This window comes from Corvus moneduloides, chromosome 7 (assembly GCF_009650955.1).
Source record: "Corvus moneduloides isolate bCorMon1 chromosome 7, bCorMon1.pri, whole genome shotgun sequence".
Classification (NCBI taxonomy): Eukaryota; Metazoa; Chordata; class Aves; order Passeriformes; family Corvidae; genus Corvus; species Corvus moneduloides.
Window position 1 is genome coordinate 12,826,963 of NC_045482.1, and position 60,948 is coordinate 12,887,910.

At 43.1% G+C, this 60,948-nt stretch overlaps 2 protein-coding genes across 5 annotated transcripts; one reads left to right on the forward strand and one right to left on the reverse strand.

The window, feature by feature from the left end:
- Positions 1-2,138: 2,138 nt before the first annotated feature.
- On the forward strand, positions 2,139-21,560 carry METTL21A (methyltransferase like 21A). Of its 3 annotated transcripts, XM_032113760.1 has the most exons (4): positions 2,234-2,412; positions 2,614-2,654; positions 3,570-3,681; positions 4,732-5,211. In XM_032113760.1, exons 3-4 carry the CDS (start codon positions 3,597-3,599, stop codon positions 5,127-5,129), a joined length of 483 nt encoding a protein of 160 aa, XP_031969651.1. In that variant the 5' UTR covers positions 2,234-2,412; positions 2,614-2,654; positions 3,570-3,596; the 3' UTR covers positions 5,130-5,211. The 3 variants fall into 3 exon arrangements, with proteins under 3 accessions (XP_031969650.1, XP_031969649.1, XP_031969651.1); XM_032113759.1 differs by lacking the exons at positions 2,614-2,654; positions 4,732-5,211 and adding an exon at positions 18,278-21,560 and having other exon boundaries at positions 2,139-2,412; XM_032113758.1 differs by lacking the exon at positions 2,614-2,654 and having other exon boundaries at positions 2,150-2,412.
- CREB1 (cAMP responsive element binding protein 1) lies at positions 9,339-49,449 on the reverse strand. 2 transcript variants are annotated; one of them, XM_032113756.1, is made up of 8 exons: positions 49,018-49,447; positions 30,437-30,558; positions 26,914-27,060; positions 24,967-25,067; positions 22,001-22,143; positions 20,393-20,575; positions 18,831-18,981; positions 9,339-15,923 (listed from the first exon to the last, which is right to left on the reverse strand). In XM_032113756.1, exons 2-8 carry the CDS (start codon positions 30,548-30,550, stop codon positions 15,779-15,781), a joined length of 984 nt encoding a protein of 327 aa, XP_031969647.1. In that variant the 5' UTR covers positions 30,551-30,558; positions 49,018-49,447; the 3' UTR covers positions 9,339-15,778. The 2 variants fall into 2 exon arrangements, with proteins under 2 accessions (XP_031969647.1, XP_031969648.1); XM_032113757.1 differs by lacking the exon at positions 30,437-30,558 and having other exon boundaries at positions 49,018-49,449.
- Positions 49,450-60,948: the final 11,499 nt, after the last annotated feature.

Genomic DNA, 60,948 nt, shown 5'->3' on the forward strand with positions numbered 1-60,948 from the left:
CATTTGCTTAGAAAATGGATGTGGAAAGGGGAAGAGAAGGTAAATATAGGCTCAGAATGAATATGGGCAATCAGGGCCCTTACTGAACTTCTAGTGGACTTGCTTCTCTCTTAATAGCTTCACTATCCAGTTATGATCCAGACAGTAATTTCTGACCTTCTGTCTAGGGCTCATGGAAGTCAGTGCCAGAGCACCTTTATCGGGGAAGAAGGGGAAATACTTCTGGGAAGCAGAGCAGGATTGGTAGAGAACCTGCTGCGCTCCAGAGATATTCAGGGATATCTGACTAACAAAATCACATTAGTGGGATAAAAGAACTCACTGCATTATCATCTTCGGGAACAATACATTTTCACATGCAGCCTTTTTGTACTCTAGTTGCTATTCAGCCAGACACTTGGTCTTATGAAATACTGCAGGGGAAGAAGCCTCATCGGGGAACAGAAAGGAGGCAGTTGGGAGCACTGGAGCCCTGCCACACTCCTCCATATTCTGGTTGGAGATCCCGGGGCTGGCATGTGGTGCAGGAGGTGGAGGTGAAAGCTTTGTTCCATTTGGGAGTTTCCCTCTATTTGCCTGATGGTGTAGTTTAGGCACAGTGTAGATGACTCAAAAACTCATTCAAACAGAGCTCTCATTTCAAATGTAATGACTCTCATTGCTTTTCCCACACTACCTATATAAATAATTAAAAAAATAATCGAGATAATAGCACAAGCAATTTCAAACTCTCAAAAGCAGGAATAGTGGCAAGGGACCAGCACTTTAGGACATAAAACCACAGAAAGCTGAATCATCACACCTGTTCTGGCATGTTTATGGGGAGAAGTCTGAGTTGCCATAAGACAAGTATGGACTGGTTTGGGGCAAGTGAAATTTTGGGTTCCATTCTCCTACAGTAGCAGAACCCTAAAAACAAGCTTTACTTTCTGCTACCCCTGTGCAACCTGTAATGATCCTCCACAGAGGTTTTCATGAATCTTGACCCACTCTGTTGAAATGGACAGCTTTTACATGTAACCACATTTGTCTGCCAGACAGATGTGCTGGACTCTGTGGGAAAGAGATGGGATGTTTTCTGGACCTGGTTATGGTCCCCAACTGCGAGGGGCTGGCCTTGCCCCATTGGCTGTGTCACCGGGTGCTGTCAGGGCACAGAGCCACTAGAGATGGGGCAGAGAAGATGTGTCCCCGGCCCCTGCTGCCCCATGCTCCTCTCAGGGGCTGAGGAGCATGGCTGCAGGCACTGCGCCTTTCTGTGGGGGACCTGCAGCAGTGCCTCCAGGCAGCCAGCTGCCAGGACACTTCCCCGGCTCTCCCATGGCCTTTAGCAGTCTTTGGAGCTAGTTCAAGTAACACAGGAGAGAAGCACTGTGTTGTTTTGCCAAACAAGAGATTAAATGGAGGCAAAGGTGAAGAGAAGCCCATGCACAAACAGCGCCGGGGAGCGTTTCCACCACGCTGCCAGCCGAGAGCAGCTCTGGCTGTGCTGCTTTGGTCAGCACTCGACTGAGAAGCACAAGAACTGCGGTGTTTCTGCGCTGGTTACCAGCGCCTGAGGGACCGCTTCCAGGCTGTGATGAGCACTTGCAGAGAGAATGCTCTCCATGGAGCAATGGACGATGAGGCTGGTGGGCTGGACAAATGCCTTTCCCGGCACTGACTTCAAACGCCCCCGATGCAAAAGCCAGAGGCTGGCACCACAGGGAGGCTGCGGGGACAGCTAACAATGTCCCACAGGGCGTGACACCCTTCTCCCCGTACCTTTCCGCGAGGCAGTGGCTGTGAGCAGGCGAGGAGCCCCTCCGGGCCCGGCCTCCCGCAGGAGGCAGCGCGGGGCTTCTCCCCTCGGGCCGCCCCGGGGCCCTCGCGGGTTCGGGCGTGGGCGCGGCCCTTCCCCGCCTGCCGCCTTGGCCCCCGCTCCCGCCGCGGCCGGGGGCAGGAGCGCTCCGGGGACCCTCCAGCCCAGCCCGGCCCTGCGTACCCGGGACGTGACCGGCCCGGCTCTGCCGCTGAGCGCCGCCGTTCCCATCGGGCGGTGCGGAGAGGCCGCGCCCGCCCCTGGCTGCGGCGGCGGGGGCCGGGCCGGGCGCTGTGCGGCGGCCCCGAGGCTGCGGCGCGGGCGGAGCGGGCGGGCCGGGCCCGGGAGAGGGGCCGGGCCTGTCCCCGCGGCGGCCCCGGGGCAGCGCGGAGCTCGAGCAGGGCCCAGCCGGCGGCCGAGGCCGCGGTGAGCCGGGACCTGGGGCTGTGGTCGCCGACGGCGCGATGGCCATGGTGCCCTACGAGGAGGGAGGCGGCTGGGCAGCGCGGCAGCTGCACAGGCCTTCGGCCACCTTCCACTTCGCCAGCCGCACCATCCGCCTCCAGCAGGACTGGCGGCGGCTGGGGGTGGCGGCCGTGGTCTGGGATGCGGTAGGTGTTCATGGCCAGCGGAGCTTTTCTGCACTCGGTGGCCTCCTGTGTCTCTTGCCGAGCTTTCAGAGTCACCGTAGAAAATTATTTAACGTTGAATTGTAAAGGGAAGGCGCTTTTTTTTTTTTTTTTTTTTTTTTTTTTTAATGGTAGGAAAGAAAATGTTAAACTCTGTTTTATTTTTCCCTCTTCCCCCGTAAGAGATCCTGCAAGAACGCAAGGGAAAATCTAAACCCTGCACGGCAAGTACCCAATACAGGAAATATTCAGGATAACTCTCACCTATTTCTTTACAGTGGGTGGTGATGTTAGCTTGGCACCCTTCAGAGCACAGCATGGATTCCACTGCTTGTAGCCTCAAGCAGGACTGCTGATAAACTTCATCTTGGGGATAAGAACTGTCCAAAACAGAGGGGTTTGTGGCGGGTCCGAGGCTGCAGGGCAGCTGACAGCCTCACTGTAGGAATCCAAGGGCTTCCCATCGGGTTGGATCTCAGTCCACACACAAACTGCACTTCTGTCTCTAGTTTAAAAGAAGAAGCATAGCATTTTTAGCAAACTTCTTAAATGAATTGGTGTACAGGGCTGCTGATCTTTTCTGGACATCAGCTTTGATGGAACTTGCTGTGGGGAGAGGTCCTTATCAAGATCTATGTTACATATAACACGCTAGATAGAACCAGCTGGTTCACTTTATTTTCCCAGTATCCTTCCCGAAGGCATGCCAGTGTTGTGCAGAAACCTTCTGAAATACCATACAAGATACTATGAAACCTTATTCTGGACTTCTGCAATACTGTGTTCATTTACTTGTGTTTGACAACCCTGCAGCTTTTCCTTTCCAAATACAACTCTTTCTATCTCCTGTCACGTTTGGGGATTCGTGGAGCAGTTACCATATCCAAGTTGTAACCTCTGTGGTTCTTTTTTCCTTTTGCCAGTAAGAGTTTTCCATAAAACTCTATGAAAAACTTCCATAAAACGTAAAAAGACTACATGTGCACACAGGAGGCAGAGAAGGGCTCAACAAAGTCTTGATGCAGACCTGAAGCACCTGACCCTTCCCATAACCTTCTCTCTCAGGTTAAACCAGAAACCTTGTATTCAGTATGACTGAAATGAGCCCTGTGCTTAACTGCCTTTGTCTCTTGGCTTAGGCTGTTGTCCTGTGTGCTTATCTGGAGATGGAAGGCATTGATCTCAGGGATCGGTCTGTGATTGAGCTGGGAGCTGGAACTGGATTGCTGGGAATAGTGGTCACATTACTAGGTAAGGGCTTTTTTGTTGTCTGATTTAAAGCAATTCACAACTGTAGTAAAACTGGCCTTTCTACATGTACATGCCTGGTATAGAAGTGAGCACCAAAGCTGCATGTGTGAACTGTGATGGTTCTTCTCTGAGTCATCTTCCTTCCTTGTTAGCCTTGAGAGCCTGCTGCGATATTTGTTGTAGTGATGGTGCCACTGCAGTTTACTTTATGGCGGGACCCTGTTAAGGCTGACGCCTGTTGCCATGGCAGGCAGCTCAGCAGCATTCAGCTCTGCAGCTATTCCCCCCCCAGGGAACAAGTGCTATGCTTCCCGTCTTCCCCTTGTCCTCGGATGCAGTTAGAGCCACAGACAGAAACCACTCTCTGAGCCTGCATAAGCCTTGCATTAGCCTGTCTTGCAGACAGGGAAGCCAGGGCATGGAGAAGTGAAGTGATTTGCTGCTGATCTGTCTGTGGCTGAAACTGGGTACTATGTTAAATTTGTGCTATCTTTCCCAGGTTAACTTTGTAATTCAATGCTCTAATGGCTCTGAAAGGTGCCTATTGAAATAATAGAAACAAAGCAGTTTGACAAAATACAGTCATGCCATGCAAAATCACACAGGCACAACTTTTGTCTGACCTGTGAAAGAGGCTCTCTAGCCGCCTCTCTCCTAGAGAAAAATATGGAATTGGAGCAGGTTAATTGTAACAACCCCTGTAATTTATTCTTTTGTTACTATGGAAAGGCTAAAAGTAACTCCTTGACTTTCATGCATTAGGAAAAAGCACCAGAAAACATGCTTTTTCCCCCTACCCAACTTAATCTTCATGTAGAGTACACTTTATATTCTTAAGTGACTGATGAAGAGTAGGATGTCTGTAGATGGAGGAGGGGCGGTTTGCTTGTTATGTTCTTTTGTTTGCTTGTTTTTAATCAAGCAGCTCAGGGGAGCTGTTAATGTTTAACAGGAACTAAGGAGCCTGCTGGAGTTAGAGCATTGTATTCCACATGCTGTACTGAGGGACATGGACTGTTAGTGTGAGCCGTGTCCTCCTGTCCCCCTTAGGTGCCCGTGTTACCATCACAGACAGGGCGGCAGCACTGGAGTTCCTGGAGTCAAACGTGCAGGCAAACTTACCCCCTGAACTACGTCCCAGAGCTGTGGTGAAGGAGCTGACATGGGGAAAAGACCTGGATAACTTCCCTCCAGGAGCATTTGACTTCGTCCTGGGTGCAGACATTGTTTATTTGGAAGAAACATTTGCAGAACTGCTTCAGACGCTGGAGCACCTGTGCTCAGAGCAAACTGTGATTCTTCTTTCCTGTCGTATCCGCTATGAACGGGATCTCAAGTTCTTGAAGATGCTGAGAGACCGTTTCTCTGTATACGAGGTCCATTATGATTCCAGTAAGGATGTTCATATCTACAAAGCACAGAGGGGTAGTCGCAAGGATGACTTTTGACTCTGTGCTTTGTTAATAACCCACGGATGCTGTTCAATTCTTCCCTTTGTTTCTACTCAATACACTCGTTCCTAAGCATGAAGTTGCAGTTGTGTTATTTCACTGTCTTCTTGTTCTGATGGTCTTGACTGATCACTTGGTCTGATACAGCAAGGATCATTCTGCATATTGAACCTCTGCTTCATTTCTGAGTAGAGTTGTATAGGGTGTTCCACTGTCTTTTTATCAAATGTAACTTTTTAAACTGATTTAAGTTGCAGAAATCTTCTGCACCAAAATTGTTATGTCAAAAGGTATCTTGTTTGAAATCAAACCACACAACTTCTGGGGAAAACTTAAAGAGATTACAGTGGGGTTTTTCCCTTTACCACTTCCTTAACTCCTGAAGAGTAAGAGCGGGTGAAATAAAAGCTAATGCTCCAGCTCTAAATGCTTTAACTCTTCAGGACTTCTGCATCTTAGAAGTTGTGGTAAAAGAAACCACTTAAAGGGCAAAAAGAATCAAAGGCAGATGCTATAAAGTTGTTCTATTGCTGTCACTGCTGCACTGAAGAGGCACAGTGAAACGAAGAACAAGATCTGGAGGGGCACTGGGAGCAGGGATTGCCAAGTAAGCCAGCTTAGAAATCAATTTTTACCTGACTTGCAAGTGAGTGGGCTACGCCTGCAGTACCAAAACAGTTGTGGTTTCTGAGTTGTCCCTGACAAGTTTGCTCACACAGATCAAGGCTCCTTGGAGGAGATACACATGCACATGTGCCACCAGGAAAGTGCAACAAGGAGATTCAAGTTGTTCTTAAAATATCAAATCAGTCCTTGACTCTCAAAGTACTGTTAGATAATGTTCTACTTTGTGCCTTTGTTTGTGCTCCCTCTGTCTCTGAGAGCTGTGTTTTAGGAAAGGAGGGTGCTCTGTAAAGCCTCTGTAGCAGGGGATGTACTTACTCTTGTATTACTTGGGAGCTTGGGGCAGTGTCTAGATTTCAGTGTGCTTTCAGTGCACAGTGGTAGTTAAGACACTGTCCTGAGTAACAGATTTCATACCTTGAGCTTGTAAAATACATCTGTGTGTTTATCCCGCAAGGTCTGGGAGTCCAGCTCACACCAGCAGCAGACTTCCTTCTCTTTCTAGTGGTGGAAGGATGAAACTGATGAAAACAATGGGTGAACAGAAGATATCTACATATCTAAACGCAGGAATTGCTTTACTACTTTTTTTGTGTGTGTGGATGTGGAGCTTTTTTGCTTTAAACTTAAACTCAAAAAGCCTCAGGGCAGGCTCAGACTTGGAGCATGTGCTTGTCTTTGGCACTGGCAACAGCAGAACAAAGCAGCAGCTGCTTTGGGCCATGGACATTTTGGAACTTTATGTCATTTCTGCTCCCATCATACTTCCTGGTCAGTGGACCAGAAGTGCAGTACTGACTGTAATCTGGAAATGACACATTTACCATTAAGGTTTGTGCTTCATCCGTGGCACGTCTTGCATGTTCTCAGCAAAGTTCCTTGCTTGGCTTCGGACCCAGTCTGGGAGTTGCTGCTCTGAATCACTTGGTGTAACAGTATCCTCAGAAGCCACATGGTGTCACTAAAACAGTTCTTAGGCGGCTGGCTGGGAATTCGCAGCCTGAAACGAGTTGAAGTCAGTTTGGGGAAAGGAAGACAGCACCTTTAATTGAAAACAGATCATGAGATGAGCTCTCATGTGTTAGGTGTAGCTTCTTCTGTCCTATCAGCTTGGTGAGCAATAGTTGAAAAGAATTATGAGCTCTCCCCACTCTCTCTGGCTCTAGTTTTTGGAGTGTGGCTATAAGTTCTCACCTCTCCTATTCCTTTTCCTCCCCACTGGTGTTTCCTTGTCTCCAGGCTCATCTGGGATTAGGCATTAGGCTCATCTGTAGCTCAGGCTCCCCTCGGGCTGGAGCTGGCAGAAAGCCGTGTGCTGGTGCCTGGGCTCGTCAGTGCCCAAGGGAACTTTTCTGCGGGAAAAGCCTGGCCATGCTCGGCCCTCACAGGAGGCTGGAGCCTGCAGTACTGACAGCCATAGCAGCTTGCACTGTTGCCATAGCAGGAACATGCTAAAAAGCCTGCTCAAATAGCACAGAATACAGCACAGAATAAAGCCTGGTGCAGCAACCTACACACTTCGAAGAAGGGGGCTTTGCCCCAGGCCTTGTTTTGACGTTAGTGTTAGAAACAGTTTTGTACTTTTAAAACAAATCAGTTTAATTCCATCTCTTTCTACTTGTCAAGTTTTCAGTGTCAGATTTCCCATTGCTGCTGTTACAGCCCAGCCATCCTGCCAGAGCAGGCATGTGCCAGTGGAGACCAGGCTTGGCTTCTTTTGCCACGCTGCTGTTACCCAGCAGCTGTATGCACACCCAAGGGAGTATGTTTGAAGGCTGAAGTGATGCTACTGCCCATAAATAATTCTGGAGAAAAGCACGAGATGGCACTGGCAGCTCAGGTGAGTGCCTTGCCCCTGACCTGCAGAGCTGAGCTCTTGGTGGCCCTTCCCCAGCCCAGCAAGTGGCACCCCCAAGGAGACACCTTCTCTGACTGCTGCTGGGGTGCAGGTTGTTAGATTTAGCAGACCAGATCCAGGAATATTGCAGTTAGGCCACAACCATGTATGTGTCAGTTGTGGTTGCATTTAAAGGTACAGTGTTTAGGGGCAGGCATCAACCCTGGTAACAGTAACTCAGCTGAAACCTGCAGTCCATCCCTCCTGGGCAGTGCTGACACCCACGTGCACCAGGCAGTGAGCGCTGCCTTCTGTTGTCCCAGGCAGGGCTTCACAGGTTTTTTGTATTCCCATCACACTTACCTTCAGGGAGAGGTCAGGAGTGAGTCAGGCCATGAGTGAATCACGCCAGGCGTGCAGGACAGAAGTAGCAGAGATGTAACTGCTGGTGAGTGAGCAGAGAGAGCAGCCCTCTGCATTGACACCTGCAAACTCCAGTGTCCCAACCCACGGCTCCCACGGGAGCTCCTGCTCTAGTATGAGATGATGCATGACAACAGCTGTTGCCAGCAGCTGTCTGGCAATTGATACTAACACCCTGCCCAAGCACTTTCTGTCACCCTGTTCATCCCAGCACTAGAGAATCCCACTCTCCTTTGGGTGGTTCCATTGCACTGGTCCTGTTTTGTAACAGGTGATCTGAGCTCGTCTGTAGGAAGGCTGTGTTTGGCATGTGTCCCTGAGTAGTGGGGCAATGCACAAATTGTCTCCTGAGAAATTCACTCACTCTAGGGAGTAGGTCCAAGCCACAGAACAGTGACCAGATAAGACACAGTCATGGTGTGGGACTGAGAAACCATCCCTGAAACATGCCATTTTGCAAGAAAACAAACTTTTCTGAAATGTCATTGCAACTAAGGTAGTGTTTGATTGATCTTAAGATACATAGTATGAGATTCAGCTCTGCATCTTATGGACAAAGAGCTTTAAGGTACAGCAGTGTCAGAAGAATCAGGTTTACCAGTGGACTACACAGGGACCTGTGTTACCCAGTTCTTTTCAGTGCAAAATTCAAGCCAAACTGCATTTTCATCTCAGGGACTAACCCCTGCTTGGGATTCTCCCTCATTACTGGAGATTTTTCTGAGCAAGAACACGAATGGCATTAAAAAAACCTACAAAATCCCAGCTGTAATGAGCTGACCTTACTGCTTCCCCTTGATTTCACTGGAGGTGTGTTTACCTCAGTGCTGAATTTGTTCTCTCTCCTGGCTTCCATCCCAGTATTTGGATCCAGCCTTGCAGATTACATAATAGGGTTGCGATCCGTGCAGTGTTTGCTGCCTTCTGTTTCTGTTCTGTTATTAAGATCAGTAGTACATGGTTTACAGGAATGCTTAAAAGTGAGACATGCAGCACACTTAAACTGTGAAAGGCGTAAGCCTTTCAGACATTATTAAACAACAGAACTGCCACCAGAATGGATACTGAAGGCAGGTTTAAAAATATCAGGAGGAAGAGAAACTTTGTTTTTCAGGACTTAACCTCTGACTAATCTAATTCAATTAAGATTAAAAAAGCCTTCTCTTTGGGGAGAATACCTTATGAATACTTAGGGCAGGCCAGAGATTGAGAGGACACCATAGACTGCTCAAAATACACCTTTTCCCATATTCCTCTACCTACCATTTGCCACTAAATTTAGTGTAAATGGAACATCCTGCTCAAAAAAGAGACTTTGTAGAGTTTTTTAAAGCATGTTTATGTGACTGCACATAAATGTTTGTGTAAAAAGGGAGTTATGACAGTTTATACCACAAAGGTTACAGTAAGAAAAAGCACTTCTTTATGACAATAATTCACAAATTCACAAGAATCACTTTAATATACAAAGCAATTACTACCATTCTGAAACACAAAGCAGCTAATATGTACATAGTGTTAATAAAATGCATTATAACCCAGTACATTTTTTTTGAACACAGATAAAGCACAAAAAAAAAGTAAAAAAAAAAAAAAAAAAAGGAACAGAACACAACAGGGATGTTTCTAGATTTTTGGGGAGATGTAAAAAAGAATTTATTTCCCCCCAATAATGGATTTTCATTTAGTCTTTTAACTTCCACAAGTATGTGGGAGTCAAGCTCAAATACCCTGCTCTGTGCTGACATGGTTTGGGTAAAGAATCAGAAATGCAGATGAGGTGAACATACTCTTTCCAGCTTACACTACAAAGGGAGAATAATAACCCTCGCTCTGGAAGCTTCCCTGAAAAACATTGTTTCAAAACAATTTCAAATTATAAATCCAGAGTAGAAACAACTTGGTTTTGAACTGAACAAGCAATCTGTGGATCAAAGTCAGTGGAGGGGTTGGCTGCCAACTAGCACCTCTTCTTGCCCTGTTCCCATCCCAAGAAATCCATTATAAGCAGCACAGTTTCAAATCTCATATAAACTTGAAGTTGTAGAACTTTTTAAAATTAATGTTTTCATATAAATAAATGTAATTAAACACACAAAAAATGGAGTGGCACCTGGATAAAACATACCTTGTGGAAAGCACCCAAACGTCCTTAGTTCATAAGAGTGGCCATTTCCAGATACATGACTGGCTCAAGGCCTGCCTTCCCCATGCTCTCACTCAGCTATCCCCTCATTTAGAGAAATACGCAGCTGAGGCTGAGTGAACCGACTGCTCGAGTCCTGAGTGCACGAACACTCAGCTTATGGAGTGTGCCAGCCATGGGTCATTCCAGCCTGGCCCTGGCCCTTTCCCTGCCAGCACACAGCTCCTGAGGACAGCTGACTGCTCCTGCCTCTCCTGCTGAAAGCGAGCCCTGAACTCACCACAGAGCAAGTCACAAACCTGCACTTGCAGTGCCAGAAAGCAAACAGGTCACTCTCTTCAATTTGTGCTATGCAAATCAGCCCAAGCACATCTCTTTGCAGGCCACAGCTTAAATACATTTAAAAAACACATTCCAAGGCAAAACACTTGAAATGCAGACCCTCTTTACCACCTGGATCTGGTCCCTTTTCCCCAAAGATGCACAGGCTTAAGCCTACCTATCTGCAGACCTGAACCTGTCACAAGCACACAGTAGGTGGATTTCAGCACCCTCTCTCACCAATCTGGCTCCTTCCAGACCAACTGAGCTTCAGGATACATTCAGGCTTCTGTAAAATTGTGTCCTTTACAGCTAGCAAATTACACAGCTCAGAAAAAGGTTCCCAGACAGACGACAAAGAACCATCAATGTACTGTATGCTTTTTAAAACCTGCTCACAGTGACAGACTTCAGGGTTATAGTTGAATTATCAATATTCCTGCAAAAGAAAGGTGGTTGTGCTTTTCAAGCAGGGTGACACATTGTCAGTGTACCTTTACTTCCTGGTGTCAAATTATTGGAAAGCCTTTTGATTCATTTTCTTGGAATGCAGCTTGTAAAATCTGCAGACAAATCTCAAATTAAGAAAAGAGGAATAAAGTGGCTGAAAAATAGTTTAGCCTTCCTTCCAAATTAACATCCTTTTCCCACATGGGATCACTGAACTAGTTCTACTCTAAAAATAATTTCACATCCATCCTCTACATACTGCTCTGAGACACCACACGCTTGATTCTTGCCCCTTCAGCTCTCCTGCTCTTCTGAAGCAATGCCTGCTGGGCACCAGGTGCTGATCTGCAAGTTAAATCACAGAAGGAGTCAACTGCTGGGGAGACGAGCGAATTGTGTCCAGGCAGCAGGATTACAACAATTATGCCAGAAATCTTCTCAAACAAACCAAATTTATCTTAAATTTTGTTCTCTGTATTTTGTTTGGGGTTTTTTGTTTTCTTTTTTTTTAAAAAGTGCACATTTTAATTAAGCATTTACAAAGAACATAGTGTAACAAAAATAAATACATGACCTTTTGGTTGGATCATTGGCAAATGTTACATCACTAACCAGGCTCCAGGGCGCAAAAATTAAAATAAAAACAAGGTCTTAGAAAATCAATTAAATCCTCTATGAACTGTCATAGATTTGCAACCACTGATATTGAACTTGCTTTGATGGGTGGACTTGTCTTTAAACCACAAAAAGCACTGTCTACCATAAATGAAAAAATAAAAATAAAAAAGCAGGTGCTGGTTTTCACTAACAGAACTAACTTTCTGCTACAGTTTACTGGAAGCCCAGATTTAAAAAAAGCAACCTGCAGTACAAATTCAGGTCAGAAACTATCAGGGCTGTTTTTCCTTATTATATCTTTTTTTTTTCCTGAGCCTCTTTATGATTCCAAACACCCCACCAATTTTCTGACCGATGTACAAGTACCAGAGAAGACAGTGATCTACAATGCAAATGCCAACAACTACAGGCCAGCCTGACCTACAGGTGTCTGAGCAGTCCTGACGAGCACAACAGGCTAAAATTGTGCTTTTGGATACAAGCAACGGTGCCGGCAACTACCCAGTGCTGGTGAAATTGCTGCCTAAGTAAGAATGCGTTGCCACCACCCCAGGAGGAAAACACAAGTCTTACCAGTGGTTCCTTTAGAAAATAACACCTTAATAACTTTTCCAAATGTTTTGCCTTTGATATATAGCTGCCAAAGAGAAAAAAAGCACGAAAGTGAATTACTCTGGGTGGTGGTGGTTGTAAAACAACTGTTTATGTAATTTCAAAAATCTTCATCAATAAAAAATAAGCCTCACAAAAGCCACGAAAGATGAAATAAAATTATTGAAAATGGATAACTGAGAAACAGCACAAAACAAATCAGTAATAAGCGCTACAATAACGCAGCCCAGAGCTACTGGGGTGAGGGGAAGCTTTCACACACACACACACATCCACACACACCCAGACACACACAGAAAAGTAAAAATTCTTTTTCTGACCTCCATATACTATAATACTCAGCATTCCTGACTTAAAAGCTCTCAGAGCTGTAGATTATATACTGTGTGTATATATATATATATGTACATATATTATACATATGTATTTTCCAAGAATATCTAAATTAAAAGAGCACCTTTGACAATATCTTAACTGCCTGATTGGTGCTGTTGTTTTGCAAAATAATGACATTACAAAAATTATATTTCAAACCAATTCTTGTTTATTATGAACATAATGGATCTAGCCCTTTCTAACCCTCTCTTCAGGTAAAACAGGCTATCAGTTCTTGAAAACTCACAACCGTGAGATATAAAACTAATCCTCCCTCCCCCTTGTCAGCATAATTTACATCCTACTTCCAAATGGCCTTAGTTTATAGAAGCTTATTACCCCAACCTCACTACTTGGTAAATAACATAGGAATGGATTCCTGTGTCATATTCTTTCCGTTTTTGGGTCAATATGAATAGTAAAGCATGTATGGGTAGCCTAGCCAGCCCTGTACTTGGTCTAATACATTTTTTATTATTGTAATTTATAATTTTCATTAAATAAATTTGTGTCCCTAAATCCTCAGTGCAGCACAAATAAGATTCTTGCAGACCCCTATGTACTTTAAATTACATTCTTTTTCTTAGCGAAACTTTATTTGCTAATGAAGTCTAGGCTAAAACCACAGCAGGCCACTTGGAGACCACACACAGACAAACTGGTAACACAGCTCTCCGCTCACTGCCACACAAATTTGCACCAACTCTGTATTAGGAGAAACCCACCCGGGCACTGTTTTAGGCTCCCATGCCCATTCAGCCCCCAGGCTTTGTGGCCAGTGATTATCAGCAAGCTCTAGGCAGTGTTTATTACCCACTAGACAGCCCTCAGAGCCCAGCTTGCCCTGCTCAGGTTCACAGCAAAACCTCATGTTGTTGCAAACAGATGTTCTACAAAAGAAACAGCCTTAATGTGGGCATAGACAGCCTCTTCTGTGTTTCTCAAAGCTGGAGGAACCATTCCATGCAATTGCAAATGAGGCCACCATGAGCTTCATGTTTTACAAGAATGACTCCTGCATTATCAACATTTCTGCTTCAGTACTAGTTCTGAAAAATGTAACCGTTTTATGTATTTGTATTCACCAATTTTAAGAATCGGATAATTTTTATAAAAGCACTGCTGAGAACTTAGGGTCTTCTTTAAATTTGCATTGCTAACTAATAGATTCATTTCCCATTAAATAAAAACACAAAAATCAACTCTCTATGGCAGATAAAAATAGACCATTTATAAACCCCCACAAAACTTGTGAAAGTGAATTATGTCATATTTCTGATATTTATGTTCTCTTCTTGAAATACAAATGTAATTTGAAATTCTTGATAACTCTAGATTTAACAATAATGCTGTAAGTTTAGCCCTGCTCCTTTTAAATTAAGTCTCTTGGAAACTGAATGCCCTCTCAAATGAGAAATCTAGAACTTTTAATACTGCTTAGGTGTTTGAGACTCAACTGCCCAGAGTGTTCCAAGTATTTTTCTTGTAACGTCACACTGATTGTATAACCTTTTAGAAGCTTGTGTGTGAAATTTATCTTAAAAACAGACAGAGTGAATGGGAAAAAATATTAGCTAATACTCTGCTAGGCAAGGCATTAGTATAGACCAGAGCCTTACCCATGTTTCTATACATAGAAGTTTGACCAGAAGACCAAAGTAAACTTACTCCATCAAATGACCCAAGTTAGCATAGTGAGAGCCTGGCTTCAGAGGGCCAGTACACAAACCACACATGATTCTTTTGGACACATTCTTTTTGACAACTTCTTGACGTTCTTTTTTGGTTCCTTTTGAGCATGATTCTTTTCAAGTCCTAATGCATAGTACAGAGTTTTTTTAAATATGATCTACCTTTTTTAACATCATAAATCTGGGGAAGATCACAGTTCCTCAGTGCACAGAAAAAAAATTGATCTTGCAAACATCTGAGGCACATGAGTAATTTTAGTTGCAGGAATAGATTACTCAGTAAATCTGACCCTTACCATGAAAAAATACCCCAAATAAATTAAGAGTTTAGCTAACCTGGCCAGGTTCAAATAATCAGTGTTGTCCCTTGCAAAGCAGAGTTGGAATATTTGTGTTTGAAGTCCTCTTTAATATTTGAGATTGTCCTAGTAGTTGTCATACTGCAATTTAATTTATGTATAGAAGGCAACCTCAAAGTTTGAAAAAGAATTTAGCAAACCAGGCTGATATTTCTATTGAGTACAGTAATTTCCATTGCGTAAGACAGTGGTAGGGAAATAAAAACAACCTCATTGCTTGAGAGGACTTGGGACACAGACCATACTGTCATCAGGGAGTACTTAAGTGGAGTTGGCCATGCTTCAACTGCTTAGTTGTTCTGCATACAAATAGGTAGTGCTTTCATGTGTTACCCCTGCTTCCTATGTGACTGTTTTCAGAATATCGCTATTGCATCTTTTTAAAAATTATTTTCTTTCCCATCCAAATATAATTTCCCAACCTATATCCTATGAAGTTGGTGTCTGTTTTCTGTGCATTCAGAATGCTGAATGCACGTGCACACATAAGCTATGAGAAGCAACAACTGACCAGTGAAGCTCATTTCAATGCATTTGTTTATGAGGTATGGAGAAGGTTTTACTAGTCCAGGAGGGCTTAATAGAGATTGCAAATCAACCCCCCTCCTGGGCTAGTTTGAAAAAGGTCTGTTATCTCCACACCAAGAACGTGACAGTGAAGCGCCCTTTGTTTGGCATGCTGCTTAGCCGTGTGTCTGTACAGTTTATCGTGAATGTGTGAAACCAATTTGGCAACCATTGCTGCTTCATTGTACTATGCATGCTCCACCTATGCGGCCCACAGTTGTCTGGACCAAGAGGCTGAGATGGTTCTGTCTCTAAGGCAATGGAAAGAGCTCAGCACAAATTCTTGACATCTTTACAAAAGGACCCTCCCCACAGTAACTTCCCAAGTGACCACTGTTACTCCTTGAAGAGGATCGGGAGATGAGAAAGAAGCCTGTTCTTCTTCTTCTTCACGCTGAGATTGATGATGAAATTCATCTTGTAAGGGGAGAAGTGGAGGCAAGTACTTGAACATTCACAGTTTGATGCAAAGCACAGATGAAGTATATTCTGTAGTTGCTTCAGGCAGTTTTGCGCATAGAAAAAAAGAAATGTTTAGAAAATAAAAAGTTTACTTTGTCTTTCTGGGTATAGCCAGAACCAGTCTCTATCCCAACTGGACAAGTGAAAATGAGAATCCAAAATTAATCTGATTTGTGGCAGTAAAGGTCCTTAAGTGCTTTCAACTCCTCAATCAGTGTCTTGTTTTGGTTTTCAAGCACAGCCACTCGATTTTCTAGACATTTCACATACTCCTTTTTCTTCCTGCGACATTCACGTGCTGCCTCTCTGCAAAGCAAAAAAGGCCATTGAAACCCAGAACAATCATTTGCAGACATGGGCTACTTAACTGCTTTCAGGCAAACCTTTACTAGTACTGCCATTTTCAGCATATGGAGGTATTGTTAAGAAATGCAAGTGAGGAAAAAACACCGAGTTCATAACTGCTCCTCACAAATCACACAAACTCAAGATCCACACATCATTTCAACATAGAGATCCCAGTAAGACAGCACCAATAAAATTCTGTTTCTGTGAGAAAAGGATCCTATTCAGTGATAAAATTTTGCTTTCAGGATTTACATTAGAGCCTTTAGGCTGAGTCAAGTGCTGCTGCAATAATTTAACTGATTTTATTATCATCTATTATTCTTTTTATAGTCTTTAACTTTTCCCTTTGCTGCAGTCCAACAAGATGATCAACTGGTGCAAAAAAGCACTATTTAGAGCATTCGTGTATCTGCTCTTGAGCAAGGCTTTCATTTTAATAATGATGTCTGGATCACTGCAATAATATTAATGACTCAAATAAAAACATCACAAAATAAACAGTAACTAGGAACCATATAATTCTTTAGTCCCTGTCAGCTATGCCAAAAACAGACCTCAAGATAGTCAAACTTCTAAGTCTTGCTTGTAAAGAGTGAGCTGCCTGTAGGTAACTTGGTAACATACCAAGAACACCAGTGAAAAATACCAGAAAGGTATTAATGTGCTGCTGAGCATCCTGAAGGCAGGAACACCAAGGCAGGAGCTACCCTGCACAGCAACACAATGGCACCAATGTGCAAAGTAAGCACAAGGCTAATGCCATGGGCAGATGGGAGCCCAGGCAGAGGGCTCTCCTCCTGCAGTGCAACTTGTCCAAGGAGCACTCTGCAGACACATGGAAATAAACACACTTGTTTGCCCTGAACCTTCAGGTGCAAAGCAGAACAGCTTCAAAAATAAGAGTCTGTGTGCCCCTTCATTGCAAACGCTACACAGACTGGTGAGACAGTCAGTGTTCTGGGAAATGAGAGGACAAATTAGAACCCAGTGCCTTTCCTTATTAGATAAATAGTAGCTGTAAAAAAAGAATGCATTCCAGGACCTAAATGATAAGAAGCCTCTAAGTAATTTTTGAAATTCAGCTCCACAAATGAGACAGGATGAAGAAAACATAGTCTGTAAGCCCTGAAAGGACTCAGGTATTCATTTGTCAAATACAATTTCACATACTTGCAGTGCTTCAGTAAGCCAAGTGTAACATTTAGAATTTAAGTAATTTTGGGCTGGTACCAAAACATTAAGTACTACTGGATCAGGGAGTGCCTCCCAGTGCAAACTACTAACATGTCCCCTTGGGTGACAACATTTTCTTTCTGTGACTTTTTTCCAGCTTAGGCTGTGTATATTAAGCCACCTCAAGTCTGTGTGTGCTATTTGTTCATTATGAACAGCCGGAATTATACTGACTTGCAGAGAACTTTAAAAATGTAAAATTTATACAGAAAATTTGCACAATAATATCTATGAATATTTACACTATAATCCTCCAATAAGTACCACCTTACCATCTGCCTCTCTATCCTTTTTCCCCACTTTGCTATGGAGCTTAGATTTGCAAGTATCTATTAAGCAGACAGCCTAAAAGCACCACATGCAACATGATACTGTTGCAAAAGCTGTCGATTTAACTCAAGTGGGGTAATGCCCCATTGTTTTTCTTGGCTTTCACAAACACAAAAGCTTTCTTTTACTAGAGTAAGACTGATGATTAAATGAGGGTATTCTGTGATCCTAATTAAATTTTTTTCAAATGCAGAGCCTGAAAGGGTGGTATCTACTATCTACTATTCACCCGTAGGAGAAAACTATATAAAAAGGGAGAACAAAAACCTTTTAAAAAAGTGAACTCTGCTGTTCAGCATTATTTCCTTCATTAAAGCCCCTCGCATAAGCACTGGGTCTGCTCAAGTAAGTTTCTACTGTGTTCACAGCACAGCAACCTAGAGAAGATAAATGAACCTGGTTTTTTTGTGAACATCAGTTTTTTCGGACTGACAGATGAAGTTAACGAGGCTCTCAGGGGGCTTCCCCTGCTCAGAAGGGTGGGAAGCACTGTGTTCCCAGTGTTACAGTACAACACACAGGCTCCAATCTGTGGCCTGTGGATAAGAGTTTAAGGCTTGATGTGATGGGTCAGTTCAGGCCCACCCCTTCCCACTCCGACAGTAACAGACTTCAGGAACATCGTGCCCACCTTCTCCCTACTGCTCCCTTCCTTTGCTACCTCCACCCACTCCCACCTATGTAAGCTTAGCTGTTCCTCCTCACAAGCTGAATCCTACAGAATCAAGTCTTCTCTATCTTTCTTTCAGCCTGTCTGCTGCTACGACTGGCTCCACAAGACTTCAGTCAAAAGGAATAGCTGCTCGTTTAGCCTTTGCTTGAGCCTTTCTGCCCCTGGAGGAGAAAACCCAGAGCAGCTAAAAGACCAAGTGAGACAATCAAGAAAGTACTCACGAAGAGCACACGTGGGCCAGCAGCAAGGAGAATGCATGCAGGAGGCTAAGGGAAAGAATCCAGGAAAGGAAACCACATGAATGTAGTAACTCCAAAAAAGCAACTCATCTTGGTGTTTGTAAGAACATATCTGCAGTCATACAAATATCTCACCAATTACTTTTCTCCTTATTGCAACAACCAAATTCACGTACCTCACAGAGTGAGTCTGACACTTTACTCAAGGTTTCACAGTCACAACACACGGCATTAGTAGATGTGTATCTTTGCTTTGCATCTTTAAATAAAAGCAAATTCTTCATAAAGCATTTCATAACATGACTAGGAAAGATCAGGACTCTTAGTGCTTGACACTCCAGGCCTGACTAGAGCTGACTGGGAAAAAAGAAGTGATGTGAATATACGTGCCTGTTCTTCATCAGACGCACTTCTCTCTTCCGCGCGGCCTCTTCTGCTGGCTGGGTTGGAAGTGCTGGAGAGGATGCCATGACTACTCCTGGTGCAATGGTGCTGGTCGGGGCGGTGCGGATCTGGTAGGTCTGCACATCTCCTGAGGCAGCTACAGGGACACACGGGAACAGGATCAGTCTGGTGACAGCGCTGTCACACGTGCTGTGGAGAGCACCCATTCACCTCTCTGACCTGTCATCTCTCTAACCGTGCACCCTGGGCCACAGCTCAGGAGGGACGGCCATCATCTGGGCCATCAATGATACCTCACACTTAGTTTAATAATACATGCAAGGTTTTGGGCATTCCTGCTGAAGAAGTCTTCACTTGTGCTTGATAGCTTGATTTGTCTTGCAGTATAGCTGTGCTTCTTTCTCCCTCAGTGTATTTCTTTGTACTTCTCTGGTTTTCGGGAAGTTCTAGCAGTTCCAGAGAAGGATGGGGTCAACACTATTTTCTAGCTATGCTCCGAAAGTCTATCTTCAAAAGGAGGAACTGCATATGTAAGTATCTAGCAGAGAAAAAAAGGTGAAAAAATGTAGAATTTATGCCCACAAGAGGAGGACAGCGCACTCTATTGCTTCTCTAAAATAAGCAAGGTCTTAGCTTTCTTTTCTTGTCTTTATTGTAATCTAGGAGTGTGTTAATTTTGCCTGAGCTCATAAATAACCACAATACCACCTAAAGAAATTAGATGTCCTTAAGAACACAAAAAAGAAGATCAATGCACCAGTAGTATTCTTCTCTGCTATGCATTTTTACTGATGCCTGGTAAACTCTTCACTGGATAACTTTCAAATGAACTACTTTACAATCACAGAAGCAGGGGGTACCCTTCTGCTGTTATTTTCAATAAAAAATTTTGTAATACCCCTCAATTTTTAATAAACCAAAATATGTATTTTAATACAATAGCCCCCCACATCTTATTCTAAGAGAAAATAGCTCTGCCAAATTGAGGGCTAGACCAAATAATCACTTAAGGCACTCTCCTAAATAATTCTGTGATTCCAAGACTCACTGATTGAGTCACTCACTCAGTGACTAGTTACAAAAGTCACAGTGGGAAGGAATTATGACTTGCAATTGAAAAGAGGAAAAAATTACTAATAAATTGAAGTGTCCTTTTAGAAAGAATCAAACATCCTTCTCTCCTATCTTTAATGCTTTGCTTTAAATTTCCTATTGTTGCAGATATGGGAGAACTCAGAACTCTAAAGCGGTATTAGTTTTTGCAGAACATATAAAAAAATTTGTGTGGACAAAATGCAGGAAATACAGCATGGAAAAGTAAAAATAAATATATTAAACCTCAAATATCCACAATTTTACCAATCTAACAGAAGAGGCTTTAAGAAAATGTGACAAATAGCTTTGTCCAAAATTTCAGTAATTTTATGGACTTACCTGTGCCAAAGCTGTTAATTCTGTTTCCTGACACATTTGAGGGAGTCAGGTTGGCAACTTATATCTGCATGGAGAAAATATTACACAGAATGACTGCCTGTGAAGTTTCTCACCTTGTACAACAACTTGGTTGCTGGGTACAAGTATCTGCTGTCCATCTGTGGTCTGTGCATATTGTAAAATGGTGGTGCCAGGTTGGGTTGCAGCTGCATTGGTCATTGTCAATGTCTGGAGACCTTGTACTCCATCTGTGCCATTGTTAGACAACTGTATTGCTCCTCCTTGGGTGATAGCAACTGCAGACAAAAAAAATCAACCCAGCATTTAAGACACTAATTTATTCACTAACTTACAGAAACCTAGGTATGGAAGAATACTGATCTGAGCTATAAATCCTTTGAACACTAACACACCCCCAAATCAAACATGTGGCTTCAATGCACATGAAAGAAATCATCCTTTGAAAGCTAAGTTTTCAAATGTTTGTGAGGGCCAAAACCCACAGCCTAAAATACAAATTAGTTTCTCTAATAAAACAGCATCACACAGAGGAGCTACAATCCTTCCCCAGGAATATTTTTTAATTTGTTAGTTAAGATTTTCTTCTTGGTTGGTTTATTTTTCTCAGTCCTTACTTTTTCTTCTCATCTGAAATTCCTCTCATCCTCTGTGCTTTATGCCCTTCAGTCTCCTCTGCTGCTACTGCTATCCATCTTGTGTTTCACTTTCCTTTGCTTTGGCATTTTTTTTCCTGCTGACTGTATCCCTCCTTCTCTACAACTTCCTCAAAGCCTTCCTAGGCTGTTTTTTCATTCATAAAGGTACAGTCTGGTTTAGGCATTCTTAACTTTGCTGTTTTTTTCCCCTTTCTTTCCCTCAGTCCTGTCATGCAGGTATACTGGGACATCACCCCTTTTGTGACTGCACAGAATTTCACTGTGTTCCTGTATTCAGACACAACAAAATCTCAAGTGTCTGCACAAGCAGTTATTTTACAGTTATAATAGGAATCAGAAGCAACCACATCTGTTTCAACAAAATTAAGCAGGGTACAAGGCAAAGGGGCTAAGGAGTAAACAGAGATACAAAATTTTACAGAGATTTTAAGAGACAGATATAAACAAGTAGTTCTCCCTTTTGTATGTGTTGTATGTCTCCTACTGTATGTGTTTGTGTGAGATATGTGAGCATGTCTTTTATCTTTACTGCCATATCCTCAATCATTCTTCAAGTCAAAGCACTGACTCTATAAAATCTTATAAATAAACACAGAAACATGTACTTATGATATATATTAAGGTTGTTGACATTCTCATTGTTTCAAGACTTTCTAAAAATGTAATTGCAGACTGTCATGTTTTTTCCTAATGATGAGGTTACAGTTTCGTGAACAAGTGTTAATAATCTGCCAAGAAAGAAAAGAAACTTCTGAATTCCCCCATCTAGTTCCTGAAGTGAAGAAGTTTATAATAGCATTATAGTTAGTTCTTATTTTGCCTCAGCATACACTAGCTGCACCAAGTGGCAAGCAGTCCCAGAATGTTAACTGAGCCTTTCAAACGCTTACAATAGAAATGTGTTTAAAAGGCCTGGTTATCAGTCAAAATAAACTTTTTTTCACCTCCTGCTTTGTCCTAGTCCAAACAACGGTTATAGAAATAATAGTTCTTCATCTTCTCATCCCCACTTACTAGCACCACTGAGAAATTCAGACTACATACTGTACTGCCCACTGCTGGTTTGGTAAATGGGAGTTGGCACCGTAACAGTGGCGATGGCAGGTGCTGCTGTTTCCTCTTCAGACTTTTCTTCTTCAATCCTTGGCACTCCTGGGGCGTCTGAGGACAAGTCATTCAAAATTTTTCTGGCAAAGACAGTGTGTTGTAGAGATTTTAATAAAAATTGGGGGAGAAAAATAGTCTATCTGATACACAATGTTGGGGAAAACTGTGAAGTGCAGCAAGCCAGTAAGGAAAATATGAGTGCAGAATGAAAACCACACACTATCTTCAAACTCTTACTGGAGAGGATTGTTCAAAATGCCAAGCAGTGATGGACAAGGGAGCCAGCACAGAACAGCTGTGCTTCTCAAAACCCACGATACAGCTATCACAACCTTCCCTTTTTCTTCAGAGCATGTTTCTCTCATCCATTTTTGTTTCCTGCTTTTAGCTATACAAACATTTGAAAAGAAGTTAGAACCTGTCACCTCACTGGTGGGAACTGCTCCATTTCAAAGACTATAAACACCTTAGCCAGACAGCTAAGTACCAAGGGAGTCAGCAGGAATACTTGCAGAGAGCAACCAGTTCATAATTTAACACCTGCCTGGGAGACAATACCAAGTGTTTGAGAACAGTCTCACAGTTATGTTCACAGGTGCCTTGCCTAAGAAAGTTCATGGGTAAAGGAAAGAACAGATTTTTTCATTATTTCCATGAGCTAATTACCCAAAGTCAAAACTTCTAAAACATCACTGCTACAGGTCCCACTGAACATGACTGCAGACTGACCACTACAGTCACTGCAATTTGCATCACTGAGATCAAACACTGTCCTTCCTCAGAGGACTGTCAAGCCCTTCTCACTGCTTGCATATTCTATTATGTCACTGCAAAATGCAGTAAATGCCCTTAGGTAAATGTAATGCCTTCAGGTAAAGGGCAATATTTTTTGTAATTCTTCTCCAATGTTTTCCAGTGGACTGGCACTAGAACTCACAGTGGGATGAAGCAAACACAGCTGTAGACTCCACGTTCCAAGACAACACTAACTTCTTATACAAGCATCCTAAGGCTGTGGGAGCCAGAACACCTGTATGAAGCTCTCTGAGGAGAGTACTCATTCTGCTTAGCAGCTTGACCAACAGAGCTTTGCTGCTGCTGTTTTGACTTTGTGCGCATTCAAGAACCCCAGCATTGAACACCACTGTGAAGAACCGCTTGGACAAATAAAAAATTCCCATCCAAAGAGTTTGCAATCTAGGTGTTAGACCAGAAACTAGGTGAATGAAACAGATGAAAAAATATGGAGAGAGCAGGGATGATGAAGAACAAAATCAAAAGAGATAAAAAAAATCACTTTTTAACCTCCTATCATTATGACATGGTGGTTAAAACCTACCTTTGCCATCATAAAGATGGATTTAAGGTAAAAGATAAGGTGGCAGCTTTACAAATACAGGAGCTATGAACTGACATGGAATATACGATGTACTTTAGTAGCAGAATCACAGAAGAGTCTTTGTGGAAGAGGTATAGCTTTCAATTCTGTGAACATATCTGCACCTATCTTGTTTCTGGGGCCAGTTACAGCAGGTTGAATAATGCCAGCTAGGAAGTCACTGAAGACAGAAGTGGTCTGGCTCAGCCTTTCCAACATAACCAACACCAGCCCAGAGTCTGAGCTGCATATAAAAGTTTTAGAAGTTACCAAGTGTTCCTGAGTCACCACAATCTGGTCTGAAGATAGAGGCTGTGTTGTGGAACCAGTGCATGCAAAGGAGGCCTTCTCAATGAGAAGTCAGCATGCACAAGCACCCTCTTCTCAGTTTTGTTGCTTGTTTATTTAGCTTTGTTTTCGCACCATATACAGCCACTCTGCCATATATAGTAAAATCAAGTGTCTTGCTGCAGAAGCAGACTGAAAGGAGTCTGTGGTCGCCTTGAAGTTAACACTGCTCCTCACAAATAAAAACATTTTCCCAGATCTGTTATGGCTAGGGGTCTTCAGCAATGATTTTCACTATCTTCAGCAGAACAGCCTTGAAGGGCTGCTGGACAAGGTACAGAATAATCTCCCAAGTGCTAAAAAAGTATCATGGTTGAGATATGCTCAGGCCTACAGTCCAGCTTCTATTTCCAAGGCTATGCTCATAAAGAAAAAAACGAGCATCTGAATTTTCTAAATCAGCAGGAACCCACAGGTCACTTAAAACCTATGGAACCACAGAGCTGTTCCTTAATGCTATTTAGCATGTTTTAAGAATGGAAGTGGGATTTAGTACAGACACAAAAAGCTGTACGAAGGCTATTGATTAAAAAAGTAACATGACTAACACCATGTGAAGGAGAACCTCAGTTGGTTTTGCCAGAGGTATTTGCCATGAGAAACAGAGACAGTAGATGCCTTTCACTACATTTAACTCATACACTGACTTAAACTTTGAATACAAATGATTTTGCTCAAGCAGAAATTCTCTCTGAACTATGGAACATCACATGTTCATTAAGTCTCATGGGAGAAAGGAATTAAGCTTGATTGGTGCTAGCATTTCAACAATACTGAAAACCAGTAGAGATGATTTTTTGCAGACTACAGATTACACAGAAGTCACTTTTTGCAAAGCTTCAGTGTATTTTGGGCATTAAGTATTCATTAAAGTTGTTTCTAATGCATCTAGCACAATGATACCTCAATTTTCTGAAATGTGGCAATTAGCATATTCTCAGCTCACTTCTGTCTCAAGTGAATATAAATGCTGAGGTTTCTTCCTCCTCCTTCTATTTGCTTATCTCTTTACATCCTATTCCACAGACATATTCCATATTCCAATTCCAAGACATTATAGAAGAGAGATTTCAGTTAAATGGTAAATCTAAAAATAATTTATACAAGCCCACTGTTTGTATCTCCATGTGAATGCATCCATCCATCAAGTAAGATGCTTCTGCTTTAACCTCCATACCTGTAGGAGGGTCGTCTGGAAAGAATTTCTCTTCGTTTCTGTGAGTCTGTGACACTGTCTACTGATTCCTGTGAATCTTCACTTTCTGCTATAGTGGAGATCTGTAAGTAAGAACAGCAATCAAATTTAACAAGACCCTTCCAATGTCTTTATTTTAAGGAAATGTTGACATCCTGTGAAAAACACCAGAATGTAAGTATTCACAATGCAAGTATTCTATCTAGACAATGAACAGAAAGTTACTGCTTAGTAACAGATCCAGGAAAGGATGATCACAGTCAGTGATCTACCCATCAGAATGTTCTTTATAATTTAAATACTCCAATAAGAAAACATAAACAGTAGTACCATTCAGTTTTTGTCTTCTGTGGTATTTTGTTTTCATCCATTGCAAGGAAACAAAGATTTTTTAGTAAAATTAAGGGAGAGAATAACTAAATCAAATTAAGATAGCAGAAACGTTTGGAAACAAAGAATAAAATACTGAAGAAACATCAATTTATAAATAATGAGGTAGATGTGTTAAAGAGAGACTGTCTTTTACAGGGGAAATTTCCAGGAAAATGTCATATATGAAGATATTAAAAAATAATGTAGTGCTGCAATTCTGAATAGCTGTGCTAAAAAAAGAGAAATGTTTATGCAGGAAAGCTAAAATAAAAATATATTAAAGTAATTTAGATAATTTTAAATTACAAATGTGCATGACAAAATATACAAAAGCTAATGATGCTTATGTGAGAAACAGAGCTCACAGCCTGACATTTTATGCACTGTAGAGAAGATTCCTAAAGGCTCAAAACTCTTGCTGGCACCCACACTTCACAATCGTCAGAGAGAGGACCTGAATATGTCCAAGGCTGACTGTGTGCTACTGGGCTCTGAATATCAAAACACAATGGATCTGCATTGAATCAGGTGAATTCCAGGCATGGCTTCATTGCCAGTCTCTGATCTTCCACCTCCAGGCTTGTCTACTTATCTCAAAACTGCTCACGTCTGATAGATTAAAACGCTGAACTTTTGACTGCAATGGCTGAGAATGGTAGAGCCTGCCACAAACTCAGCACTGAAGCTGATAAGGAAAAAACAAAGATTATTATCAGAATGGCCTGGTTTTAAATTATGCACGCCTTATTTTTTAAAATAATACCCAGTAAAATATCTGTATGAAAAAGTCACAATACCTACTTTTTGAAATTAAATATGTTTTGGGCTCAGTGTTCTAACAGCAAATAAATAATGTACAGTCCTTGTCCTGTGTAGCTGCTGTACACCAAACAATTTTTGCATTCAGTAACACTGAACGTCAAGTGAATAAGAAGCAAGTTAGAGGTTTAAAGATTTCAGACTACTTGTCTCCTCTATACTCAAGCTACCTCACCATATCACATTACCTATCCTGCTTTACAGAAGAAAAAATGCTAAGGCTTCACAAAACACACAACACTCAACCGGCACATTTTAAAACCATTTCTATGTAAGTACTGGTAGGTTTTATTTTAAGCACCAGTAACATACAGAGACCTGTTCTGTAAACTAATGCAAATATTTCCTATAGAGCAAAGACTCTCATCCTAGAATACTGGCCTCATTAACTACTAAAAATTACATTATTAAAAGAAAGTTCATCCTTTTGTTCACTTCAGAATAGCATGAACTCTTAATAAAAATGTATGGAAATACCGTAGAGAGAAAAAGTAGAGTAATACTGTAAGAAAAACCGTAAAGCTGTTAAACTCACCAAACAAATTCTAGAGGGAAATGAAACTCAGCAATGTTTGAAAATGAAAAGTGGTTAAGCCAGAACAGAAAAAATAGTCAGAGTAGCAAATACTGTACAGCTTTGCAAAAACACAATCCGGACACAAATACATTAAAACCAGTGCAACGACAGGCCTATTTCAAAGGCCCAATTCACATATTAGGAATTTCTTCAGTCAGTACCTGAACTGTCTGGACCTGTGGAGACTGAATAACTGATGGCTGGGCAGCCTGAATTACTCCATGCACTTGAACCGTCTGCCCATTGGGCAGCTGAACTAAGGTCACCGTGGGTGCAGAAGACGTTGCATGAGCTGCTGGCATAGATACCTACAAAGAAGAGACAGTGAGCATAAATTAGGTTACTGCAAAATCTCCTCAGTTCAGTATTTGTTCTGGTGAAGGAACTATGTCTCTTCTAGACCCCAGTTAGATGACCCAAATGTTTCAGCACAATATAAAACCCCCTGAACTGCTTGAGACCAATATCTGACCTACTTCACAAAATAATCTAATGCAGAATTTCTACAGGCTCAAACGTAATTTGTAAAATCACTGACAAGAAAAACACAACTGTCTCTATTTTGAGGTAACCTGATACGAACACATCATTACCTTTCACTTACTTCACTTGGATACTGCTCAGACTTGGGTATACTCCTACAGACACTGCTGAGTCAGAGGCAGAAACATATGGGAGTGGAGCTATTTCTGTTCTCACTCAAGAAAATGCAAAGCGTTTGCCAGATGTAAGAACATTTTTAGGGAATCATACCTTTCACTTTCTACAGATTAAGCCGTATGAGTAGCTGGCAAAGTGCACGTAAATGAAGAAAACTGACCATGTGTTCAGACAGAAACCCCATGAGTTTGCAGTGGAAATAAGTATTCTGTAGGCAGTCATTGTGATTATTGTGTAACAGGTCAACACAAACCCTAGTTTCAAGGGTTATTTCTATGAGGAAAAATTGCCCACGTTTGTAAACACAACTGTGTTTCTCCAGCACAGACCTGCAGGCATGGCAGCTATGCCAACAGGGATACACTGAAGACCTCAGCATGGCACATTATGGCTTGGGCTTTGGGGACAATGGTAGCCACACAAAGCTCTTTCACACTGCATGGAGCAGCCTCGCCCTGGCAGGCCACAGGAACTGCTCTGGGTAGCTGAAGTGCCATGTACCAAGGCTGCTCCATGGCTGGGCCAATGCCCAGCGCACATCCAGTACTCCCAACTATCTGGTGACACGATGTGTGTGTTTGGGGCTGGGGGGGTCCTGAAAGGCTGCAGGGTGCCAGGACTGCTGTGCCAGCATACCCCGCCCTCAGTATGTGTCCCTCCCACACATCATTGCCCTCAGGGAAGGACTGCAGGCAAGCTCGAGCTGCTCTGGCAGACCTCAGCCGGGTCATGGGTCACTGACTAGCCAGCCTTCTTCTAGACACCCAAGTTTGGAAAATCTAACAATCCTCCAGGGTTGAACAGCATTTAAAGAAAATTTGATCCACACAGCTGTAGTGCAAGAAAGGGCTGCACTGCTGTCCTACCTAATCTCAGAGGGCTGCTATATACTGGATGCAGAAGGAAATCCTCTGCTTTCCCTGTGAACACATGGTTCTCAAAAAGCTGCAATAGCTCATCTCTGAATTTCCATAAACATCCACCACTTATAATGAAATCTTGCTTAACAACAAAATTAAAGGGAATTACATGTAGACCTCTCTCCTCCACAGCTGTCTGTCCCTAATCCACCAATTTGCATTTGCAATTTTCAGGAAAATTTTTCAGGAAAGCAGCTGCGGCATTACATGGTGGTACTTAATTCACATCTGAGAGAAACCGGGACTGAGATTAACATGAGAGCACTTTCCTCTGGCAAACTGTATTCCTTTACCAAGCAACCTTTCTTAATAATGTATGTCTGACTAAACAGTCTCTGGCAATGACAGCAAAGCTGATCAACTGGAGGCCACTGTGGTTGGATTAAGCCCACAGCAGAGTGTAACTTCCGCAGATGTCTCTGACTCATACCTTGTGGAACTGGGACAAGTTTCCTTTTGATGCTGAAAACTACCCTGAACTTACTAAAAATGCAGCAATTAAACCAAGCTTGCAAGAGGGGTGACCTTACAAGAGATAATGAAAGAATTAAATTGACATAATTAGTTATTTGTATTTGGCTAAGCCTCTGAGGGCACTCCCTAATGCCAAACACTGCCACTTCACTTATTAAAAATATCATAGTAACGTAACACTGATGTGAACAACACAAGGAATTATGTTTAGACTGTTGTATCGCCTCCACAAACCATGTACAGGCTGGGGAAAAGCTAAGGTGCAAATAATGTAGTGAATGACAACATGGGGATTTTAACCATACCTCTATAGTGTTTTCTCACTTGGGAAAAAATCTCATTCAAGTACTGGGGTAATTATGTCTGAGTAAAGTGCATTCTACCCACTACATACGTGTACGTTCAGCTCCCTGGAGGTCACTATGTTAGCACTTAAATTTAAAACATTCTTGCTTCTCTGGACTAAACCTTAAAGCACATCAAGTGAGAAGCAGTTTACTGATTTTGCAAGAGAAATAAACTACTTCCACTTCGTTCACACTGAAGTGTTATTCACACCACCTACATCCTGTGCCTAAGTTAGACAGTGAGAAAACTGCCCAAAGAGGCAAGCTGGTGCAGGGCAGCTGGTGGCTTGTAAATTCGCACTAGAGCTTCACCCAACTAAATCACCCCGTGCATTTAAACAGCTCCAATCCCTACACTATCACTTGAATGGAAGTGTACTATCTCTGAACTACCAGAAGGTGTAATGACTTTAAAAAGACACTAATCCTTTATAAAAAGTTAAGTGATTTAACACTTGTGCCATTTAAAAGACACTCAATTCCATAAACTATGAGATCAAAAACACCTATTTGTTCTTTGCAGACTACAAATAGTTTTTAAATTAAATGGTTACAGAAGAGAGACAAACAGATTCTGTAGTCATTTATACAACCTTGCTTCTGCCAACCATAAGTGTATTTCCAAATGAAACCCAGTTCCAAAATCAGAGATGTGGCTGGGATTGCATTTTTTTTCTCTCCAAAATAATTTGGGGATAACAAATGATGTACTTCTGTCTCTCTAACTTGCCAACCATTCTGTGAAACTCTGGAGGCAACAGGATAACACGAGCTGTCAGGTACCAGATTGTTCCACTTGATTATAATGCTTATAATATTAATCCAATTTGGTAAGATGTTGTATTTGCTGCATTATTTATCTGTGTATTCAGTTTGTTTTCTTCAGAATTAAACTGACTACTACAAACAAGTTTTTAACAGAAAACACAACAGCAAGACAATCCAGTCAATATAAAAAAGACAGTAGATCACACGTACTGAAAAAAATACCTTTCAGTGGTATGACTGTGGTAAAGAATGCTAGAAATATTTCCGTTCACTACTGTGTTAACATTACACAATTTACACACATACAGTTCTTCAGAACTAACACAGCCTAATGCGATGGGAAGTTAAAAATCTCTATTGCTTTAAAAATGTGAAGACAAATATTAAAAGAACTATACATCACACCTGTTTCAGAACGGTATCAATGGAATCTTCTCTCAGGCCCGTGTGCAGACATTATCCCTCTTAAAAATATTAACCATAAGTAAAACTATTACACCATATGATTTTTATACCTGGGCTAACGTTGCAATCTGTGGTTGTGCCTGTACTGTCATCTGTTGGGTTTCTGCCTCTGTACCGGCTGCATCTCCACTCTGCTGGTTCTCTGCTCCAGATTCCATGGTCATTTAGTTACCTACAATCACAATATTTGTCGTAAGTCTGGGTTGGTATCAAGTCCATTATTCTTGGTGGATCTGGCAGCAATCACTGCAGCTGAATTCCCATTACTACATACTGTTTTAATTTGCTTATTAAATGTTGCCAGACTATTAGTATTCAGGCAAATTCTTTTCATGCCAAGTGTTTGCCTCAGGTTGATTTTTCTGCATGTCATGTTTCTGAAAAACAAGTCCAGTCTCCTCCAACAATGAGAACAGAAAAAATGTGTCTTGCTCATCCTAAAAAAATGGAGCAATTGCACTGTGATGACCTAGCACCTCTGCAATTTGGAATAAAGACCTGTCAGTATGTCAGGAAGGGCACTCCCTCAGTGCCAAGGTGACAACAATGCCCTGTTACAGCCCTCCCTCTCCCCCCAGCTGCAGTCTGCAGATACCAATAGCAATTGTTTCTGGGCTGGGTGCTCAGTTCTGTCATCTCTGCCTGAACTAAATATGCAACATCTCCATGCAAGTTCCTTCCACAACCAGACTGTGTATGGCTCTATGTCACAGCAACTTAGCCTCTTCCACCTAGTAATTTTAAAGCCAATATACAAAATGATGGAAGCCACTTCCACTTGAACCTTACCGCAAATGTTTTTATATTTAGAGGTACACAGTAGTTTGCCATGACCTACGTTTTTCGTCATATATAGCTCCTAATGCACTTATATTTCTAAGCACTAACTAAGCAAACCTAGATCACCAGAACACACAACTCTATAAAAAGAGGTTGCATAACTTCCAAACCCATGCATGTAGGCAGAGCACAATGCCTGTTAATTCTGCACTGATTTGAGAAAATCACTTTTCAGTTCTTCTTTAAGTACTGATATGAAAATATTTGATATAAAAAGGAACTTCAAAATACCAGGAAATTATATTGCAATGTTACCGTATTATACAGAACTCCAAATACCAAATATTAAGAATGGGTACTACTACCATAGCCACAACACTAATTCTGTGTAGCACCCTGTGCTGCTCCATCTATTCAGGCCTCTGGCTGCCCTAGGGCAGCACACCTCTCTTCAGAGCTGATCCAAAACAACCTCTCTAGAGCATTTCTGCTTTGGGAAGGGGCCTGGAGGCAGAGGATGCTCAGATCAGAAGAAAGGTGGAAAGAAGCAGAAATGCCCCTCTCCTTCCTCAGCTTAACTGGCCCCCTGAGGAAGACTCAATAGCATCAACACACAGGTGGTGGCACCCTGTTCACACTCCAGACATTTCATTTTAAACACAAAGTCAGGGAAACTTCCATTTCAATGCAAACTATACCTCAGTGTTACAGGAAAGAGAATACCTTTTATACTGCCTATAACAGCAGAGTCATATTTCAACCCTGAATATGAAATGTCTGTCTTACAATAAGCGATTGATAATCAAAAAAGATAAAACAGCATTTCACAGTAGTAACTGCATCCTACATCTAAAGAAAGCAAGTCAATGTATAAAAGCCAAAATCTGTATATTTACTATTGAAAGTGACCATTCAAACGAGCTTGTGGGTTTGTGTGTGTGTGTACACTGAAATGTAAAATACCAAAGATTTAGTTCCAACATCAGTAAAGAAGGAAATGAATTAAACCCGATTTTCCTTAAAAGCGAACAACAAAAGAAAACATACCAGATTTTTAAAAAAGCAAATTAAGCTTTTTTTCTTTTCTAAGCAGTAGAATTTTGTTATGCCTCTCTCTCGCCAAGATTTCTGCGCTACAAACCAAGTATTAGTCTGACATGCCCATAGATAAATAATACTCTGTCTGTAAGTATATACTTGTAAACTGGTTATGAAAGAAATTAGTTGTAAACTCACTGCATTGTAAGTAGTCTAGATATTATAATTTGGTAAGAATTTCAAGAATAGCCTGTATCAACGCAAATACAATAACTCAGTTCTTTCCTACAATACCAAGTCTTTCCCATGTTGTGTTTCATATTTCAAAAAGCACACACAAAAATGCATGCACTATTACTATTTGCAATATACATTGCCAAACAACTTTTAAAGACTTAATTACAACAGCTGAAGTGGTTTTCTATCCCAGCTTTAACGCACAAGTTATATTTTAACACTTAGTCCCATGCTACATGCCCACTTTTGAGTATTCTGTACTTTGAAAACTACAAACCAGACTACCATAGGTTTCCCTTTGATTTTTACCATTTCCACTACCATTTTACCATTTGCCAAAGGTAAGCAAATCAACATTTTCCCAATTCTCTGCATGCATCATGGTGACTCCAGCCAAAAGACTACCTCATCAGAACCATTTCAGGAGCAGATCTTTTACATCAGCAACATCTCCTAACAAGTATCTCCGAAGAACTTTAAAAAAAACCTTCCCAGCTATAAATCCAAGTATATTGCAAAACTAATAATGCTTTTGTTTTCTGATAGAAATAGTGACTCCACCATGGAGTCATCTGGGATTAGAAATGGATGAAACATGCAAGTATCAGGTGTTCAGCAATGTTCACAAAGGTAAATGTGTTGCCAAATTCCTGCTGATAAATGCAATGTTTTCCTAGGAAGAATTTCCAGTCCTCTCATGCACTATTCAGCAAAGGTCCTCTGTCGTTACAAGCTTGGCTTCCACACTTGCATCATCTTTTGCATATATAATCAGCAAAAGGATTAACTGTTTGAGATACTCCCTCTTCTACAACACCAACATTTTGGAAATCAAATTAACATGAATTGCAAGCACCTAAAAGGAACTTCCTCTTTTCATACTGTAAGCACCAAGCAGTGCAGGAAGCTGCCTGCAAGATTTACGTCTTGACACATGCAGTTTCAGTGAGTTTCCAATGACCCGTAGTTTTTTGACAAGCTCTCAGTCTCATGTTATTTACAGGTTCTAAGGATTCTGGTTCAATTTACCTTGCACTTATACATCATTTGTATTCTAACAGCTTCACTACTACCTTTTACAGTAATTTGTGAGAAAAAGGAGGAATCAGATTTTTGAGCATCAAGGCATCATATTCTAGAGACATTGGTCACTACATTGTTTTATGCTTGGGTATGATCAAAATTGCCAAGATATACAGCACCATGCACACCAAACACAAACACTTACTAAGTTGTGTGTATGGGTAAGGCCATGGTGGCTGAAATTAAGGTTATCAATTCCTATTAGTTCTTGCAATTTACAGTGTTAACAGATGAAAATATGTTTGGTTTGAAACCTTAACCTCCCCACGCATACAAATGAATGCCAATCTGTACATCTTCTTTCTAAGCTTTCGTACCCCTAGTCTAGACAAGCTTTGCTGATCAGTATCCCAGCATCTTCCTGTTCTTGTGGGTGCCACCCCCTCCTTATTCCTCCTGCCCTGTTCACAGTGGCCCACCCTGCTCCCTGGCACTGATTTTCCTGGCAGGCACCGCACCAGGACTTCTCAATTGGAGACAGGGATCTGAAAATGCCCCTAGTGGGAACAAGTCTCCAGGGCATGGACAGCATATGGGAGCCAAGGGAGCACACTTCTCATTTTTCCTTGTTTCCAGGCTACTTTCCAACTTGTCAGGAGAGGACACCCACATGCACATACTTTGAGAAAAGATTAGTAACTGCAGTAGTTGAACCAAGTATTCTAAATGAAACTAACTGAAAACAACAGCTATTAACAATCAGAGCTGGAAAACCAGAGACTGCTTGCATAAAACATCCTGGGTATAAACTCTGAACACCAGAAAGCTGATGAGACTACCTGGTTAGAGAGATGGTTTAACTCATGACTTTTGTAATACACTTTCTTCATTAGTTCAAAAGTGGCAGCAGTATTATATTTACTAATACTTTTTATTAGTAACATACTTACTAATGATCTCAAACTCTGGAAACGAAGAGCTGAACAGCGAGACATTCAGCTGACACATCAGCATTTATTTTAGCCAAATCAAGACTGGGAGAAAGGAGTTCAGCAGAGGGTAACTAACTGTCCCAGCTGAATTTACACCATGAGCACAGAAGACAGATGCTAATAAAAACAAACAGTTGCAGAATGCAACTGAACTACACACACTGAAGAAAAATCCAAATAAATCTCTCTCCTTAGGTGCATAAACCTGGAAAGGGCACTTAGCTAAGGACTGCTGCAGAGAGATCACTTCAGATTTCTCCTTGACATGCATTTACGACAAGAAAAGCTAGAGAGTTAGACTGCAACAGTAACAAGAAACAGGGTAATCTTTAACTACTATATTTGTATAGCTGAACTCTATACATCAGCTGGATTACACTGCAGAGGCTGGGAGCCCGTATTAAAAATGGTTTCTGTGGAATTTGGGTGTTTAGAGAAAGCAAGTATTTAGGGCAATGAAAACCTGTTGTATGAAGAGACTAGACAGGTTTTTATTATTTATCCTAGAAAAGAGAGGAATTCTTCAAAACCTAGAAAATCTATTTAAATTATTTACAGGGTAAGTAAACTAGAAACATGCACTGTCTGCTTATAAGAAAAGCTTAAAGATGTCAAATTTTAAAGTATAAAAATGAAAAATAAAAAAAATTATTAAAAACTTTGAAAATTGATACTTCATGTACTGCATAAATGGAGCAATGATGCTACTGAGGATAAGAATTTTATTAGGATTTAAACATCGGTTAGACAGGCACTTGGGTAAAAAGCATATCCAAGAATATCCTAAATCAGTACCGTTTTTTCATGCCAAAAAAAGTGCAGAACTGAAAGGAAGATAAAAACCTAATGAGTCAGGATTTAAATTGATTGATAGGCTCTGCTCCTTGGTTTCCCCTTGCTCACACAAGCCGTGGAGCTTTCCTACTCTGCAGATAGGCTGCTTTTCATCTCCCAAGGCTGACTGGAGAAAAGAAAGGTGGAGGTCCTTCCCAAACACTATTAGATCCAAGAACCAAAGTACCACACTGTGGCTGTTAGAGCAGATGAAACTTGCCATCCACTTTCGTATGTGAAAGTCCTCAATACTCCAAAGTTTCCCATGTTTTTCAGATGGACAGCTGGCACAGTAAAACACAGCACCTCTCCCCACAAGCCTTTCTTTTCACTCTTTATTAGCATTACGGTGACAATTCACTGTCAGCAGTTCAATTTTACACTGACAGTTACTGCCCATATGACACAACCGCACCTCCAGGCAACACGGTTCGCTCTACACCTCGGAGGGACTGTCCCACCTGCTCCCCAGCTTCACCAAGAGACACGCTGTAAAGAACCCTCCGACTTCTGGATTTATTTTATTCAAGTATATACACAGATTCTGAAGAAAAATGACAGCCTCCAGAAACAGTGCAGAGCAGAGACCCAACAGACTCACGCCTACGCTGAGCCTGACTTGTACCACACCCACTCATTTGCTCACCCAACACCTTCAGAGGTCACTCTACTGACACATTAGGCTCCTGATCCAGGGAAATATCCAGTCAGCCAGTTGCTCATGGCAGTGAAGGACCAGAGCAGTTGAGGGAAGGGAAATTGAGGCAATGCCTGGTTCTCAAGCCCTGTATTCACAGCAGGTGTGCCAGTACAATTGTTCAAGAAGCAAGCACCGCTCCAGTATCCAAAGTTCCAGGAATTTGACTCATTCTGTATTTACTGCATTTGGCTTTATAAAACCACAGATCCATTACGACAGCACTAGAAGATAACAAACAACACTCTGGTACACAATTGTTTTCACAGTTCCAGCGTAAGTACTGAGAACATTGACCTGCAATCTGTAAACATTTCCACTGTCACCTTGCAGAGTGGCAGCCCTTTCAGCCACAGCTCAACAGCCACTTTATGAACTCCATTCAGCAGCTGCCAGACTGAAAATGTCCAGAGAAAAATGATTTTATTTACAGCTAACACATGGGACTTCAAATAACCAGTAACAAGTGCTTAACAGGACAAGACAGGCCCATAATTATCTCTCTTTGTCACTAATGACTATAGTGGGTTGGCACAAGAACTGCAATTTACACCACAGCTTCTTTGTCATCCCAAACTGGCACTGCCACTGCTCCTGGGTATTTGCTCCCCCTGTCCTATCCCTTGGGTGACAGGTCTGTGCGTCATACTGTGAACACAACCTACGTTTGCTGCTTCATCTGAAATCTACCTTTTACCACTTCACTGAATGGGTTCTCCACAAAGCCATTTGATGATCACAGCAGCTTCTGGGTCAGGGAAGCCCAAAGGCCAGGCAAACCAAATGGAAGTGGAAATAAAAGAATGGCTGCAACAATCAATGCCACTAAAAATGCCAAAAATGAAGAAGAGTCTTCAGATTGTGTTCTGCAAATAATATGCAATAAAGCAATCTGCCAGGCAAACTGAAGAATAAAAAGCTGGAAAAATTCTTCTTGTCACTGAAGTTAAAGTATTCATCTTGAACATACAAGAAAAATTTAATCTCACTGTAAAAATATCTCGCACAAATTAGAATCATTCCATCAACAGAATGTAATATCTGTAGTCCCACCCTCCGTCTCCATCAATATGACACTCAGAGCAGTATCTAAAAACTCTCTGCTGACTGAATACAGGCTGTAACAGCCACTGCAAGAGATGTTAACAAGATAGTATTTTCACACAGAACACAGAAGAAATGCAACCAGGACTCTTAACTAAAATTAACAGACTTTTCTGGCTCATGACTTTTTCAACAAAACTTCTATTACACTTCTAAAGTCAGTGAAAATTTCTCATACTTACCAGATTTAGATAGATGAGTGATGAAAGTATTGGAAATTACTTGTGTTGCATGCTCAACCTCCCTTTCACTAAAGAAAAAGCAGTGGCAGATTTTAAAACAAAGGCAGAAGACCAAAACTGTAATCTCACAACTACAGTGGTGAGCACCCAAACCAGCAATCTCCTCTAGATTTTGTTCTCTGTTAGCACAGTTCAAGCAAGCTGGCATTTACCAGGCAGATGGTGAATCAGTAGGCACAGGTAAGGTGTATGAGTGAAAGTTGCTTAAACACTCTTCATTGCTTTATCTTCCTTATTTGACTCCATACTCTTGGCATTGTTCTAGCATCTAGTGTTTCTGCCTTCAAGCTTTTAAGAAGGAAAAAAGACTCTGACAGCTATTAGCTGCAATTAGTTTCCTATATCACAAATTACACTAATAAATACAAAAGCATCCAGCAAGCATTTGGTGCACACACATAATTTAATTCAAGTTTAACCTATACTGCCTTTTTTTGTTCAATATAGATTATAAATATACATATATATAACCCCCCTGCCCCTTTTTACTAACCTTATCTAATAGTTGGGATAGGTCTTACGTGAATACATAAGCAGAGCCCAGTAGAAGTGCCCAAGGAGAGACACCAAAGCAAGCATTTCCTAAGGCATTAACAGTGAAAAGCAAACATGACTCTCCACTGTCTCATCCCCTCCCTATTCAGAAATGTCTCCAAAATACTCGGAGACTTTGCTTCGACAAAACAAAATGTCAAAACAAATCGCAGGAAGGTTACAAAGTCATTAGGTAACTATTATTATTATTATTGAAAATGTAATCCATAAATATGTTCTATTTATAAATGCTCTATGCTCATATTGAAGGCACTTAGGGTATTAAAAGACTAATTCACATGCTTTAAGTCTGTGATCCTCAACATGAAGAACAGAATTATGATAACTATTTATAAACACCTTTATATGCACAGTAAAAAAATCCAAAACCCACCAAAGGATATCTGGCAAATTGAATTTTAGAGAAGCAAGACATTTTTAAGAATGTCCTGGCCAACATATTCAATCTATTCACACAGACTTCTGAGAATTCTGCCCATTTTGTCATTCTTAACACATTCGTTGCCAATATCATATTTATGCATTTCAATTACTTACGAACTGACTGCACTTTACTGCAGCTTACCATCTGTTCTCTGACATTATTTTTAGGACATAAAAATCACCTAATTTTCAATCTAGGCAGATTTCTTGCAATTCCTAACAACTGTAAAAGCTTTCATTTCGCAAAAATGAAACCACATGAAATTGCCAAAATACATGCCTCTTTTCTCCCTGTGTCTGCTGAAAGTACTGTGGCTCATCTCATCACGTGTAGCTGCTGGTTACTTAACAAAACCCACCACAACAGTGTATCTGAACGGTATCATTTGTCAGCAGACATCTTTAACACAACATAAAATATAGGCACCAAATGATTTTTTATCATGCTGTTGGGGAGCTAATGCTCCTGCTGAATACACCACAACTCCAGGAACAGGCTCTTTGCAATTGGTACAGGCCTACCAAGTGCTCAATAATCAGCACAGCCACTCATGATGAGCTTTAATTTCTGGCCCTAATCAAATTCTCATTTTACCTTTGACTGAAACTGCTGTGGGGGGAGAAGTGAGGAATCCATGACTCCATGGCATCTGAAGCTGACCTCAGCCCAATTGAGGGCAGCTACCTGAAGCCAGCCACTTCTCATATTTGCTCTTCTAACTCCAGTGCTGAACTGTGACTGCACACCAGTGTGATGGCAGTTTTTATTTAAAAAGGATGACATGATTACGTCTATACTATGACAAGTGAGGGGGTTCTGCTCAGCCCTGGGTGGAAGCTTGCTGGATGGAAACAGCACCCATCTAAAAGCCTATTAATGCAGCCTGACCCCAGGTAACTGGAATACAGAGATGGGTACAGTAAACTAACACCTTTTCTGCTAAGGAGGCCCTGTGCCCGAGCTGCTACACCCTGACTCTCAGCACAGGCTGTTAGCCTGGGCTCAGCACCACACTGAAGCAGCTCCATGACCCCTGATAAGGAGGCAGGTTGTACCTGGCTGGCACAGTGAGCAATCTAGAAACAGTTCTCTCCTACCACCCAGACATGTAGATATGCCAAATAAATAATTTACCCTGCTGTGCTGGTCAACCAGCAGAACATTTTGAGCCACTTCCTTTCACAGCAAACACTGTTTGAAGTGTGAAGGTGTTCCAGCAGAACAGCTAAGGCAGCCCAGAGTGACCGAAAGGAGAGTAATTCTGCAAGCAGTCAGAGACCTTCTTCTTTCCCACTGACAGGGAGAAAAGAGGACTGTGTCACTACAGTAATTAAAGGAGTATCCAGAGCAGAAAATGACACCAAGTTAGCAAGGCTAAGATCCATCTAGAAGAAGGTGCATGTGTTCTTTTTCTCCACTGGGCAGAGCTATCAGCACTTGAGATTTTCACCGGCCCTGCCGGAGTCATTCAGATGAATATTGTATTTGTTCTCCTCCATATGCATTTCTATGTTTTATGGTCTTTTACTGCCTCACCATTCATTCTGGCAGAATAAGAACCACCTAAATGCTGTATGACATATTTTGACAACCTTTTGACATGTTGTAAGGATCTTTGTCCGCTTGCCAAGCAACCTTTAAATATTCCAGGTCTGAGGCATCAGCTGGAAGAAGTGTTGCAATTCCAAGCCTGGGGCAGCCTGTAACTCTGTAGGAAGAGCCTCTACGAGTTCTTATTAAATAAAGGGTTATCTCTGAGGTGAGGGAACAACTGAAACTTGTTCTCAGCAAACAACTATAGGAACGATGACTGACTGCTTAGCAGAGTCACTCTCCTAAAGTGAAGAAGAACTAAGATGTTGTTAGGACAAGGGTATTTAATGTGACTGCCTCCTGCACAGGCTTCACTCTGTAGATGTGCTAGGGAAATCCACAGTCTCAGTCACTGGGTGTGTGACAAATGCTTATGTGAACAAAACTAAAGCTACTTTGAAACTATACAGATCACCCAGCTCTCTTGTGGTGCTCTGAGCAGATGAGGAACAACTTCTAAAAAGATACAAATAAAAACCAGAGCATTACACAGGCCTACACCACTGGTTAACCTGAGTGCTCCAAGCCCAAGGGCCAAGAATACAACATAGAGTAATCTCAGACCTGTAACAGAAAAAGGAATCACCTCCATATAGGTGTTTCCTTAATTGTATTAATTTAAATTACATATCAGGTATGCTTTAATGGAATAATGTGATAAAGCCAGAGAACCACATAAACATGTTTATTATTATCTGAAATCTTTTTATTCCAAAGAAATGTTTCCAGAGTCTCTGTTAATTTTACAGCGTGAAAATATTAATAGACACATCTAATTTAGCAGAATAGAGTACTGTAAGACGGGACTGAAGGCTCTTCGAGATTACATTGATTAAATATGACATTCTAAAGTAATATGAATGTAAATTTATATTCTGAAACTCAAATCTTCTGGGAAGTCTGATATTCAGGGGACTTTCCCATGAATAAAGTAAATGTTTCCTTTTCCACTCTATAATGAAGGAGATCAACCATCAGTATTTAAAGTTCTTTGTATGGTCTCAAATGTTAAATTAGATACCTGAATTTCATCATCCATTTGTTTTATGTAATAATAATTAATAATAATAAAGCCTGAGGTTTAAATAATGTAGGTCACCTCAGCAAAATACTGTACACTGAAAAGAGTCAGATACTGGAATCCCAAAGTGACACATACCACACTTATTTTCATATTATTCTTCTGTTGCAGAGAACTATCAAATCAGTTAGGGAACTCAGGGCAAGCACGGAGTTTCAGGTATTTATAAGCTGCAGAGTTAAACTTGACATGATTTTAGGTAGAATTTGTGTCTGCTGTGATTTTGTCTGCTGGTGACAAGGGACAGCTCCATGACTTATGTTTCTAACCCACTTCTGAATGTCAGTGGCTAAAGCATTAATTCATAAAAAATGTCACTTCAGGTATCTATGCTGCAAGCTTGACAGATGTAACTATTAAAACAAACAGTACTCATTCTGTTTAATGCCTGGAACGTATGTGGTATTTCTAGAGTTCAACCCATAGTATAAAAGCATGAAGTTATGTAACTTGGTAAATATTGGAAAGTCTTGTTTAAAAAAAGCAGAACACTTCTAATGAGTTCAGAAAGAAAACACAACAAAATGGATGTTTCAGACCAATGCTTTCACTGCTTTATTAAGATTTAGAAATGGTCACCTGAAAGTAAGACTGAGTTATTCATACAAAGCTGACAATTACCAATATCAAGTCAAATGTCTGAAAATAATTGAAAATAACCTGTATCTGTAAAAGCAACACACTTTTAAAAAATGATTTAATAGCTTTGTTTCATTTTTAACAGGCAGTATAGAGTATTTTTTGTTTCACTGCTCTCCAGGAAGTGAAAACCTTAAAATTCTTTCTGAGGTTGAAGTGCTAGAGTAGAGTATGCCCAAGTAAAACAGCACTTCGTTACAAACCTTGCCCTTGTCCAATTGCTGAATGGATCCTATTCACGAAATTGATCGCAACTTTAAAACCAAAAGATCTACGTCTTAAACCACATCTCACACTTGGAAATACTTTTAAATCCTGAAATTGCTCTGGCTTTACTAGTTTTATTGAAAACATCACTGCTTGGTCAATTAGCACTAGTCTTGAAGCATTATCAGACTATGTTGCTTAATGCACCAAAATTAAATCTGTGACCCAGCCTCTCTCTAAAAACCAACTGAAATGCAACAGTGATCAAACTTTGTAGTAGAACAATTCTGACTAACGTTATAAACCAAGTGGATTCTGGTTGATTTTTCGTGTATTTTTTAAATTTGCCTGGGCAGTGCAGGAGAGCCTTTTAAAGGAGAAAGATCACTCATATGCCTGCCAGCCAGATCTACTCTGCAAAAGCATTGCCTCCAAACAGAGAATAATGTTTCTCAAATACCTAACTGGAGTTCAAGACCTGCGTTACCTGTGGGCAACATGACTGCCTGCATGGAACAGGGGTGTGATTTGCTGGTAATGCTGAAGGTCTGCAGTGACCCGGAGTAAGCAACGGGAGCCACTGAGGAACCAGAAAGGGCAAGACAAAGAAACAGAATCCGTGTTTTACATCAATGCGTTGCACACAAAAGAAAGTCTCTGTTTTGCTTTCTGCAACTACAGTCTTGCAAGTATTTCTGCTAGCAGCACTGCCAGCTAAGGCTCTGGTTTCCTCTAAATTCTTTCTTATTTACACCTTTACACTTGCCTGTGAAGCTGTGTAGTAAATGTGGCTGGACAACCAATTTGCACTACAGACAAGGAAACACAATAAATTTCTAGCCTGGACCAGTTATCTGATCAGTTCACAGGCAGCAGTACTGGTGCTACTGGCACAGGAGAAGGAACAGGGAAGGTGGAGCAGAGTCTACCCTGCTGCAGCCAGGCCTGTCAATGAAAGCAAAGTAGATCAAATCATGGGTATAGGTGTCACAAGACTGTGAGAAGCCAACAAAGATGCTGAAAAAAACCACCTATATTCTGTAATTTGATTATTGTTGTGATGACTCTGCTTAAGAGTGGGAGGCTGGAAACAGGATGAGTACTTTTTATATAATCAACATTATCTTTCTGAGGACTGGGCAGAGATGCACTTTTCAAACAGTCATGTTGCTGACAAAGCAGCTATTTGCAGCAGGTAACATACTTCTTCCTCTCCCCAACCCAGGGTAATGTGCAGTGGTTACACATGCCACATTAACTTTACACTACAACTTCCATGCCAGTAGTTCCAGCCACGATTAATTATTTTACAATCTGGAAGACAGGCCAAGGCATTTATCTGTTTGTAGCAACAGTGACACTACAGCGAGCTCACTGCCCAGGTGCTTTGGGCCAAGTGACAGGATGCACACCCAAGTGTTGGACCTGGACCCCTTCTGGAGCTTCATATTTCAACTTGGGCTTCATTTAAGGTATGTTGCTCTCCTCAGCTGACTGGGCTCCTCGTAATGAAAAAGACCTAAAAGGAACACTGATCTAAGCTCTTGAGAAGACTGACATCTGCCTCTGATAAGGAGCAGTCAGTTCAATCACACAGGTATCACCGGACTTTTAAAACAAGGAAACCTTCCTCATTTGGGGTTTGTCTTTTTTCTTTGACCTACTCTGCTGTAGCTTTCCTAGCTGCAAAGACAAACTCATGTGGCTCTGATCACCATGAACAGAGTCTGACCCTTCTTTCTGTCGCTCCAAGTCATGGATATGCTGCCATTCCCCAAGGTGGGTCTGCTGATGCAGCTCTCTGCTGCTGAAGGGAGAAAGCTGTGTCCCCCTCCTTCCTTTCCACAGTTGCTCTGCAAATTTGCACCAGTGTTTGTGCTAACAGCATCTCAATCACCAACCAATTCGGCTCACGCATGCAGGGGAAAATTAATCTACTAAAAAAAGCACAGTTCTCTCCTGGGTTAGTGATCTGAACTGGCTTATTACAATTTATATACAATCAACACTACAGCCAATGTAAAGGGATGGTCCAACACCACACAACCAGGAGCAGGAGCGGAGAGAGCAACATGTCTGTCTCTTGAGAGACACATACAATTTTATCAGCTCAGACAAAACCACAGCAACATTACTTTTGTTGGTATGCTGTTGGTTATATTGTGGCATTAGTACACAGTACCCTTTTTACACATCTTCCCTCCCTTTTTATCTCACAGAATTTTCCTATCAGCACAAAAGGAAAATTGGATAAGAGGGCAGGGGTCCTACATCTACAGTAATGCCCTAGACTTTTTTTTTCCCAAGAGAAAGAAAGCTCACTACAATCTAAAAAGGTGTAAATTTACAAATCCTGCTCATATTGTATGCTACTTGGAGGAATGGACAGGCACCACTGGATTTTGAGGCCAGGCCAGCTACACACAGCTAGATGATGTGTCATCAGAAAAAAAAGGCAAGAAAATGCTTCCCATCCATTATTCATTGGGGTATAAAACATGATGAGAGAAATTTTACAGATGAGAAGAGATTTGACATTCAAGTCCCAGGAAAGGTGCAAGGGAAAGTAAAATCCAATTGATACTGGAACAGCATAGAGAATGAGAGATTTAGGGTAGCACCTATAAGAAAAGTGCATGTAATACTGGATCCAAAATGTCACAGGAGGTTGTAGAGTTTCTGAAGACATGATTAAAATATCGCAGCAAAGAGCTGCAGAGAACAGCAACTGGCAAACTTAAAATGTGAAGAATATAAAAAAATGAAGTAAAGGAAGTGCACAGAGAACTTGCTAAAAAAACACACAAAACGTATTTAAGCCAAGTAAATAAGTAGCACAACAATCAAAATGAATACATGAAACTGAAGTTTGGAAACAGCTGCTGTTCATGTTCATTTGCTCATGGTTAGCACAGGTAAGAACTTAGACTTAGCTCAATGATCCAGCTCTGTGGCAAGAAGAACCCCAGCAGGATCTGTGTCATCCAGCTTAGTTATAAACACAGCAATAATTTAAAAATTTTTACGTAGGCTGCATTTTCTCATTTAGCCTCACAGCTGCTTGAGCTGCCCTTATCTCCCTGCTCATTCCAGCCCCATCCCTTCCCCTGATTATGCTGGTACAGCCACTGTGCAGCCATGCACCAGCGAGGGGAGGGAATGATCCAGGTGAAAAAGAACCAGGCTCCACGCCTCTTAACCAGCTGGATCAGTTCCCCATGCAGTAGCCCACGCATTTGCGCAAGTGCAATGGAAAAGACAGGAAAGATGCTTCAGCCAGTATTACTACCAAAAAATGCTATGAGGAACTATGGTTTCACTTCATCAGCCAGTAGAATTCCTGCCAGCTTCAAGAATTCCTGATCTTTTATAAGTTTAGAAATCTATCTGAAAACGTTTCTGCCTGAAGAGAAAAATACAACCCAGCTTTAGTTCTTCCATGTGCTGGGAAAAGGAGTTTTCCTGATAACCTCATTGACTAAACAAGCTATCACTGAACAACACTTAGAAGATCAGAGATTTTTACACATCAGCTTAACTCTCCAGTCTAAAAAGCATGAAAGCATCGAGGATAGAGATTTTTATTTGTTTCCTGCACTAAGGTAGCTTCAAAATAGTTCACTGTAAGGCTTCCTGCAACTATGTCTCGAGTAGCCAGTCTAGTCTCCTGTCACAGAACAAGTGAAAAGTTACAAAACCCAGAACAGCAACTGGCAGGACCCTCCTATCTTCAGAACTATTTTTCCATCTTTCACCTAATGGTCTTGATTTGTTAAAAATACCAAATCTCACAATATTCTCAGGAGAAAAATAGGAATGCTTATTATCTTAGGATAATATCCTGTACCTCTCTGCACTCTACTCAAAATCACTGTAACAAGTATCAGTGCTGCTTCAAACTTATGCGTATGTACATATGTTGGGTAAACCATATACATGCAGCCAAACAGGAACACACTTCCTCCAAATTCTTTATCCTCTCATCTTAATGTGGCTCTTCCAACACTGAGTTTTCTACTCTTTCCACTTCACACATAATACTATAAATTCAGCACTGCCAGACAAAAAGCGCAGCAGAGAATCCTTGGCTGTTTTCGAGTGGTTTTTTTACCTGAAAAACCAACTAGAGCCTGGCACATTTTCACCTCCTGTACAGCTGACAAGGCTGTTTTAAAAATATGGAAAGTTGGGATGTGCTGTATTTGCTCTCACTCACCTTTTTTTAATTGCAGTACAATCAAGTGATCTAAAAGCTTTGAAGAACAAAATAGGTATCAATGCCTTCATGCTGGGAGATGTACATAAGACCATTAACGGCAGGCTGCTCAGGTTTTCACAATCACTATGAAATATGACCTCAGAGACTGCACATGAGGCAACACAATTTCTGATTCAGAGAAAAAAAAAGTCACTGCTTTGTCATGAAACTTCAGCTGTAGGCACGTAGGGTGCCAGAGAGCTCAAATCAAGCTGAGTAGGGTTGTTTCTGTAGATGAGGATTGCTGTCACCTCCCATGAAACTAAGTTTAGTTAGATTAGTGGCAAAAAGCTAACACGGCCTTCTCACTGCACAAAAGCCTTGAGAAGTGTGGCATGAGTAACCGATCTCCACTTGCTTCCAGAGATCCAAAAATAGAGGTGAAGTGTGAATATCTCATTTGTTTCAAAGCAGTGCCAACAGAAATTCCGAGCTGGGGCCTTGTCTCCTATCAAAATGTGCACCTACAGAGCTGTAGCTGCACTTAGGCAAGAAGAGGCTGCTTCTTACTGCAGCAGAGCAGCTACTCTGCGGAGTACGATCTACAGATGATTTTGTATAGCAATAGATATGCTGGTGCGGGTTTCCAGAAAACAGCCAGATTGATGACTTGACAGTCTAAATGAGATGTTTCTAAATTCTCTGTATCAGCAAACCCCTCTCCCCCTTTCAGACCTTTGGGGTGTTTTTTGTGTTGGGTTTTTTTGTTTGTTTGACTGATTCTTTCCTTTTTTTACCCAGAGTAATAGACACACCTATCACCAAACCTACGAGAAAAAAATTAATTAGATGCAGATCGCTCAGTGCAGATCCAAACACCATACTGAGAGCACTAATCTGAATACTGGTGTTCTCTCAATTAAATGAAAGCATTAAAAATCATTACACTCTTCTTAGCTACATGCAACTATTTCATTTTAGGTCATCTGTAAGTGATGCTTACCAAATATACAACCACCTCTCTGTTCCCTTTTCTCTCTGACCTGTGAGCGGACAAAGCTGGTGAGGAAACACAGAGATCTGTGTTTGAAAATACGGATCTGAGAGTCTTCCACTCTATTATGAAATAGAATGTTTTTCTAAAACTACAAAAAAAAAAAAACAACCAAGCAAGGATTTTCTGTCCCATTTTTGTATTTAAAATGTAGTGCGTATTCCATCAAACCAAGAATGAATGAAATACACCAACAATTACACTCTCTTTAATCACTATCAATAGCTACATTGCTTACTGAAGTCCTCATATGTCTATTAATCATTTAAAACTTTAGAAACCCTCTTCTCATGTTGCTATTAATTCAGTGAAGTGATGTAGAGCATCTTTGGCCTTCATTTCAAAAGAAGTGGTGGAAGTGACAGAAAACAGAAATTCACATACAAGGAAGTATACATGTGAATCACAAATATCCATTTTGAATAAAACCTATTTCGGTGACTGCGTATTTTACTGTATAAATCCACATTTGTTGATACACAGAAAGGATGCAAGTAGAGTCTCAAAATTCCTGTATTCTAAAATAGTGTTTAGGAGTGGTCAGAATGGGACTAAACAGAGATACATGGTATTTCTAAGAAGTCTCTGGTCTTTTATTTAAGAAGTAGGAAACATGCTTCTAACCCCAGGGAAAAAAAATACAGGTGTTATTCCAGAAGCAGATTGTGAGCAGGAATTCCAATATCTAAGTGGAAGAAACAAAAATTTAAAGTGTTTCATGAAGAAAAGTATTATGACCATTTAAAATTTTATATCCTTGTATACATTTAGGAGGTGTAACAATCTTTGCTTAAAAAGTTTCTTAAGTCTGCCACGTTGTTTTTACTTATTACTGTACACAAAACTGCAGATATCCATGATTTGAAAGTAGAACAAAGTCAAAACACTGTCTTCTATTCTAGGCAAGAAAAGAGGAAAAAAAGCCCCACCGCTGCAGCAAGGCAAGGCTGGTGTAAGGTGGAAAAAGGCATTTGAGCTGACATTTGCTATTAAAGCTGGGATAGAGGTCAAATCCTGTTCGCTGTGCAGCACCCAAGTCTGTGGAAAACTGGCAAAAGCAAATCCCAAACCGAGATTTACCAGCCGCAGCCTGGCTCAAGTTCACTTTGGGTTAAAAATACTACCAGGGGAGAAGCAGCGCGGCAAGAGGGAACCGTATCCCTGTTACGTGACCTGCGCGCCGGGCTCGGGCTCTGCCCGCGGGTCCCGCCCGGAGCGCGGTGTTGGGTGACCGGCACCACTGCCCGGCGCGGCCTCCCGGAGACGGAGTAACAGCGAACCACCAGACCAAGCGCTGCCCCGGCTTCCGAGCACAGATTTTATTAAAAGCTTCTCGTTACAGAGCCGGGGAGCGCCCCACGCACTCGTGTCCATCACGGCGGGAGTCTGTTTGTTTATCCGTACAGCGCGCTCGGGGCGCCGGGGAAGCGGAACTCCGGCGGGCGCGGGGGGCCGCGGCGCCCCGCGGGAGGGTCCCCGGAGCCCGGCGGGGCCGGGGGGCGGCAGCGGGGGAGCGAGAGCCGGAGCGAACACGGCGGGGCGGGGGCGCGGGCGGGAGCGCGGCCGCCCCCCGCTGCCGCCGCCGCTCCCCCCTCGTCGTCGTCCTCCGCCGCCTCCTCCGGGGGCCGGGGGGCGCGGTGCCCCTTCCCCGCCGCGCTGAGCGCCGCCGCTGGCTGCCGACAGAGCCGCCGCCGCCCGGCCGTGGCGGCCGCCGCCGGGCCGGCTCCCATCCGCCATTATCCTTTGTTCGCGGCGCGGCGGCGGCGGGGATGTTGCAGGGCTCGGCTCCATCTTTAAGGCGGGCGCCCCTCCCGCGGGCGTTGCGCGGCCGGGCCCCCGCGTCCTGCCGCCCGGCGGCTCCCCTGGTCCCCGCCGGGCTCCATTTCCTTCCCTCCCCCCCGCCCCTGTTTGCTGGGCGCCGTCCTCCTCTTACCGGTTACCAGGCTGCTCCGTCACTGCTTTCGTTCGCGCCTGGGATCTCGCCGCAGTTTTATTCTCTCCCCCACGTAACACACCGCGTCAAACTACACCTCCGCCGCGTCACTCACACACACAGGCGCTCCCAGCCCGGCGACAGGCAGGCAGCGGCCGACTGAGGAGCGCCAGCCAGGGAGCAAGCGCCGAGCGCGCCCGGCCCCGCACGGAAACCGCCGAGCACTCACGGAAAGCGCCGAGCGCCCGGCAGGCGGCGGGAACGGCCGAGCGCGCCGCCGGCCCCCGCGGAAAGAGCCGAGCGGCCGCGGAAACGAACGAAGCGCCCCGGAGGGGGAGGCGGAAAGAGCCGAGCGGGCGGCGGGAAGGCGCGAGCGGCGCTTCCGCCCTGGGGCGGCCCGCGCGGGAAGCACCGAACGGGGCTGCGGGGAGGAGGGGGGGGGGCGCGCGCTCACCCCCCCGGTACCCCCGCCCCCGCCGTGCGCGCGCGCGGCCGAGGCGGCCGGAAACTCGCGAGCGCTCACGGAAGCGGCTGGGAGGACCCGGAGGCGCGTGTCCGAGCGCGCGCGCGGTTCCTCTCAGGCACCCGCGCCCCCGCCGCCCCCTCCCCCCCCCCCCGTTTCTCCACAGAGCCACAGAATCGATTAGGTTGGAAAAGAACTCTGAGATCATCGAGTCTCATCTGTGACTGAATACCGCCGTGTCAACTAGGTCACAGCAACTAAATGCTTAAGTTCCTTAAACACCTCCAGGGACGGTGACTCCACCACCTCCCTGGGCAGTCCATTCCAGTATCTAATCACTTTCTGTGAAGAACTACTCCCTGATGTCCAACTTAAACCTCCCCGGGCTCAGCTTAAGATTGTGTCCTTTTGTCCTGTTGCTGGTTGCCTGGGAGAAGAAACCGACCCTCATCTGGCTACCCCCTCCTTTCAGGTTCTCGAGAGTGAGAAGGTCCCCCCTGAGCCTCCTCCAGGCTAAACCCCAGGTCCCTCAGCCACTCCTCACAGGATTTGTTCTCCAGCCTCTTCACCAGCTCCATTTCCCTTCTCTGGACACACTCTAGCACTTCAGTGCCGTTCCCAAATAGAAGGGCCCAGAACTGGACAGCACTCAAGGAGTGCCCTTACCAGTGCAAAGTACAGGGGGACAATCACTGCCCTGATCCTTCTGGCTACACTATTTCTGATACAGGCCAGGGTGCCATTGGCCTTCCTGGCCACCGGGGCACTGCTGGCTCATGCTCAGCAGCTGTCAAGTAGTCCCCCAGGTACTTTTCTCTGGGCTGCTTTCTAGCCACTCTGCCTCAGTGTGTAGAGCTGCATGGAGTTGTTGTTACCCAAGTGCAGAACCTGGCATTTGGTCTTGTTGAGCCTTTTGCCACTGGTCTCACCATTGATCCAGCCTGTCCAGATTCCTCTGCAGAGCTTTCCTGCCCTCCAGCAGATCAACACTCACCCAACTTGGTGTTGTCTGCTAATTTGCTAATGGTAGACTCAACCCCTCATCCAGATCATCAATAAAGATATTGAAGATAATTGGGTTCTGTGCTATACTTGGGGGACACCACTAGTGACTGGATTCACCACCACTCTCTGGGCCCACCCATCCAATTCTTAGCCCAGTGAAGAGTGCACCTGTCTACATCATGGGCTGCCAGCTTTTCCAGGAGTATGCTATGGGAGATCAGGTATCAAAGGACCAGGTATGTCCCCACTAACACACTGGTGCTGTGGGGGACCTGCTACCCCCAGCTCCACAGGGCTGTGTCCCTCCATGGGGATCCCCTCCCTGTGTGCCCCACTGCTGGGGCCGCTGCCCAGACCCCCTTCCTCAGTCCCCAATGTCACCCCAAGACCCAACCTTTGCAGGTATAGCATTGCAGGTGAGATGCTGTGGCCAGGCCATTCTGCCCCTCAATGCACCCTGGCTTCCTGGTGTCCCTACTGTCCCCTCCCAATGTGGTCGTTCAGGTTATTCCTCTAAACTTTCCTCTGCTGCCTTGTTTTTACTCCAGCCTGCGACTCCTGTCCTGCTGCCTGCCCTTTCTGGCCCTGTAGGCAGCCCTTGCAGCCCAAAACCAGGCACAGGGTTACTGCGGCTCCATCATGACACAATGTCCCCATGGAAAACCCCAGCCCTGAGCCACTGGCCCCACGGGTGCTGGAGGTGGCAGAGATGTGGCCACCAGGCACATAAGCTATCAAACCACCATGTTTAGAGGAGCTGTAGGCAAGGTGGGGGTTTGCACACATGGCACCAGCTCCCTGCTTTGCCGCCTCTCAGGAGAGCCAAGTTGGCACCCCAGGGCAGGGGACCAGGTATGTGTTTTTGCCTTGTCAGAGAAGAGGAGCAGCCCTGTGCTGTAGTCCTCAATGTCATCTGCAGTGCTAGCGTAATGTCCTTCGCTGGGGGTTTTAAATGCTGGATAGGTGAACTGTTTCTGGGAAAGGTGTTTCAAAGAGCTGGTGCCACCAGGGAGCAGGGAAAGAGCCAGTGGTGCTCCAGCCACATGAGTCCACCCCTGTCTTCTCCAGTTCACAAACACAGCTGAATGCACTCAATCACACACCCTGAAGAACGGACTGCTCCAACTACAACCAGATAAAAACTATCTGTACTCAGAAAAGCTGCTTTTCATTTCCCAAGACCTCAAGATGGCACTACATAACAAGATTTGGAGCTCCAAATCGGGTTCATTTTTGCAGCTGGCCTGGCACGACACCGCTGCCAGGTGCACCGCATCACATGGCACTGGTGCGCCATTTAGTCCAGTTCATCTCAAGTCTCGTTTTCTCAAAAAGGTTGAACTGATTTTACTTATGCCGAGTTTCATCTAACTCCCTCCAAAATTGCAAGAGATGGTGCAAGGAGCTATTACAGCTGTACTTTGCCTTAGATTTTGTTGATTACAGTTATTCTAAAATAAACCTTTGATATTTAAAAAGGAGGAAAAGGTAGCTCAGGTTGAACAGCTAAAACATTGTTTCATTGACAACACTTACTATGGCCTGGGCCACAGCTCATTTTCTGCTTCTGCTGCACTTTTCCCCTCTGCCCTGCCTGCAGACAAGGTTGCAGGACAGCATAGCCTTGGCTGCCGCCCGTTTTTGCCCCAGCTGTTGTGGACTTCAGCTGTGCCTTTGGCTCATACCCGTTCCTGTCTGCAGTGTATGCCTGACATAATTTTTGAAAATTATTTTTCTTTTTTAGACTCTGCTAGGATATGATAATCTCCATGCACTAAACAGGTCTTTTACAACTCCTATTGTGAGCAAAATGTTTCTTCCACTTAAAGATTTTGAGACAAGCAAGGAATCTAAACTCAGTGTTCTTGATTTGGTCCTTTCACTGGCAGTGAATGGAAATGCTTCTCACTCCAAATCACCAACAGAGGTGCAAAAGTCTTGTCTTACCATGACATCCTTCTTATTTCACAGGATACTGAGGTGGAGGGTTGTTTGTGATAGTGTTTTGACACTTGAGCTCTAGCCCCATTGCACAGAGTTTTAATATTTTAATGTGTGTTTTAATAAAGTATCTTCTCTGCACTTTGTTATCATATACAGATTTAAATCAAAATAGGTAATTTAAAATATGTTTTAATTCATCTAAAACATGAACATTTTGACATTTTGCTAGAACTTCTGCATTTCCAGAAGTGAATCCAAGATAAAAGTATAAGGATTCAGCCTTTGTGCTCCTTTTAGTAGTAAAGTACTTTGTGTGAGAAAATATTTATGATGAGCAGAACAAATGTAGCTATCTGAGTCTCTTGTTTGACTCATGGATTTCTTTAACTGTTTTCCCATCCTTCTCTTCGCCCTTTATGTTAATGTTTGTGTTTCGTCAGCTTTTTTTGCTCACACAAGTGACAAAAATCACATACATTTACCACCCATGCATGATTCCCAGAACTGAATTGCTTGCTCCTGTGCAGCAAGCCTAAAGAATCAGGGCAATTAGAATTCAAGGGAATAAATTCTAGTCCTTGAAAGGCAAATAAAGTCTAATAATCAGATCTGAGCATATGGCTCCCATCAGAAACCTGGGCAACACTCTCAGCCTGAGTGATGAGAATGCCACTGGTGGTCCTCCAGACTAGGCAGGACTGCCTTTACGCAGCTGCAAAGCTCCTTGCGTGGCTCTGATCCTGCTGCGCCTTTGGGGCTGATGCCCTGGCACCCTGCTGACTCTGCCAGTCCTGCTCTCACTCACAGCTCCCTGGCAGCTCCTCTGCACTTCTCTGAGAGTCTGTCAGCTCACTGATGAGTTTGCACAGGGCATCTTGAGCAGTGGCTACTTCTCTGCCAGCCATTGTAGGCTCCCCATATAACAGACAGCCCCAGAGAGCAATTGATTTCAAACTAAAACAAATGCCTCCGATAGGCCAGATGTCCGAAGGGATTTGAGATTTCACCCAGTGTTGTGTGTCTCCATCTCTTGTGCCATCACAGAAGCTTAAACCATAGACGGATGGGAGTTGGATTCATGCTTGACTCATACTGGCTCAGTGTCAGGGCAGCATGGACATCTCATACACAACTGCTGTGGAACCTTCTGACAGCTGTTTTACACATTCTTCCTTCCCTTCTGAGCAAACTTGGGGCACTAAGCAAACTTGGAACTTCTTTGGGAGAGGGAGCAAAAGTCTGAGCTGCAAAACCCCCTTCCCTCACAGACATCTACACCTTCCTTTAGCGGATGTCTCTAGGGGAATCTGTAGAAAATAGGATAGCAACAGTGTGCCAATTACCCACAAAGTCCAACAGGGAGAGGCTGACTTGGAGAGTGAATTGGAATGCTCAGCAGTTTTCTTCTTCATCATCAAAAGTTTGCTTGACAATGAGTGAAACCCAGCAAGATTAATTACTTTTCTCACACTTAAGCCTCAGAGGCAAATTCATTAGTTTTCAGCTTCCAGGTTGGGTACCCTGGGCAGTGGACTACTTGCACACAGCATTGCAATTGATTGCCCATGGCCCAGGGTCCATAGAGGCTAAAGAGTGACAGGTAGATCGAGAAAGGTGTGGGCTTGGCTGTGTGGCATGGCAGAGTTACAATGCACACGATGTCGTCTGGAGCAGTCAATGCTGCTGCACTGGTAGCATGAAAGACAGTATTTATTGTGGAAACACAGAAGCAGAAGCATTTTCAGTCTACATACAGCTGTAAAGAGAGCAACAGAAAAGTATTTTTTACAGGCCACTGCCATCATTGGGAGTGATTTATAACAAAATAATCTTTCAGCATCAAACACTCGCTGACAATTTCTAGAGGACCACTGTGCTCTGGCAGTGCAGAAACAGAGAGAGTGTGTTTTGTACAAATATGACATTAAGCACAAGTATTGCTGGGGAGAAAAGAAGGCAAAGAAGGCAGGGTGTACTCTGGGGCTTTGCAGCTGCATGCAATAATGGATATTCTCCCAAGGAAAGGGAGAGTGTTTGCAAAAAATGAATGTGGAGGGGGACAGATGTTGCATTAGACAGTAAAGCATCCAACACTTTTCACTGTGCAGAGTATCACAGTGCAATTTCCAGCCTATACAAACTGAGCAACTGGTTTTAAAGCAGATGTAAGAGAAGGCAGGGGGTGCATCCATACCCCTATGATGGACACGGCCAGTCAGCAGCACAGACAAAACTCTGAACTGGTGCTGACTTTCTGAGGACAAGGAAGATAATGAAGAGGTGTTATTCTGAAATCCAATGACAAAGGCATGCCAATTCTCCATTTTGGCCTCTGCTTCTGAGATAGATGGAGGCTTAACTTCAAATTCCCATACAGAGCAGTCTTCTATCATTTCATAGCCTCTCAGGATCAGCTAGAACTGCTTACTCATCAGGATGTGGACAAAACCCTACAGGTTTAGTATCTGCCACAGAACAAGATTCACTGGACTCCCTGAGCACTTTATTACAGAACTAGGTCTAAATTCACAGTTAACTCAGAACAAAGTAACCGATAATAGAAATGGTTTTTCAACATCATCCCACTTAAAGTTAATGATCTGCAGCTCAGGTCTGCCCTTACTGCTCTTGGACATTCATCACTGCTAATACTAATAAATCTTCCTGGCCAAATACAGGCTTTACAAGCAGGCAGATTGCATGCTCAATTAGCCCAAGGAAATTGGTCACTTTGCTTAACCCCTGCTGTTTGAAATATGGAGCCCCACTGCTGCACCATCCTGCTGGACCAGCATCACATCTCTTCCACTGATGGAGCAGCCGGGGAGGGGAAATCCTCTGCCTCGAGCCAGGGATTCAGCTGTTCCCCAGCACACGTCTCCTTGTGTGGAGCAGAGGACCTTCCCAGCTCACAGGTGGCTGCAGCAGGGTTTGCCTGCTCTGGCCAGTGTAGCCATTACTTATGGAGCTCCGAGTGCTTTGATTACAGTCTGTGCTAAATAACAGCCCGTTTCTGAATTATCAAGTATCACCTCTCCCGGAAGCAGAGGGGATGTTTCAAGGGCAGGAGTGTGGGAACAGATAAGCACAAGCAGCTTTTTGACACTTTGACAGTGTGCTGTGTTTTCTAAGGGTAGCTGGAAAAATAAATCTTCTGGCTTTTTGAGCACACTGCAGAAAGCCCAGCCTATCCAACTGTCTGAACTCCATGCAGACTAGGAAGAAGTCTAGCCTTTCCCTTCAATATATGAAAAATGCCTCCTGAAAGCCAGTGTTTTCTTCCCATTAGAGCTTCACTTTTCTTTGTCTTCCTCATTAAGCTGAATTTCTTCTCACTTTGCTTGAGGCCTGTTTAATGATTTCTCGTTTTGGTTACTTTGTTCTGAGAATTTAGACCAGATTCTTCACACAGTGTCTTCTCATTGCAGAGATATCCTAGCGTATATATCCTAGGCTTCTGGGGACCCCCAGTCCTTATCCAAAGATAAAAAATGAATTGTGTTCTCTCTGCCCCTCTGACTTAGCGAAGGTGTAACTTAGGCTCAGCACTGCAGTGCCAGCTCAGGTACAGCCTGTCGGCCTCCCTCTTCTGTGCTGCTTTCCGCCTTAGGATCGACAGATGCCGGCGCTGCAGAAGCACCGGTTGTTGTTGTTATCCCATCTTATGGCAAGTCCCTCATGTGCCAGATGTCAGCAAAACTGCTTTGGGCTGAACCTCTAAAGGTCACATAAGCTTTAAAGAGCATCTTGTGTTTTCATGTGACAGATTGTCACACAGAAGGGAGAACTGAAATGAACTGGTGACCAGGGAGGGGCTTAGACATGCTGTAAATACCTGGTACTGATCCAAACAATGGTGACTGTTTTCCTGTCTATTAAGCCCTTTTATCAGATACTTCATGGCTTGTAGGCCTGGGTACGCTCAAAAACTTTCTGTTGCTTCAAGAGCTAGAAAAAGCTATGATTGGTATAATTAGCATTCAATAAAGTACCAGGCATGGCAAATATAATATGAATGGGATACTGACCTGGCACTGCAGTATACCTGGGACCCTGCATGCCATGATGGAGTTGCTGTCATGAGGCCACATTGGCCCTACACATGAGGGAGAAAGAGTTGGGGCTTCCCAGTAACATACCAGTTGGAGACCTCTTCCTTTCAAAGAGGAATGGGATTTCATCTGCTGCACATGGAAGAAAAAGCTGTTGGATGAGACACAGTGGAAGTGAAAGCTGAAATGAGAAACCAAACCAAACACAGTAAATTCTGTCAGGGTGAAAAGGGAAAAGAAGAGGAAATCAGGGAATAATTCCTGGAAATACCCTCAGCTTTGGCCATGAGTGCCTACATTTTAACTCAGAGGTGGCTGTTGAGGGTGGTATATTCTATATTGCTCTGATGTTAAATATCCCATTTCTACTGCCGCAGCCTGCTGGTTTTGAGCCAGTTCCTATCATATAGAAAGTATTATTTAGACTGACTTCACAATTTGAAAAAAATAAATCTTACCCCTCAAGAAGCTAGCAAACACTAATTTGGTGAATAATTTTGGTTCTTCTCCCAGAAAGAGAAGAGCCTGCGTGTGGTGCTTGGTTTCAGGATCACTATCTCACAGTCTTGGTTAAACATAATCCGTGTACATTCATCAGCTCCATTTCTTAGCACATCCATTTAGTATAAACTCAGGTTGCAGGAGTTAGGGGAAGGAAGGAGAGGTTGTTTAGAAAAGAAAAATACAGTGAAAACACTTAAAAAGTAGTGCAGGTTGATCTGAAACAAAATGCAGGCGAAAAAGAGGGTGGGTGGAAGGAAAGAATGATTACCATTAGCCCTCTTTGGTTTCCATAACAGGCGTGTGCTATCTATTACTAATTTAGCTGGTGAGAGAGCCACAATTTCTTTAAACCATGCCAGGACTCCAGTCTGTCTCTCAGCCTGTAATATCCAAACAACAAATTGGGTCCCAGCTGGGATGTGTTTATCAGCTTAAAAAGAACTGATTTTCTCTTCCACAGTCAGAAGGAAAGAATTGTCTGACAACACGAACCAAGATCAATGCTCTCTCCCAAACTCCCTGCAAATAGGCAGTTTTGGCTATTGGACTGCCCAGATACTGATTCTGGCTCTGCAGCTTTAACGCTGCCCTGTTTCTGGCAGCCCATCGCTATTGTCCATCCCCATCCCCATCCCCATCCTCATCATCCACCCCACCAGCAGGGTCCATGATCACCTTTTTTCCACCTCCAACATCTTCTGTAGAACTAATTATGCTTTGACCTCTCTGCCCAGAGGCACTGGCTTAAGTGAAAATGAGTCTAAGCTGCTTTGAATCGGAAACAGGCAAGCAGGAAGTCTTGGTCCAGATAACTAGGTTTAGCCTTTTTGTGTGTGTGTGCTTGTTCTTGCCTATTGTCTTTCAGGTTGATTTTTATGCACTGCTAACTATTAAAGCACAGTGATTTGTACAATACTTCCATTAGCCTTGCTATTATGCGTAGGTAGGAATGAGATACTGTATCTAATCACAAGTATTTATTTATCCAATGATATAACATATTTACTTGTGTGGCTATATAACATACAATTTAATTTGTTCTATGAAAATAGTGAGCCTTCCTTACTAGATTTGTGTCAAAGCATCTGAACATAAATTGGAATTCAAATAAAAAATCACATTACATTAAAGTATTCTTATTTAACTATTGATAAAATAGCTCAGATGGGCACAGTGTAAATGACAGTAAAATTGGCATTTACAACAGCCCTATTAGACAAAAGGGAATTGGACTGAGAGAAGCAAATCGATTTTTTTCTACACTGTGCTTGAAGCAAAAACTGTGTGTAGAGAAGGAATCTACTAATTTAGAAAATCTTAGTCAGTTAATTGGGGTACAAATGTTTGCTGTCTCCCTCTGTCTCTCCCTCTGGGGGTGATCTCCCTGGTGTGTAGGCGAGGGCTGTGGTGGGAGGTAGCCTCTAGCCCTCCCTGAGGACCCTGTCTGACCTGGTGTCCCCTCTTTGGGATGATGACCCTCAGTCCCACTGAAGTGACCCTCACATGCCACTGCTGGGAACACGCTCAGCAGCATTTTCAGCATTGCCCGGGGGCTCCTGATGCTGCACCTGCCTTGTCTGCTGCTTCCAGGCAGCCCCAGTGAGCTGCTGCTGAGGCCTGGGGAAACAGCCCTGGGACTGTATGTGTGGAAAAGCAGCTCCTCACCTCAATTTATATGCAAAGTATCCTTTTTTTTTTTTTTTGGGCAGCCCCTGCTCATATCATACAGCTGTGGAAATGCTTGTTTCCCTCCCATTCTGTGGTTCCCCCAAACCCCAAGGGTACAAAGGGTTTGTGTTTCCAGGCCTCCAGCCACAATCAGTGCTCCCACAATGCTGGTGGTGCCCCAAGAGCTGCAGGGCACAGCCGGCTGTGAGGTGCTCTCTGGGTGTCCAGCCATGGGTTGTACCTGCTGCCCAGCTGTGGGTGTGGAGCCATGGGATTCACAGCACCAGCCTGGCTGGGCAGCAGCAAGTGGAAGCTGGCTCTGTGTGCAGGAAAACTGGAGGCTACAGACTGCAGATGCCCTTGGCAAGATAACTATTGATTGCCCCCCTTTCCCCTCTCCCTTAACTGGTAAGATTTGATATAAATGAGTTCCCATGCAGAGCTATATACAAAACAATATTATACAATGGGGAAAAGGCAAAGCCAAGCATTTGGCTGAGTTTAGGCTGTTCTATGCACGATAAAATTAACAGAATTATCTCTGTGTGTGCTAGTGCTTGTGGAAGGTTAATGGTGTCAAAATGGCAAAAGAAAATGAGGACAGGTTTGGGAAGGCAGCATAGTGTTATCCCTACATGAGAAGATTTGTGGTTTAATTTGAATAGCTTCACCTTGCAAAGACTCTGCTCTGAATGGAAAGTAAGTTATTCTGGGAGAGGAGTTCTCCTGCCCATTTCTAACGGTAGGAAGAGATTAAGAACAGTGGGAAGGATGCTGCTGTATCTGGATGCAGCCCATGGAGAGCTGATGTTGCTTAGCAGAGAATATTTCCTCACTTTTATTTAGTTCTGGGGCGTGGGTGCTCTCTAACCCTATGCCCACCACACCTGTCTCAATCTGCCAAAGACATTTAGCTCTTTTGGGAGCATAAGTAAACAAGTAAAACCAATGTAAATATCCAGTTTGGTTTCATTCATGGATGCTTTTAGCAGAGAAGGAACAAATTGGACACTACCTATCCAGGTTTCTTGCCTCAGTTTGGAGTTTCTGCTGAACCTCATCCAGATGAATCTCAATATCAGAAAACAGAAATGCAGTAGGAACTTCGTAGTTTGCAAAGCCGTAGTCAGGTCTCCCACCACAGATTCCCATGGTTGATACGGCACCTGCCCTGAGTTACAGCAGTTTTTGTGGTCCTAAGCTCTGAATTTCATCCTCCTCTCATTCTCTGGGCTTGCCTTCACTGTCACTTCCATCACGGCTACATCAACTACGTGTCAAACACAAAGGTGGGATAAATATCCCAATGCTGCTTTTGTCTTTGAGGCTTGGCAGCCCTTATTGTAACTGTGATTTGAGAGGAACGGGAGGGATCATGAACTGCAGAGTGAGAAAACAATGCAACACAGTACCGTTTCAGTGCCAAATTTCCATGAGTTGGCTGACACAAACATCTCAGCAAGGCAGAAGCGTGGGAGCCACAGAAGTCTGAAAATGCAAGAGAAAGCACCATGCTACAGCACTAATTCCTGGTGAACAGAAACAAGCTGTTTCTGTAAGCACAATGCCAGCGCTCTGTTAGAGTGTGCCAACCACAGTCCACGAGGAATAACCTCAAGTTAAACAGCTGTGCAGGCCAGATAACCTGGGGTTGGCTTCATCTGCAGAGGGTAGTGGGCCGGGGGCCAGTTACTTAACCAAGTAAAAATTTGGGTGATGGTGTCTGCTCTGTTAGGTAAGCTCACATCAACTACCCTAGGTCAGACACCTTTGGGGAGGAAGTCTGGTTTTTCCCAGCACTGATTTCTTTGTGCAGGATCCCTGGTTGTTAATGACATCTCACTTAGCATGGGCTGCTATGCAGCCATGGGCTCGTCAGTGCTCCAGAGCAGTGTCTGCCATGTCGACATTTGGAATGATAGCACAGCTGCCAAAAATCCTGATAACAGTGTTCTTTGATCATTCCTTTCCCCATCATTTCTCTCATGTCATTTCTGTGGGGAGGTATCTCAGGTGATGAAAGGTTTGTAGGGAGAGGTGGTTTTTCTGATCTGAACAAAGAATACAGTTGGAAAAACCAGGCAGACTTTGGTGAAGCCCTCCTCTATGCTGCTGTGCAGTGCAGGGCAGGGGTGGCTGCTGAGTGGTCTGTAGGATACCAGCGGTTCCAAAACTCCTCCGTCACCTTTTACCACAGCAGAGGGTCTAACAGGCGATATCACCTTACCCTGCAGATCTGGCCTTGCTTTTGGGATGGAAGACTGGGTTTCCATGGCAAAGTCTTGGTAGTGGGGG

Bases quoted from the DNA above. Each gene is read 5' to 3' on its own strand.
- METTL21A (XM_032113758.1), top strand. From the start codon at position 2,266: ATGGCCATGGTGCCCTACGAGGAGGGAGGCGGCTGGGCAGCGCGGCAG. The intron at 2,413-3,569 runs GTAGGTGTTCAT...CTCTTGGCTTAG, and splicing joins CGGCCGTGGTCTGGGATGCG to GCTGTTGTCCTGTGTGCTTA. The intron at 3,682-4,731 runs GTAAGGGCTTTT...TGTCCCCCTTAG, and splicing joins AATAGTGGTCACATTACTAG to GTGCCCGTGTTACCATCACA.
- CREB1 (XM_032113756.1), bottom strand. From the start codon at position 30,550: ATGACCATGGAATCTGGAGCAGAGAACCAGCAGAGTGGAGATGCAGCC. The intron at 22,144-24,966 runs GTATGGAGGTTA...TGTCTTTGCCAG, and splicing joins TCCAGACGACCCTCCTACAG to AAAAATTTTGAATGACTTGT. The intron at 15,924-18,830 runs GCACGTATATTC...TTTGCTTTGCAG, and splicing joins GTGCGTCTGATGAAGAACAG to AGAGGCAGCACGTGAATGTC.